At 32.8% G+C, this 72089-nt stretch overlaps 2 protein-coding genes across 8 annotated transcripts; both read left to right on the top strand.

Annotated features, from left to right (window-relative positions):
* Positions 1-15603: 15603 nt before the first annotated feature.
* LOC126882816 (facilitated trehalose transporter Tret1-like) lies at positions 15604-56309 on the top strand. Of its 5 annotated transcripts, none has more exons than XM_050647900.1 (3): positions 15649-15775; positions 26663-26817; positions 30371-31828. In XM_050647900.1, exons 2-3 carry the CDS (start codon positions 26673-26675, stop codon positions 31702-31704), a joined length of 1479 nt encoding a protein of 492 aa, XP_050503857.1. In that variant the 5' UTR covers positions 15649-15775; positions 26663-26672; the 3' UTR covers positions 31705-31828. The 5 variants fall into 5 exon arrangements, with proteins under 5 accessions (XP_050503860.1, XP_050503859.1, XP_050503857.1 ...); XM_050647905.1 differs by lacking the exons at positions 15649-15775; positions 26663-26817; positions 30371-31828 and adding exons at positions 43814-43979; positions 53690-54400; positions 55676-56309; XM_050647903.1 differs by lacking the exon at positions 26663-26817 and having other exon boundaries at positions 15604-15775.
* A 390-nt stretch (positions 56310-56699) lies between these two features.
* On the top strand, positions 56700-68523 carry LOC126882809 (facilitated trehalose transporter Tret1-2 homolog). Of its 3 annotated transcripts, XM_050647893.1 has the most exons (4): positions 56714-56839; positions 57592-57787; positions 60871-61111; positions 67148-68523. In XM_050647893.1, the coding sequence occupies exons 3-4, from the start codon at positions 60958-60960 to the stop codon at positions 68494-68496; spliced, it is 1503 nt and encodes a 500-aa protein (XP_050503850.1). In that variant the 5' UTR covers positions 56714-56839; positions 57592-57787; positions 60871-60957; the 3' UTR covers positions 68497-68523. The 3 variants fall into 3 exon arrangements, with proteins under 3 accessions (XP_050503849.1, XP_050503850.1, XP_050503848.1); XM_050647892.1 differs by lacking the exon at positions 57592-57787 and having other exon boundaries at positions 56700-56839; XM_050647891.1 differs by lacking the exons at positions 56714-56839; positions 57592-57787 and having other exon boundaries at positions 60758-61111.
* Positions 68524-72089: the final 3566 nt, after the last annotated feature.

Genomic DNA, 72089 nt, shown 5'->3' with positions numbered 1-72089 from the left:
TATAATGTTTGCATTTTTAGCAATTTTTGCACGATGTACCACGTAAAGTTGATACACAATTAAAGGTGACTGATAAAAAAGCATAAAATAAGTTTTGTTTCAACTTTATAACAGTAAGAAGTACATGATCAAGTGCGTTCATAACAAGTCTATCCCTTTCGAATCCCTATGCAGTAGCTATTTCGACACTTTCAACAATCACATTTAGAAGTTCAAAGGATTGTATTTCTGTAACTGTACTTGATTCAGCATTGTTTTTAATTAGATCCATACATTTAATTGTTTAGGTAAAAAAATTGTTTCATTCAAAGATGACACATTCACAAATATGACTTTCGAGTCTCACTTAAACAGAATTTTTCTTGAGGATAATCTGGTTTTTACTAAAAATGTCAGAAGAATCGTTTTTACAAGTTGACACATTTGATTCTGAAAAGTCTTGGATAGTTTACTGGCTTTCAATTAAACAGGAATTCCATTTCCAATAACCTGGCTTTCTTTACATTCTCTAGTTTTTTGAGTTGTATAGAATAGAATAGAATAGAATACTTTATTGGTATAGCTTTACAGCTGCCATCATAAAGATGGATATACACGTCAGATATACAACACAATATAGTCACAGACACATAATCAAATACCTATACATACACTTAAATTTTAGATTTAACATAATGTACATTGATAAATATGAAAATTATTAATATTAGACAGAACTCATAACAGCAATCTAGTTGCTAAGTATTCTTCTACACTGTAGAATGCATGTTTACATAGTATACTTTTCACAACTCTTTTGAATTTCACCGGATGCAAAGATCTAACTTCATTTGGAAGATGATTATATAGCCTGACCCCCATATAATCTGTGGACTTCTCAAATTTGGATAGTTTGTGACCAACAGTAACAAACTGATTGGCATTCCTAGTTGAGTATGCATGTAAATCAGAATTTCTCTTGAATGAATGTAAATTATGCTTAATATACAATATGGATTTCAAGATATATATGGAAGGCAACGGTAAGATATTGTTATTAATGAAAACTTGCTTACAAGTATGCCCAAAAGGAATATTGAAGATAAGTCTAATAATTCTCTTCTGTTTAATAAACACTGTGTCTGATTTTGTGGAATTACCCCATAACGTAACATTATAAGTAAGGTGACAATAAACCAAAGAATAATATACATTAATGAGAGTTTTAATACTGAGTGTTCTCTTCAACTGTACTAAAGCATAGAATGAACAATTTAGTTTCTTATTAACATATTCAACGTGAACATCCCAACTCATAAACTGGTCCAAGAATACACCTAAAAATTTTATGTTTGGAATATTTACAATTTCAGGAATAGACACAACTGGCATATTTCGTTTGCATCTAAAATGTATATACGATGTTTTATCAATATTCAGTTGTAGCAAGTTTTGTGTACACCATGTTTGGAATAATCTGATAACCCTTGACACTCTATTTTGAAGCTCTACGTATGTATGTGCTGATACAATCACAGATGAGTCATCTGCGTACATTACAATGTGGTCATGAGTAATATGATCGGGTAGGTCATTGACAAAAATAAGAAATAGCAGTGGTCCCAACACAGATCCCTGCGGCACTCCTACATCTACACTGAAGATGTCTGACCTTTCCTTGTTTAATTCAACATAGAATTTCCTCTCCAGAAGATATGAGTTCAATAAATTTAACATGTTACCTCTTATTCCGTGGACATACAATTTGTTAAGGACAAATTCAAATTTAAGACTGTCGAATGCTCTGGAAAGATCAAAGAAGATACCCACTACAAGAAGACCATCATCAAGATGCCTATAGACAGATTCCATAAATACTTCAGTAGCCCCCTCTGTTGATCTTCCAGATCGAAAGCCATGCTGTTCTGAACACAGTGCATTATTTTTGTCCAAAAACTGTATGATCCTAGTGTAGTAAGCTCGTTCAAAAATTTTTGAAATTACATTTAACAAAGAAATAGGTCTATAATTATCAATACAAGTGTGATCGGATTTTTTATATACTGGAACAATTTTACTTAATTTTAGGTTTTCAGGAAATTCACCTGTGTTGTATACTAGGTTAATTAAATATGCCAGCGGTTCTGATATAACATCCTTGATGTGTTTGATCATTCTTGTGTTTAATTCATCATTTCCAAAAGAATGTTTATTTTTAAGATCACAAATAATATCAAGAACTTCATCAGATGTTACTGGAAAATAAACAAAACTGTCTATAGTCCACCTATGTGATAAAGTACAGTTTTGAGGGTTATTGTCAAGCCTATTTTTTAGTGCATTATTTCTGTCATTGAAATGGCATGCAAAATATTGAGCTAAATTTTTATCATCTGATATTAGTTTGTCTTCAATTTTGAGTTTAATTTTATTAGTACTTTGCTTTCTCCCTATAGTTTTATTTACTATACTCCACATAGTTTTTTGTTTATTATTACTACTATTATATTTTCATGTCTTTCGAGAGACCTTTTTAAAATAATTTTTTTAACTGTATTGGTACTTTTTTTATGACTTTAGCAAAGGAATTGCATTTGGCCTTAATCATGCATCTTTTGTTGGCAAATCTAATTAATAAATAGGTAACATTTAATCATAAGCTTTGAAAACAGATCAAAAGTAACCTTAAAAGTACATGGCAGTTTATAAATGTCTATTGTATAATAATAATTAGCTTTCTTAAAATGAAGTGAACTCTTCTGATAGGATAAACATGTTTTAATTGTAATACTTACAGTTTTCCAGTCGTTTAATTGATCATTTTCATTTTATTCCCAAAATAAACAGTTACAACCACATAACCCCATTTGTAATAGGTAAACAAATTCGTTATTTATATGTTATTTATGCGACTTTTGCTGTTGAATCCAATTTTAGCACATTTAAAATATATTAAATATTGTTAGCAAATCGATTTTGTTCACTAATATCTTTAGAAAACGGCATTATAAGCAGAAAAAAACAAACTTGTCTATATGTAAACATTGTAAATGTCAGCACAATAGGTCCCGACGGCGGCCATGACACTTTGGCAGTTAGGAGGGGGTACGATTACGGTTTATCCCAATAATATACCCCTATACAATTCATTATATGAATAAAATAAATAAAGTAATTACAAACGTTGTTTTTAATTTGGAAAAAATTTACATACAACTGGAAAATTTTCTGTTCATCATCCAATCATATGCGTCCAAAATTGAGACATAGGCCTCTCCTAATTACTCTTAGTTCTGTTAATTTCCATTAGTCCGTTCTTTAACGGTAAAATATTGCAAAACCTCTAAATTTTAAAGAACCGCTTGGATTGACATGAAATTTGGCATACCCATAGATAATAAGTCGAAGAAAAAAGTTATATTATGCCGATATGAGCTTTTGCCCTGGGGGTGGTTTTCACCCCCTTTTGGGAGTAAAAAAATATTCGTCCAAAGAAAGTCAGGAAATGGATAGACTGGCTAATTTTAAGTAACTTTTGTTCTATAGAGTTTTTTCGCTAAGTCAATACTTTTCGAGTTATTTGGCAGTGAATATGTTCATTTTTTCAACAACATAACCACGCTTTTAGAAGGTTTTTCGCAAATAACTCAAATAGTAAGAATTTTGTCGAAAAAACATTCTTAGCAAAAATGTAGCCTGCAAAAAATTAAAAAAAATGGTGTATATCTCTCGTCTCTGCACCTAGTAGAAGTAGAGTTATAGCTAATGAAAAATAGGTTCATATTCGTCAAATTCCAAATGGAATACTTTAACGTGAAATAACCAAAAATGAAGCACATTTTGGGGAAAACTCATTAAAAGTTATTTAAAGTGTTTAAAAAAAGCTTCATTTTTGTTTTATAAAAAAAATTCTAGCATCAAAATTAAACAAGTTACGCTCAAAATAAAGTTAGTCCTTTTGGTTTTGGTAAAAAAATCGAGAAAATCACCCCCTAATTAGTATCTTAAATGAACTTAATCGTTACGACTTCACAAGTTTCTTGACTCGTGTATATATTGTTTATATGATCTGTAAGTTTCGTCGGTTCAAAGTCCTTATTATTGAAAGGGCTGTAGTTAAAAGGGGTTGAACGAGTCACTTATCACGAATGTATGCAAATTTAGAAACACCAAATCTTAATAAATTTTCGTCTAACAGAAAAACAAAAAAATATATGATATTCAGAAAAGCAAATCTGACTTTTTTTGTTTTTCAAGATTTTTGGTACCTCTAACAATTTTTAAGTTATTTTGAAAAAAACATATTTTTCAAAATTTAAATTTTTAAAAATTTTATTTTGAAACCAAATTTTTTCAAAAATAAGCACTTTGAATCTATGAAACTTACAAATTATATAAGCACAACATAAGTAAAATAATTTGTGGAGCGGTAATGATTCATTTTATTTAAGTTGCTAATTAGGGGGTGGTCTTCCCGATTTTTTTTTGCAAAAACAAAAGGGACCAACTTTATTTTCAGCGTAACCTTCTTAAATTTAATGCTAGAAAGTTTTTGTAAAAACAGAAATAAAGCTTTTTTTAAACACTTTAAAAAAGTTATAATGAGTTTTCCCCAAAAAGTGCTTACTTTTTTGGATATTTTACGTCGAAATATTCTATTTGAAATTTGGTAAATATGAATCAATTTTTCATCGGCTATAACTCTGGTTCTACGAGATCCAGAGACCTAACGAGTACACCATTTTTTTTACTTTTTTATACGCTATATTTTTGCTAGCAACGTTTTTTTTTCGGCAAAATACTTACTTTTTGAGTTATTTACAAAAAACCGTCTAAAAATGTGGTTATTTTATTGAAAAATGAACATATTCACTCGCAAATAACTCGAAAAGTGTTCACTTGGCTAAAAACCTCTGTAGAACAAAAGTTACTTAAAATTAGTCAGTTTATCCATTTCCCGACTTATTTTTGACATATATTTTTTCACCCCTAAGAGGGGTTGAAAGTCACCCCCAAGGAAAAAGCACACATCGGCACAATATCACTTTTTTTCTTTGACATGTAAGCTATACGTATGCCAAATTTCATGTCAATCCAAGCGGTTCTGTAAAATTTAGAGCAAAAACCGTGAAAGAATGGACTACATTACATCGAATGCTTTGTGCAAGTCTAATACAGCCAGGACCAATGGTCGGTTGTATTGGGTGGATATTTCTAAAATTCCTTTTATACAGTGGAGGTGGTGATTAGTGCGAAAGGTTTTTCTAAAACCTGCCTGTTCCCTAGGTTAGTCAAAATCTAATTTTGTTTCCAGTTTTTTTGTCTGATGATTTGACATGCTTACGGCCGGTTTCACAAAGTCAAGTTAACTTGTGGTTAAGAGATAACCAGAGGTTAACCCGAAATATGTTTCACAATATCAGGTCAACGGCGAAGTTATGGTTAACCGACAGAATTTTTAACCAGAGCTTGGAGTGATTGTTAAGCTCTTAACCAGAGGTTATCCTAACTTAATTTCGTTTGATTGACAGGGCAGAATGTAGACTGATACACGTAAATTATTAATTACAGATATATTAATTTATAATATGACGTACTTCAATGCGTTTAGCATTTCAGCTGCCAATAATTTTTCGATATTTAAATGATTTGTTTCCTTGGGTAATTATTAATACACATGTATTAATCATGTGCATATCATGCACATCTGAATCATCTTGCGACAGGCAAGAGACAGTATATTATGTTTTTATATTAACAGTTTAATTTTAACGATATTGGCGAAAAAACTTAAAACAAATAATATTCTTAAGCAAAACTTAAAAATGTATAATGTACATGTAATACTCAGATATTAGATAATAATAATAATATAAAAATACATCAAAAAAAGTTCTGCGTACTAATTTATATGGTCCAAAATCTAAGGTTAAACCATCCTATATCAAATTTTATTAATCCCATAGGAGATAGTTAAAATATATGAATTTTTCAGACAAGGTAGCAAAAATCAACATCAAAAATATGATTATGCAAATGAAACCACAAGTCTCGCAGTGAATATCCTAACCACACATATACACACATTTATTTTTCCTTAATTTGCAAAATAAACTCCACAACTCAATATAAAATCCCTAAAAAATATATACAACAAATAGTCCTAAAGAAATATAATAATTTATTGAATTTATCCTAATAAAAATTAATCAAAACTCATCTGACTGATCAGCTGATCTGATAATTCTCCATAAAAATGTTATTTCTGGTAATCATTGTCCATAATTTCCTACCAACATAAGAAAAATAAAACAAAACTTACGGTCAACTAAGCATAATTGAATCTGTAGTTGTGAAACAGCATCTGTCAGTTAGACTGTGGGCAAAGGTTAGTTGACCGCTAGGGTTAACCCCAGATTGTGAAACTGGCAGTTATGGGTTGATCATGTTATTTTTCTCTATATTCAGCCCCATTCTGTAACGTTTAACAAATCGAATAGAAAATGACCAAGTCGAATCGTAATTACCCGAAATCGGAATGTTTGATATCTATCGCATCATTTTCTTGTTTGGATTGGTATTCCGTAACTCACATCGTAAGCAAGTTAAATCGAAATAGGCAATTTCTATTTCACGCGGTCAAGCGGGGGTGGCAACCCCGCATTGTCAAGCGAAATTAGTGTTCTGTGACCCGTTTGTTGCTGGTTCTAAATTTTAAATACGACACCGTTGCCATCTCTTCAATTTTTCATATTATCACATTACATACAGTTGCTTTTTCAGAAATAGTTTTGAAATAACAAAAAGAAAAAGTTTTGAAAAGTAAACAATAAAATGTTAGTGTAAATATTGGACAAAAAACCTCAAAAGATAATAAATGGTTTTAAATGAAAGTTAATTAAAATTGTTCTAACAAAGAAGATAAACTGATAAATAAAAAAGATAAATGAAGATAAGTTGTATAATGTAAGATATTACTAATCTATACAATCGTAAGATTTGATTCCAGCTAAAATAACTGATAAAAAACTTTTTCCAAAAACGGCGTCTTTTCTATAATTAGGTTCTTTCCTATAAGCGTTAATTAATACAAATACAAGTAAACTGGTTTAATATATCTATCAATCAACGCTATAGGTCTATCTTTATATTTTAAACGTTCTTGTACAATCTATTCTTGTACATTATGCCATTGATTGAAACTGTACAAGAAATTAACAAAAAAGTGCTTGGCAACACTGTGACTGGAAAATATTCAGCATTCAGAATCTGAATTTCGGATGACAAATCAATTTTAAGGTTAGGTTTGATGCATACTCGTACATGTCTAAATTAAATATACAATTCCCTAAGTAAATACCACCACAGACTACACATTAAGCAGATACAAAAGGTAAAAATACTATAAATAATGATAAATAGGTAGTAATAAATTATTTTTAGTAGATATAAAATATAAACGTCAAAACAAAATACAATGCCCTTGCGTCAAACACAATTCCCATTATCAAAATCTAATTTCGACAGGGTAAATGGTGTCGAAGTCATTTCTATTTACTATTCCGATTGTAGAGATTCCGAGGGAGTTATGGAATACCGATTTTGACTATTTCTATTCGACTTGGGCACTTCTAATTGATTTTTCTGACTTCTATGATCGAAATGAGTTACAGAAAAGGCATGATTATTGTATCGAGCGGAGGCGTGGACGCTTACAGACTCCACTATTAAAAAACTTGAAGCATTTGAGATGTAGCTTTATAGAAGTATGCTGTGCATATCATGGACAGCAAGGATCACGAACAAAGAAATTCTAGGAAGAATGAAGAAGGAACCAGAGATTGTGTTTACCATCAAACGCATAAAATTGCAATATCTGGGACACCTTATGAGAAATCAGCACAGTTATTCCCTGCTGCAGTCTATATTGGAAAGTAAAGTCAAAGGTAAGCGCGGACCCGGTCGAAGGAGAATATCATGGCTGTGGAATTTGAGAACGTGGTTTAAGAAAATCTCAACGGAACTATTTCGAGCTGCAGCGAGCAAGGTTATGTTTACCAATATGGTCTTCAACATCCGAAACGGATAGGAACAAGAAGAAAAAGAAGAATGGGTTGATATTTCTTGAAGTCTCTTATATCGCCCTTTTTCTGTACTAAAATAAGTCTGGATAAGTGCATTGTGTCATCTTATGTGTTTCACGAAATTATCTTCTTTTGGAGTTTTATTTCTGTTCATTTTATTCAGTGCGTTCCTTATTTTGTCTGTTTTTATATCAGGTATCAATTCCGAACCTATGTAGACTAATCTTTTTTCGTGTTTTCTTGCTTTCCTGTTAGCAGCTCAACATGGTTTTGTTGACTTCTCTTTAATTTTATGTAGAAATTTTCTACTACTCTTAGCAATGTATCGCTGCTGGTGATGATATTTTCATATTTATTTATCCTAGAAAGTCGGAGGGACCAATTTGGCCCCTGTTGCGATTTAAAGTTATTGTAGTTTTTTTATTTGAGGCAATAATAATTTCATATTTTATGACTTTTAATATTTCGATACAAAGCCTTATTTAACACAAAAAAATATTGTTTACTAAAGGACACCGCACACATGTTATGGAAAATCAGTGGCGGATCGTCCTTAGGGGCCAGAGGGGCCGGGTCCCACCAGAAAATATGTAATATTTGTAGATTGTTAGTTACGATTCTTTAATATATTATTTTATATAAATATGCCTTAAATAATTTATTTGCTCATGTCTATCGTTCTGTCCTAGTGATATAAAAATAATATATTGCACAATCACGCACCGTACTATTAAATTATTGTCACCATGCACTTCACTGACCGCATGGAATCGTCCGATGGGCCAGGATTCTCCTGGCCCTTGGTTCAATGATATTTCTTTGACTAGTGACTAGTCGATGCAGTCACGTAGCTACGGCTGTATTGTATTGCATGTTTTTCCGCTGTCGTCAAGAATCCTAGCCCGGCCGTGTGGCTGTTCTCAGAGGCCCGTTTTCTGTGGCCCATCTGTGATCTGTGTATTACTTAATACGCTGTTTCGGTGTGGGTGTGATACTGTGATACGTTAATTTAAAATGAATAAAGTAGACTATTTATTACAAAGTCCTTTTCATGCGTTAAGGATAGAGGAAAAAAATGAAATTAAACGATTAGGTGCGTATCAACCAAATGACTTTACATTTACACAACTAGATGGTTTGAAAGAGAACATTCTGTAATACGTGGTTTGGTAAAAAATCGTGGTTGACAGTGGGTCAAGAAAAACAAAGTTTATTCTGTTTTTATTGTTTATTGTTTCGCGGTGAAGGATTGTGGACAACTGTAGGTTGCAAAGATCTCAAACATTTAAGTGAGAGAATTAAAAAACATGAAGAAAGTGAACTTCATTTAGAAAATGCGTGTAAATTCAAACTATTTGGTACTGTCAACATTGCTTCAGCGATAGACTCTGCTCATAAAATTTCAGTTCAGAAACACAATGAACAGGTCACAAAGAATAGGCACATACTAAATAGAGTTATCGATTGTTTAAAGTATTGCGGCGGTCATGAACTAGCATTGAGAGGACACAATGAAGCACAGGAATCAGCAAATCGTGGAAATTTTTTAGATTTATTATCCTTGCTTAGTAATCTCGATAGTGTATTGGAAGAACATTTAAGTAGTACATCAGTTTTTAAATATACCTCACACATTATACAAAATGAACTGTTAGATTGCATGTATAAAGCTTATTATGAAGAATTAATAAAATATATTAATTCTGCCAGTTTTGTAGCTTTAGAAGCTGATGAAACAACTGACATATCCTGCAAAAGCCAGTTTGTTATCATTTTGCGATATATTAAGGGTGATAAACCTGTTGAACGGTTTTTATCCTTTGAAGGTGTGCAAGATCGAACAGCTTACGGCCTCAGTGAGGTTCTAAAAAAATGCCTAGAACCTTTCAATATTGGAAAGAAACTCATGGCTCAAGCATACGATGGCGCCGCAGTAATGAGTGGCAATAGGGGGGGTGTTCAGATCCTGATGCAATAGCTATTTGTATAACAAGGGAGGAAAGTGCTACTTTTCCTCCCGAGAATGAAGTTTACTGCCCGACGCGTAGCGGAGGGCAGTAATCATTCAAGGGAGGAACAGGCACTTTACTCCCATGTTATACATATGGTTTTTCCAACTTCCTCAAATAATAAGTCATTTTTTTATTTTTACTTAATATATTTATGTAACTAACCAACAAAATTTATTAGAACTAAAACCAACGTAGGTACATTATAACTGTCAACTGTCAAATATAAGTCAAATTATTAATGTAAACATTGTTAAATCAGAATAACAATTTACTGTTTTTTACCATTCTGCAAAATACAGAGTGTTTTTAAATAAACGTTAAAATCTATAGATACTTACGTAATAGAAAATAGATATTATACAGGGCGTCAATAAGTTTTATTTCATGAATGAAATACCATGACGTCACTTTTACTTTTCCTCCCTTGAGAGGAATAGCTATTTGTATAACAAGGGAGGAAAGTGTAACTTTTCCTCCCGAGAATGAAGTTTACTGCCCGACGCGTAGCGGAGGGCAGTAATCATTCAAGGGAGGAAAAGGCACTTTACTCCCATGTTATACATATGGTTTTTCCACCTTCCTCAAATAACAAGTAATTTTGTCATTTTTACTTAATTTATTTATGTAACTAACCAACAAAATTTATTAGAACTAAAACAACAAGTAGGTACAATATAACTGTCAGCTGTCAAATATAAGTCAAATTATTAATGTAAACATTGTTAAATCAAAATAACAATTTACTGTTTTTTACCATTCTGCAAAATATAGGATGTTTTATAAATAAACGTTAAAATGTATAGATACTCCGTAATAGAAAATAGATATTATACAGGGCGTCAGTAAGTTATATTTCATGAATGAAATATTATGACGTCACTTTTACTTTTCCTCCCTAGGGAGGAAAAATATTTTCCTCCCTAGGGAGGAAAAGTACAACTTTGCTCCCTACAATCAGGTCCGGAAAAGTATACTTTCGGTAGAGGTAGGTGGAAAAATTATTTTCCATATGCAAAGTATGTACACTGTTACGCTCATCAACTAAATTTAGTAATAAAAAGTGCTTGTAGCAAGAACATAAAATCAGTAAAGTTATTTTTCGCTAATATTGCCGGGTTCACTACTTTATTTTTCTACTTCGCCTAAACGCAGTGATCTGTTGCGGTCAGTCTCTAATAATCGCATTCCTACTAGATCTACAACGAGATGGAACTTTCAGTCGCGTGTCGTGAACACTGTTTATGAAAATAAATCTGCATTATTGGAATGTTTTGAAAAGATCGAGGATGAAAATGATTGGGATTCTATTACAACGAGAGAAGCCTATGGTTGAAAAAATTTGCTTCTCAATCCACAATTTCTGATTTTTTTTTATTTCTTCTATGAGCTCATGAAACATGTTGATATTTTATATCAAACAATTCAGATGCGAAATGCCAATACAATTACAATAGCTAATGCATTCCACAACTTTGAAACAACTGTATCCAAAATACGGCAGAATATAGGAATGGATCAAGTTGAACCGTTAACAAAACGACATAAAGCTGAAGTAAACCTCACCGCCGATGCCAAAGAAGTATGTGATATTGTGGTTAATCAACTTACAACGATTTCAACAATCAGAAATATTTGCCACTTTTAAAATTATCGACCCAAAAAGATTTAAAAATTTACATGAATAGATGCGTTCTGAAATTTTAATAATTTGATACCATTGCGCCAACTCTGAATTTTGCTTAATTAGTGCGTTAATTGTAATTAAAGTTTATCAAAATCGCATTTTGAATTCCATGAAACTGGCATTCATAAATAATATTAGTCTAGCGGTTATTGAATACAGTCTATTCACCACTAGCTTAAACCGATGAGAGGCGGTACAACCAACCAAATTATACCTACTTTATTATCAATAATAATAGGGAAAGATAAGAGTAAGCCTCTGCCTTAATCCCTCGAGATAGTTTTATGGAGTAAGCGAATCAGAAGATCTTTTTTCCCTCTTTGACACACGTACATTCCTATTTGATGTTAGATTTATTTTTATAAATTTACGCTCTTGTTAATCAAAATACAGAGTTGGCGCACTGGTATCAAATTATTGAAATATCAGGACGCAATTATCTATCTATCTAATCAGCCCTAAACATCTATCCTTGGATATAGGCCTCCTCTTCCTTCTTCTATGCCTCTCTATCTTGGGCAATTTGCATCCAATTTGACCCAGTGTGTTTCTTCAGGTCATCCGACCATCGCATCTGTGGCCTTCCCCTTTTTCGTTTGTGGTTCCACGGTTTCCAATGTATAATCATCTTAGTCCATCTTTCATCCTTCTGCCGTAGGGTGTGTCCGGCGAACTTCCATTTAAGCTTTGATACTTGGGTAGAGTAGGTCTCCAGGACCAGGGGATATCCCAGCTGAACTAATAAAATGTGGATCACAAAAATTGTTTGAAACCGTCACTTGGTGCATAAATCAATTTATAAATGGTTCTCCCGTACCCGACGAGTGGAAAATTGCTTATATTTCGTCGATCCATAAGAAAGGAGATAAGCTTAAATGTGAAAAGTATAGAGGGATATCAGTGACTAGTACATTCAGCCGTTTGTATGGACGAATAATTAGAGACCGCATTGAGAAGGAGTACAAAGACCAAGAGGAAGAAGAACAATCCGGTTTTCGAACAGGAAGAAGCTGTACTGATAATATCTTCTGCCACAAACCACTAATAGAAAAAAAATTAAGCACAAATCAAGAAACCCACCTCATGTTTATTGACTTGCAGAAGGCGTACGATACAGCTCCTGTAAACAAACTCTGGAACGTGTTACGACAGACGAATATTAGTGTCACCTTAATAAAAGCCTTAAGAAATTTGTATGAAGGGTCAACATCACAAATAAAAACTGGAAACAGATTATCGCAAAGCTTCCTGGTTAATAAAGGTCTACGTCAGGGGTGTTGTGTATCACCGACCTTATTTAAAATATATGTTGCAAAAGCATTGAAAGAGTGGAAACGAAAATGCAGAGGCATGGGCGTAGACCTTGGAGAGATTTGCTTATATACATTGCAGTTTGCTGATGACCAGGTTGTTATAGCAAACGATAAAGATGATTTAGAGTACATGGCAAGGAAATTACAAGAAGAATATAGAAAGTGGGGACTAGAAATTAATACAGAAAAAACAAAACACCTGCCAATAGGTACCGAACTATCGAACATCACATTAGAAAATAATGAAATCATCATGCCCTGCGACCATTACACATATCTAGGAATCGTTTTTTGACACAACGGGGAAAGATGATGAAGAAATAAAGAGAAGAATAACACAATCCAGAAAAACAATAGGTTGTCTAAACAGCGTACTGTGGAATCATGAAATAGGAAAAAGAAGAAAACACAATATCTACGAATCTCTTATTAAAAGCAGTCTATTGTACGGAGCAGAAACTTGGCGGATAACCGAAAACAACAGAAGAAAACTGGAGGCAGTAGAAATGGACGCTTTTAGAAGATCAGTAGGAGTGTCACGCAGAGAGAGAATACGTAATGATGAGATAAGACAGCGAATGGGGGTTGACGGCTCTCTAACAACAGACATAGAAAGAAAACAGCTGATATGGTACGGACACGTCCAGAGGATGGATAACTCAAGACTCCCTAAAATAATTATGCAATGGGTACCACCAAACCGCAGAAAGAGAGGAAGACCCAAGAAATCTTGGAGAGAGGGAGTAACGAAGGCGATGAGCGCAAGAGATCTTAGAGAGGGCCAATGGGATGATAGAGTGTCATGGAAATTAGGCATCGGACAACGTCGTAAGACGTTTTAAAACCGATTGATTTATATACTTGGGTAGAGACATATTTAACTTTTGTTTTGTTACGGATCCATTCGTTTATTTTCCTGTCTGATAGGTTAATGTTCAGCATTTGTCTTTCCATGGATATTTCTGTCTTTGCTATTTTTTCCATATTTTCTTTTGTAAACGTCCATGTCTGAGAGCCATGTATTAGAACAGGGAGTATACATTGATTGAATACTCTTGTTTTTAGGTATTGCGGGTATTTTCTGTTCTTTGGAATATAAGACAGTTTTCCGAGTGATCCCCAGGCCAGTCTTGGTTAGGACGCATCTATTGATGTAAATTTTATTGAATTTGAGTGACATTATATTTTCCATAAGATGTGTGCGGTGTCCCTTATTAAATGGTTTTTCTAACAAATCTACCATAGAAGTCTAAAGGGACCAAATTGACCCTGTGTAAGTTGTTATCGTTTTCTGGGAAATTCGACGAGACTTTCTTTCAAATTCTTGTCGGGTGGGTAAAACTATATTAATGTATGTTCATTGTAAATGGTTACCCTTATACTGGTACTGATCATCTACGTAATAAAGATACAATTGTTGGTGAACACAAAGATGCAATTGTTGGTGCAGAGGACCAAATGATGCGTCTTTATACTACAAAAGTAACTTCAAGACGATGGCCTATGTACGTGTTTTATAATACTCTTGACTTGGAAGCAATAAATGCATGGATTATTCATAAAGAAATAACTGGAAGTAGACTCAATTCTCTTAAGTTTATTATTCGGCTGCGTGAAGAATTATGGGCCCATACCTTGCCTCCCGAAATCTGGAACTACGCCTAGCAACACCAGGTCCACCAACAACTATCACTGTTACAATCCAAAAACGAAAAAAATATCAGTTGAAAATATTTTGTAAAGGAAATCATACTTCCAATCATTGCCACGGCTGTAACAAGGCAATGTGTGGCAAATATCAAAAACTGCAAACTCTATGGTATTCCGAATGTTTTTGATAGGCAACGAATGTGTTAAGCAATGAAAGTAAAAACTAGAGATTTAGTTTAGTAGATTTAATTTCTTTAAACTGACTTTTAAGTGATTAAAGAACGTGGGGCCAAAATATTCCCTTCGGGCTTTCTAGGTAGGTATGTTAAGCCAGATTTTCTAGTGTTAACCTGTATATTTCTCCTTTGTCGATCAGATAGCCAAGCAGGACAGGAGGTCTCCCGCACTTCGTTGTGAGATATGTAAGTTCAAACCACGGTGAACGGAAAAACAAAAAAGCTAACGCAGCAGTTTAAAATTCTAATAAGCATCTGAGGCTAAACACTGGCATACGCTGGTGTTTGAACCGCCTATGAGTGAGCAGTATGACAAGGGATAAGGACTTGTCCTTATCATGGCTAAATCATGAATTTGGAACTAGTGCATAGGATTCATAGAATAAAATTAAAAGTAAAATTCATTGGCAAGGTCCATTCATTGCTCCTAGGTATCGGCGTTTCCTAGGTTTCCTAGGTATCGGGTATCCATCAACGGCGTTTAAGTATTTGATGCATATTGTATAAGTATTGCATTTTTATACAATTTAAATAAATTAACAACAATACCATTCATATTATTTGTATATCATTATGCTGATTGGTTAATCATTGATATCTAATGATAAAATCTTCAAGTAAATTGTAGACGTATGAGATAAATTTTATTGTAATGTAAATGTTTTATTTTATTAAGTATGAAACATAAAACCATAACAGACAAAGACATTATTGACACAGAAACATCTACACCTAAAAAATATGAAGTACGAAGATGATCAAAATGTTGGTAGAAAAAAGCCGGATACCCTATTTCTGTATTTTGCAGTTGTAACTGGTAAGTATGTAGTTCAATTTACTTAATTTTTGTTATAAAACTTTCAAACCTTATTTACACTTCAGTGAACGAGTCTTTATCCGTGCGTCATTATTACCTGGCGAGATAAAATACATACTTTTTATCTAGCATCATTCTCTTTCACCCATGAAACTAATGGCAAGTCAGCCACCGCCTGTTATTAAGTAAAAAACACATGTTATTTTTATGAACGATCTAGACTCAGTACATTGAAAAGAGATAGGTACAAAAAATGACGATTGGAGATGTTTTCACATATTTTAAGTACAATTTCTGACGTTTTGGTTTGTTTACTTTTGTGGCTGTCAGTTTGTTGAATATTTTGCTGTTATTTTGTCGAATTTTTGCATTTTGAAGTTTTTTATAGTATACAAACAGTTGTCTTCACAACTAATTTTATATTGGAGTTTACGATTAATTTTGCAAGCGTACAAAGCTATTCTTTTTCTCATGCTCATCTTTCAGTGCGTCACAGTTTTTCGATTTCTTTCTAACGCATTAAATTGTATGTGACAGAAAAAAAGGCACGTCCGGGATTACAGACATTTACAACATTTATTCTAGTTATTCTAGTTGTCGATAGATGGCGCCATAATAAAAAAAATATTTTTTTTTAATTAGATAATAATATTACAAATATAATCTGTATAATTTATAAGACTATACAAATCAAAGAAAATACCATTTTATAAATGTAAGAAACACATTTGATTTGTTTTTATTCCAAATTGAAAATAAAATGTGACAACTGTCAGATTTAACTAAAATGTCATGTTAGAATAAATGTCATAAATGTGTATTATCACGGACTTACCCTTTTTCCTATCATTTGTTACGCACTGAAAAATGCTCATGAAAAGGACAATAACCTCATTGACACAGTTAAGGAATGCTTGTGTTTAATATTCCGCCACAGTGAATAAAATAACAAAAAAAATATGTTATTGAATTTTTTTATAAATTGTTTATTTATTTATTTATTAATCAATGATAATAAAATAATTCACTAGGCTACTTCAAATGTAGCTGTAATTATGCACCAAAATTTTAAAGCAGTACTTAAATTTGACATTCTATTTATTTGATAACGTCAAATTTTATTCGGTATTCGGACCGTGCAAGTTCGGCAAAGCGACACCTATTTCTACGCTCTGCAACTTTATTCGCACTTTTAATTATATTGGCCAATTATATTAATCCTGGTTACTGGATAATTGTCAAGGCCATAGTCCAAAAAATAATAAGAAGAAAAAATAAGATTCAAGATATGTTATGAAAACGTAAACAATTGTATGTAGTAAATAAAATTAGTTATTAAAATGCAGTACTGCAAGCAAAATACAATTAATTAAATTTACCTTTATATAATAATTGCATATTATATCAATATTGTGAAGCAACATATAATTTTTCTTCTCCAATGACAATAGATATGAAATGTATGTCAATTTGACAATTTCAATTGACAGTATGAATTATTTAAGAAAGTTGCATTATTTCTCCGCTATTCGCGCACGATCGTTTCTCAATTCCCTTTCAAGAGGGCTTTTCATTCACAGTCATTTGTTTCGAGCTTCTGTCAAATGTCGTATAATCCGTGTATATTAATATTATACACAGACTATACAACATATGACAGAAGCTCGAAACAAATGACAATCGATGAAAAGCCCTAGTACTTGCACACCGCGAACTTTCTGTCACTTGTTGTTGCTTTTATAGACCAGTGCAAATAGCAAAAAAACAATAAAAAATTAATAGCAGGATGAGACCAATTCCAAATGAAAGTACACATATTAGATAACATGTGGAACATTTTTCACCAAATCTGGATGAGGGAAACATGGGTTGGGGGAGCGCTTTTAGGGGTGAAAACGGTTAATTACGATTTGCGGCAAAACGGCATATCTTATCAAAAAAAGTTAAAAGGTAAAGTTGTAGGCTATAAGAAGATCTACAACTTTTGTAAATAAGCATTTTTCACATAACCTCAAAATATCCGAGAAAATTGGAAAATTCGATGTTTTTGATTTTATTTTTATTTTTTTTCTCACTGAAAAAAAAAATTTTTTTTACCAAATATGGTGGAAGCTTACCTCTTTATGTCCCAAACACGCTGTAATTTTTTTGTATAATAGTATTTTTTAAAACTCTTGTTTTTATGTTTAAGGGAAAATGTAAGAATTTTTTCAATTGAAAAATCTCCCGAAATTGTTTTAGCTTTTTTAGAGAAGTTGGCATTTTTTTTATTTATTGAAACCTCAATTTTCTGATGGTGTAAAAAAATATATACGTTACTGTGGAAAATTTTGTCACAAAAGGCAAAAATCGGAAATTTATTTGTGCCCATATTCACAAATGCAGAATTAATTCCAGAAATATTACTAAAAAGTATTTGCTGCAGCTGTGAGACTGGATGCAATAGTCAAAAATGTGGGTGCCGAAAGCATGGTTTGAAATGTACCAATTTATGTTCAAATTGTACTTCTGATGAATGCTCTAATGTCGAAAAACCTTTTTTTTTATATAAATGAATATGATGACATTATGGATGAGAAACCAACGCCAAATGAAGAAAATGTAGACGAAGACCATGATGGTCTAGAAGATTTAAAGGAAACTGCAGAATCTGTAAGCATTACCGAATGTGATGAAGAAAGAAGCAAAAACTTAATTAATTGATGAAAAATTGGCCATTAAAATTATAATAATTATTTTCTTCTGTATTAAATAAACTTTTTCGTTAAAAAATGTAAAAAACTTTTTTCGTTCATGAGAAGAAAGTTTAAAAAAAATGTAGTTTATAGGTAAGTAGGCTGACTTTTTAAAAAAAATATATAGTTTAAAAAAAATAAAAAACACGCTTTTAAAGCACTAAGAATTTAAAAATAACTTTTAAAATTAAAGCTAGTAATATTTTATTTTTAAATTGTAGTGCTTTAAAAGCGTGTTTTTTTATTTTTTTTAACTATAATTTATTCACAAAATTAAAAATCACATACAACGGCATTAGTGTAGTAAATTTTTAACAGAGGTTCGTTGGTTCCTGCTCGCTATGCAACTTATATTACGTCTGAGAATCTGAAAATGGTGAGACGTTGAAAATAAATTTCCGATTTTTGCCATTTGTGACAAAATTTTCCACAGTAACGTATATATTTTTTACACCATCAGAAAATAGAGGTTTCACTAAACAAAAAAATGCCAACTTCTTTAAAAAAGCTAAAAAAATTTCGGGAGATTTTTCAATTAAAAAAATGCTTACATTTTCCCTTAAACATAAAAAACAAGAGTTTAAAAAAATACTTTTACACAGAAAAATTACAGCGTATTTGGGACAGAAAGAGGTAAGTTTCCACCATATTTGGTAAAAATTTTTTTTTTCAGTGAGAAAAAAAATAAAATCAAAAGCATCGAATTTTCCGATTTTCTCGGATATTTTGAGGTTATGTGAAAAATGTTTATTTACAAAAGTTGTAGATCTTTTTATTGCCTACAACTTTGCAATTTAACTTTTTTCGATAGGATGTGCCGTTTTGCCGCAAATCGTAATTAACCGTTTTTACCCCTAAAAACGCTCCCCCAACCCATGTTCCCCTCATCCAGATTTGGTGAAAAATGTTCCACATGTTATCTAATATGTGTACTTTCATTTGGAATTGGTCTCATCCTGCTATTAATTTTTTATTTTTTTGGTCCATTTTAGAGCTATCTGCACTGGTCTATTAGTAAATTTCCGACTTATTTCGTATGCCTTAAATGATGACGCACGGGTAAAGACTCGTGGACTCATCTGTATGTGCTGTCTGTGATAATCTGGTTGATAGTCATAATATTGCTATTTCGATCTTATATGCGACTTTAATAATTATCTACTTTGATTTAAAATTGATATATTGTTCGTATGTTGATATATTTCTAAATTAAAAACATGTAACATTTTCTGTTATTTGTTGCTGGCATCTCATTAGTTAATATTTTCTTCAGCTATTCCCACTATTCTTTCTAGAGGTCCACCACAATATTTACGACGAGGAGCATCAATATGATGTACATCAGGATTCTCACGTCTTTGGATAAATTATCCCTTGAAGTATAAATTTAACAGTCGCCAATTACTACATTTTTTCTGTTTTTTGCTCCGTTGACTGTTTTTGATCCCTTTCTATTTCTTCTTCTTTAAGTACCATCTCCACGACGGAGGTCGGCAATCATCGTAGCTATTCGGACTTTAGTGACGACTTCTTTGAAAAGTTCATTTGATGTACATCCCTACCATTCTCTCAGGTTGCGCAGCCACGATATTCTGAGTCTCCCTATGCTTCTTTTACCTTGAATATTTTCCCGTATAAGCAATTGGAGCAAGTTGTATTTCTTTCCACATGTAATATGACCGAGATATTCTAATTTTCTTGTTTTGATGGCATTTAAGATTTCAATTTTTTTATTCAGCTGTCTCTTTGTTTATTAAGTATTTTAAGGATGCTTTAAAACTTTAGAATAAAACTAAAATTAAAACCATTTGGTTTTAAAGTAAACCTTAAGGTTGCAATAAAACTGTTTTCAGCCTAAAAGGGCCCACTCTGAAATAGGTCAATAAAACCAAAAATAAAAACCTTCTTAAAACTTTGTTTCCTTAAACAATAAAACCATGTTGAAAGACACCTTAAGTGCAGTCAGTTTTATAGCAAAATTAAAAAGGTTTCTTAACTGGAGACTTTTAAAGACAATTAACAATATTAAATGATTCTTTAACCCTTATCCGGGCAACGCATTTTACTTACGTAACCGGGTAACTCGGGTCCGTTGGGCCCACCACTGTTCTTGAATGTACTATTCATATTTACCCATATATTTCTAATATTCTTTTTTGATTTTTTATTAAAGTTAAATTTAAATTGTCTAGATTAAAAAAAGGTGCTACTATAGTATGCGGTCTACCTCGAGGGTGCGATCTACTTGAAAAATTAGTCACAGGCACACCATATTTTCATGCCATACTTATCTAGCTTTTTAGGCATATACTGCTTGAAAGGATACCTACCTCGATACGGAACAAGTTGCTCATCTACCGTTATGTTTTTTCCTGGTAAATAGTATTTCTGAAAGTTTTGGTTGACTTGATTCCACACATCGCGTATTGCTGCTATTTTGTCGTTCCTTATTCGTTTAGACCTCGTGTCCTTATCGTCAAATCGAACAAATCTCAAATAACTCACGCGGCCTAAAATTTCTGACTTTTGGCGATTAAATAATAGAACGATTTAAATCCGAAACATATTAATTTGAAAGAAAAATAATTTATTTTACAATTTTAATGTTAAATTAAATCGAATTTAGGTCTTTAACTCGCTTATTTATAATTTTCGCCGAAATCCAAAAAAACTATTTAGTCTATCGACAGAGAATTGTTAAGATCAAATGGTTTTATTTTATACCTTTTCAGGAGCATATATCCTACATAAAAGTAAAGTTGTCTTGGAATTAAATCCGTTTAGTTTTAATGCTGCTGTCAATAATGAAACTCGGTTTTAATGTGAATCTAACCTAAAATCGAGACGTCGCAGTACTGTGTGTGTTGTATTTTTCTTTTAAAATTACCACTTCGTTTATATTTTGAAGTAGTTGCTATTTATTTCTTCCATACTAACTGTACTTCCACTTTTTACAACACACTACACCACTATTTCGCTCTAAAACTAAAGGCCGACCATTTTGCACATGAAAGAAGAGGAGAAGAGTTTAGTTTTATTTTTTCTAACAAGAAGCATTGCTTAGTCTTTACGATAACCAAATTGATTCAGTTAAGAGCGTTTGGTTTTAATATAGCCTACTAATTTCTTTTAAGAAAGCAGCTTTAAAGAAAACTAAAAATATAGTTTTAAGGCATATGTTTTACTGTCATAATAGTCTTGAGATCAAGTAGTTTTAATAATAGGTTTATTTAGTCATTAAAGGAGAACCTTTAAACTGAAATAATACTAAAAGGTAACAAACTAGAATCTAATAAAACCAAACAGTCCGGAAGTTCTTAATAAAACGGATTAGTTTTAAAGTGAACTGAGAATAAACCATTTTAAAACTACAATAAGACAAATTATTATCTATTAAGATTAATTAGTCTTATTTGATACTCGTATTAGATACTTTAAAACTTGTGACAAATGCTTAACAATTTTAAAGTTCTGGCAGTATATCTACAAGGTAACTTTAAAACCATTATCTTCTTATTTACCACAATACAACCTTTATAAACCTTAAATAAAACTAAAATGTTTCTATTGTTCTACTTGGGTGTTCTGTCCATGTTATTTTCAGAATTCTTTTGTACACCCACAGCTCGACAAATTCTAGTGTTTTCATTGATGCCGCATTCAAGGTCCAAGCTTTCATTCCATAAAACAATGTCGAGAAAACGTAGCATCTAGCCAACCTAAGTCTTAGCACCTACCTCAAATCTCTTGTGCAAAGCACTTTTCTCATTTTGTTAAAATTTGATATATCCTTTTCTATTAATGATTTTGATTTCCTGCCGGCTATAACCTGTGGAGTTGATAACTATTCCAAGATATGCATATTGGTCTACTCGTTCGACATTGGTTCCGTTTATGAAATGATTCTCGTTACTTTTTTGCGTTTTCGATAATATTCTCATATATTTCGTCTTCTTGACGTTCATTGTTAGACCGTATTTTTGCCCAAACTCCGCTATTCTGACATAATGCCAGATGACAGTGTCATCCGCATATTCAATGTTATTAAGGGGAACTCCATTTAATTTTATTTCATCTATTTCACCCTCAACAGCTTTTTTCAAGATATTTTCCGAGTAGGTATTACAAGAATTGGCGACAACATGCATCCCTGTCTCACCCCACATCTTTCTATTTAGTTAGGTTTAATATGAATGGGTGCTGAACGACACTTCAACTATATCTAAAAGGTCTATTGTAGCTTGTCTCCTGTGTAAATTGGCCCTTTCATCCCAGCATTTTTAACAAGTCTGTTATGGTCATTCGTGACACTTCTATAAAGCCGGAGGGCTCCAATTATTCAACCCTGGATAGTTGCACAGAAAGTGTTTCGCCATATCGTCTTTAGCCTCACAAAATCTACAACCAACACTTTCTGTTCGTCCTATCGTATACATGTATCCCTTGAGGCGACAGTATCCTCTTAGAAGACCTAACGACATTATTTTTGTATTTACATATCACTTTTATTATTAATACCTAGTAGATCTTTGAATCTGTTTTTCGAAGGTTAACCCATTCCCTTCCAATCGAAGAGGATGTAACTTGGCTAGGTGCCAGTTTATTGAACGGCACCTAACTGAAGTCACCGTCTCACTCGCTGGCGCGTGAACGGCACCTGATTGAAGTAACCACTTCACGCGTTGGCGCGTGTTGTGTGATTTTCAGCCAATGGGTTAATGTATAAAAGCTTAGAATTTTGTTCGAGTGGCTACGTTTCATCCATTACACCTTGTCCTATTTAGTTATTTTGGCTATGCCTTTGCCATGCCAACGAAAGGTTCTGGGCCTATGAATATTTGCTTTGCCCCTCTCTGACAAGTAAGTTTAATTTTTTTCATTCCCTTCAATAAAATTAAGTACTTATATTAAGATATCCAGTTGTTGTTGGATCAGACAACAGCGAAACTACAGGGTAATATTCCCTGTTAGTACGTTCTTTAACGGTAAAATATTGCAAAACCTATAAATTCTAAAGAACTGCTTCGATTTAGATGAAATTTTGCAAGTAAGCTCATCTTGCCCTCCTCTTCAAAAGTGATATGACTACAATGTGCGTTCTTTATTTTTAAGGGGTGAAAACTACCCTTTTTTACCAAAAATAAAAACAGCGTGTAAAAAACAACATGTATAAGCCGGAATGGGACGTTTCATCGCCGCCGGTTCATCGCCGCCGTTTCGATGCCGCCGGTTCATCGCCAGTCCATTTCATCGCCGGCCGTTTCATCGCCGGCCGTTTCATCGCCAGTTAGTCAGTTGATCTTGTATTATGGGAGATGACACGACACGACGTTAAATTCAGTTCAAAACTTATGACAAATAAATAGATAAAAAATATTATTATATTAATTTACTGTTCTATTTCTACTTCCCCTAAATTTGATACTAAACAGTATTAAATTTGTAGTGTTAAATTATATTTTATATTATAAAAGTTTAAAAGTCTATTAAAAGATTAAGTATGGCAACGTGAATGGTCATATCTCGCATTTCCTAGAATTCCTAATTAATACTAAAAATAAATAATAAATGTAACTGTCGAAAATTGGTCGAAAATTAGGAAATATATCAGTTAGCGATTAACTGACTGGCGATGAATCGGCCGGCGATGAACTGGCGGCATCGAAACGGCGGCGATGAACTGGCGGCGATGAAACGTCCTAGACCGGGTTCATCGCCGCCAGTTCATCGCCGCCGTTTCGATGCCGCCAGTTCATCGCCGGCCGATTCATCGCCGGCCGTTTCGATGCCGCCGGTTCATCGCCAGTCAGTTAATCGTTAACTGATATATTTCCAGATTTTCGACCAATTTTCGACAGTTACATTTATTATTTATTTTTAGTATTAATTAGGAATTCTAGGAAATGCGAGATATGACCATTCCCGTTGCCATACTTAATCTTTTAATAGACTTTTAAACTTTTAAATATAAAATATAATTTAACACTACAAATTTAATACTGTTTAGTATCAAATTTAGGGGAAGTAGAAATAGAACAGTAAATTAATATAATAATATTTTTTATCTATTTATTTGTTATAAGTTTTTAACTGAATTTAACGTCGTATCATGTCATCTCCCATAATACAAGATCAACTGACTAACTGGCGATGAAACGGCCGGCGATGAAACGGCCGTAGATGAAATGGACTGGCGATGAACCGGCGGCATCGAAACGGCGGCGATGAACCGGCGGCGATGAAACGTCCCATTCCGCAAAGAATGTACTATGTTACTTTAGGCGTGTTGATGATATAGTTTTAGTAGGAAATAGTAAAAGTGACTTAGAAAAAAAACTGGAAGAGTGAACGCAAGCTTTTAAGGAAAAAGGTTTATGACTGACAAAACAGAGTATTTTAAATGTTCAGATAGTTTCTACAAATAAAATGATCTCTTACGTAGTGTAGTCATTATGAAAAGTAATAGTTTTTACTACCTTGGATCTGTAATACAGAGTAAGGGGGAAATATATGTTAATAAAGTTCCTTTAAAGAGAGGCATTACATAGGCCTTTATGACGGACTTGACTCATAGTTTTATAATTTCCATATATCCAAAAGTTTCTTTGATTCTTGGTCTTTTATTACTGGAATTTCTATTTTTGGAATGGCATCATCTCATGATGAAACTCATGATGCACCCGTGTGCATCACCGTACTGAGCGGACCGTCAAGCATGATGCACATGGGTGCATCACCGTACCGAAGGGGTTAAGAGTCACAATATAAAATTGGACGTAGAAGTCGTTTATAGAAATAGTATGTAGTATTCGCTCCTTTATATGGAGTAGAGCTTAACTGAAGCATCACTGAAGAGACTCAAAGCATTTGAAATGTAGTGAAATAGTCGCATGTTAAGGATTTCCTGAATAGACAAAGTTACCCACGAAAAGTTCTGCACAGAATGGGTAGAGAGCGCGAACTAGTCATGACTATATTTTATTATACACCGACATACCAATATTCTATTTATTTTGTTTTTTGATAAGTCCTGTTCCATTGTCCAGGTAAGGTCTGCAGAACTAACAAGTTTTTATGGCTCTCTACATACACAGTTTTTCGTAATAGGGCTAGTATATAACCCTCTCGTTAGCTTCTTTTAATTATTATTACGAGTATAGGTTCTGTTAGCTAATCTACTGACGTTCGTTTTATTTTTTTTCTTTTATATTCTAATTAGTAAACTGTTTATTATATCTAATTAACCCGGAATCCGACAGGTGGGGTGTAGTACACCCCAACAACACTAAGCGCCTAAAACATAAAGAAATATTGCATGTAGTGGCAGTAGCAGCTAGATATAGTCCGTCCGCTATATCTTTTCCCATGCGGTACGATTCATTTTCAATCAATATAGGGGGAAATAGGTTTAGAGGTTACAAAATTTCGAATTTTTGTGTGGTGTAGTACACCCTAACAATACTGAAGCGCCTAAAACATAAAGAAATATTGCATGTAGTAGCAGTAGCAGCTAGATAGCTTTCTATGGTCTATATTCATCTATGCTATTACACATAGATTTAGTCGTCTATTTTGTTTCAGCAAATATTTTTAGATTGAAAGTGATAACACACCAAGTTTCGGATTTTGTACCTTCTGCAGAATTGTTATTATTTTGTTTTACTCCTATAAATAAGCAAGTATAAATAAGTGAATAATACTTATTATAGGTTTTAACATATTTTTTTTATGAGTTTAAGCTAAAATTAATTACGAACGAGAACAAGCACGCCTTCAGGCCTTATGGGATGAAGCAGACAGTGACAAATGTATTGACAAGAGTGATTCGGAAATAAGTGAAGAAATAGACAATATTAATGTAAACAGTGATTATCCTGACCAGCTTCAAGATGTTGACCTTCCAAATATCACAGAAAACTAAACATAAAGATATTTTTTGAGATTATATAACTCTTTCAATTGCTGGGGTTTGTCACACCCCACCTGTCTTTGTGTGGGACAAAAATTCACCTGTCGGATGCCGGGTTAAAGACTCACTTTGCAGAATGAATCTCCTTGACGCAGCCCTTTAACCTTTTCTAATCGATTTCTTTTTTTGTTGTTTCCAACATTATTTTTCATAAGATTATGTCAAGTATCTTAATTGTTTTAGGATCAATATAATGAATGAAACATTAGCAAATAATCCCAATGTGGCGGACTATGAGCTTTTACAAGTAAAATATGTACCCGTGAGACAAGAACAACTGAAGAATATAAAGGATCAGAAAAAGGATACCCGGTTTCTTTATTTTACCATGATAACTAGTAAATATATTTATTTTATAAATTTGACAATTTTAGTAGAATATACTAGTAAGTAATAAATAGCCTTAGATTTAGATATACGGCCTGCTTCTAAGGGGAAAATTAACTCTTCGCAAATATATACGGCAGGGATCACCAATTAGCGGACCACGGCCGCAACCGGACCGTGAGCTAGTTTTGTGCGGACCGTCAATAAATTCAGAATATACCTAGTGTTTGGCAATTTTGACAATGTTTGGCCATGAAATTGTGTACTATGTTTGGCTCAACTTCTGTGTGCGAAGCCGCTTTATCAAGAATGATCTTTATTAAAAATCGGTAGAGATCTCACTTAATAGATGAATATCTCAACTCCCTAATGAGACTCAGTTGCACTAAACTCACTCCAAACTTCAGACAGGTTGTACATAAAAAACGTCATTTTTCTCTCTGATAATTTAATTTTGTAAAGCTTTGTCCCCTTTATTGTTATACTTATTAATAATTAATTTTGAAATTAAGTAAGCTGTAATGTAAAATTTTCAAGTGCTTTTTTATATTAATTTCCTCTCTACTAAGTAAGTAGGAGTACTTTTCAGATGTTCATTTAGTTAAAATAATTTTCAGATTTAAGTTTGCAAAAAACACCTTGCATTGAAACTAATGTAGAAAAGATAACATGTTAATTAGCATTTTGTACCATGATTATTAATTTTAAATTGCTCAGTTTCTAAGTCTAAAGTCTAAAAATTTCATTAGCATTTAAAATTTAAATTCCTAATTTTTAAAATATTCTCTAACAATTTACAATACTGCTGTTTTCAAAATATACTGATAATAACATTAAAACAATACACAATGAGTTTATATTTTATTTATTGTCACAGGAAAACTTACAGAAAAGTATACAGTAACCAAAAAACAATCAGATATTATTAGTTTTCCTTTCCATATTAGTCCATGTGTGAGGCCACTTTCGTATGAAAAATGTTTCTGACTCGATTTCTTTGCGGATTCCTGTTCAAAAATGTCCCCTTTAAACAAATCGGAAGGGTGCCGGGTGAAACAATTTTTTAAGCAAATTCAAAATTACTTTTTGGCCTCAAAAAACGTATTTTTAGGTTTCTTGCGTAATTATAAACAATGAAGGTCTCTTGTCATATTTCTTAAAAGTTGATAGTTTTCGAGTTATAAGTGATTTAAAATCTGAAAAATGCGAAAATATGCATTTGCGATGCTTGAAAACTCTCAAGTTTTAATAAAATGACAGATATTTTTTACGATGATCGAAAAATACTTTAAAACCTATTTTCGCGGGCAAAAAAAGTTTGGGCAAAAAAAAATGTTTTGAATTAAAAAAGAATATTAAACAATTTCTGCCCAAAAATTTCGTACAGCACCCTTCTGATTTGTTTATAGGGGATATTTTTTAACAAGAATCCACAAAGAAACCAAATCAGAAAAGTCAGACACAGGCAGCAAACATCCGGACCCCGGAAGTGTCATAGGTTTTCGAAACGCACCCTCAAGGAAACTAATTGGTGACCCCTGACCTACGGTATCAAAAGTATTGAGATCTGGTGGGACGATATCCATGTTGTCGAGTCCTCGGTGACTTGGTACATCGGAGTATCTCACAAAATTTTTCGTTCGCATCTGGTCTAGAGTAGCACAGCTTTCTGCTTTGCCTTACATAGACTTACTTAGTTTACTTAGACTTAGACCCAGCTGTTGTATGTTGTTGGAGATTTTTCTGAGTACATATGTAACACCAGCGTCTCCTTATTTGTATTTCTTGATTTCTCTACATAGGTATCGCCACATCTATTAGTGTTTTTTGCCTAATAAATCTATTAACTAGTATGAGATCCCACGTATTATGTCTCAATCTAACAGCTACATCTCCTAGATGTTCTAATTTTTTAGTTTTGATGGTTATGAGAATTTAACACCCTTTCCCCATTCTACGCAGGACTTCCACATTAGTAATTCAGTTAGTGTCCACGCTTCCATTCCGTAGAGCAGAACTGTGAATATGTAGCATTTTAACAGACGGTATTTTCAACCTATCAATAGAATAGAAATATGCTTTATTGTCACTGAAAATTATACAATTTTATGGACAAAGCTTAACATAGAGTCACGAAAAAGATATACATAACAATAACAAATACAATTTTATAAAATTAGATAAATCGTCAATAAAAAAAAATATAAACAAGGTAAAAAAGTAAAGTAAAAAAACAAAAACCAATATATTGCAAAATTATTATAAATTGCAAAATTGAACATACAACATAATATAATAAAACGCAAACAAAGGAACTAATAAGTTTAAGCTGCTGTATGTGACACCCAAATATAGATAAATACACTTTAGTTACTTGTACATTACTGTGATTTCTTAGTTAGTCATTAAGAAACTCTTCTACTGAATAATATGGTCTTTTAGATAAATGAGCTTTTGTCATTTTACGGAACTTGAGAAAGGATGTTGCAGATTTGAGTTGTAAAGGGAGATGGTTGTATAGTTTGTTTGCGGAATATAGTATAGATTTCTTTACTACCTCAGAAGACGGGATCGGTAAATAGACATCAAAAGTTGAATTTCTGGTGGAGTAGTCATGATGAGGCCTTGCTATCTAAGTATATATTTCTCAAATGTTGAAAATGAGTCTCATTCTAACGAATGCTGCTTTTGCTTTTATTATTCGCTGTTTAATTTAAATAAATAATATGTTTATATAGGATTAGCCACAGTGGTGATTGAATTTCAAATTGTACTTTTTTTTTTATTTAGCTAATGCCTCGACAACTAATGGCCATTGGCATGGTAGGTACGGTGATTTTTTGCAGTTAGGTACCTAGTGTCATGTGTAGTATGTGTGTGTTGAGTAAGTGCCTTGTTACTTGGCAAAGTCGACGTCATTCTCGACGAATGTCTGCGGTCCGTCCGGTAAGTACCGATCCCACAAGGACAGAAACGATTTTCATTTATTAATTTATAATAAACGAAATATTCCTGACCCTGGTGAGATTCGAACTCACGACGATTCGGACCTTTCCATCCAAAGGTAGGCACTCTTATCACTGAGCCACAGAGGGGGTGAAATTGTACTTTTAACTACCATTATATGACGATTCGATTTCCAGTCCGGAAATAATTTTAAAAACAGATTATTAAGAAAATTTTGTTGAACTAGAGTATACGAGTATATCCGCCAAGATCTTAAGGGGTGGTCAACGTCCTCAACACATTAGCTATGGCTATCTGGCTATGTTTAATACTCCTTGGCGTTCATTCCAGAATCTTTCTTGTCAATCTCCCATCCCGCATTCGTAATATATGTCCAGTGCAGCTACAAGTCTTATAATGCGTTCGAAGACATCATTCATATTTAACAATCTACATATCTTTTCATTTCTTACCCTGTCTATTAGTGTTAGCCAAGTATTGAGTGCTCAATTTTTCTTTGGGATATTTATAACCAGATGGATTATTTATTTATAATTTAATTATTTTTATTATTTAAGTATGAATATAATTTTAGCATAATTTTTTTTTTATTTTCAGGTGTTTTAACATGGCTTTCCGGAGGCTCATCAATGGTTTGGCCCTCCCCTGCTATAGTAAAACTAAAATTAAATAACAGAGCCGAAAATCCCCTGGGCAGACCTATTACCACCCTCGAAATATCGTTGTTGCTTGGAACACAGAGCGCAGTCTCATTACTTGGTTCTGCTTTGTTACCAAAATTGTCTGATATATTGGGAAGAAAGCGCTGTATACACCTAATGGGATCAGCAATGTTCCTTAGTATGTTAGCATTGGCATTTGGTAACAATATATATCAATTTATCATTTTTTTTACACTCACTTTAACCTTTTTCGCTGGGATTATGGGTGTCTTACCAATGTACCTGACTGAAATATGCGAAGATCATAATAGGGCTAAATTTGGTTGTCTAATGGCCGTTTGTCTACCTTTAGGTCAACTGTACACATTTCTAATTGGACCTTTATTAAGTATTCAGTGGTACACCCTTCTATTAGCAGTACCTTTATTACCCTTTGTGGTGCTGTTCCCTCTTGTACCTGAGAGTCCATTGTTTTTACTAAAACACGAGAAGGAAAAGGAATGCATGTTTGCTATAAGAAAACTAAGAAGCAACAAAACTGATGAAGAGTTAAAAAATGATTTTCTTAGCATCAGTTTAGGTTTAGAAACAAACGTACAACATGGAAACAAATTTATTAAGCTATTCAATACCAAGGAGGGCAGATATGGTTTATTATTGGCTATAATCCCAATGTTTACACAGTTTTTATCAGGAATGCCAGTCATACTACCCCTCTTAGCTCCTATTTTTAATGAGTCTGGATCGAATATGTCAGGAAATGCCATAGCAATATGTGTAGGAGTAACAAAACTAACGTGCTACCTTTTAACCTTATTAGTAGTTGAAAAAGTTGGAAGAAAACCGTTATTGTTGTTATCTTCTATGGGTACGGGTTTTTCCATTTTTATTCTGGGAACATTTTTTTATCTGAAACATATAGATTACTATTTAATTAACCAGATACACTGGATACCTCTTGTAAGCATATTGTCATTCATTATTTTTTATTCACTAGGACTAGGTTCAATATCTTTAGCAATGATCAGTGTCATGTTCACTGTAGAGCTCAGATCTACCGCTATGTCTTTCATAATCACAACCACGTACTCTTTGGTGGCTTTCTACATGGCCCTGTATCCTTTGGTATCTGAAGCTATTGGAATCCATTGGTGCATGTGGCTATTTGCAACAACCACCTTTATTGGCTGTTTTCTAATGTACATGTTTTTACCAGAGACTAAAGGAAAGAGTATCGAAGAAATACAAGATATTTTAAAACATATGTAACAGTACATTATTGTTACTATTAGACAATTTTTATTTATTATTTATATATTTTTGTGTTATGCAAAATATTTTTATTGATATAATATACCCCTATACAATTCATTATATGAATAAAATAAATAAAGTAATTACAAACGTTGTTTTTAATTTGGAAAAAATTTACATACAACTGGAAAATTTTCTGTTCATCATCCAATCATATGCGTCCAAAATTGAGACATAGGCCTCTCCTAATTACTCTTAGTTCTGTTAATTTCCATTAGTCCGTTCTTTAACGGTAAAATATTGCAAAACCTCTAAATTTTAAAGAACCGCTTGGATTGACATGAAATTTGGCATACCCATAGATAATAAGTCGAAGAAAAAAGTTATATTATGCCGATATGAGCTTTTGCCCTGGGGGTGGTTTTCACCCCCTTTTGGGAGTAAAAAAATATTCGTCCAAAGAAAGTCAGGAAATGGATAGACTGGCTAATTTTAAGTAACTTTTGTTCTATAGAGTTTTTTCGCTAAGTCAATACTTTTCGAGTTATTTGGCAGTGAATATGTTCATTTTTTCAACAACATAACCACGCTTTTAGAAGGTTTTTCGCAAATAACTCAAATAGTAAGAATTTTGTCGAAAAAACATTCTTAGCAAAAATGTAGCCTGCAAAAAATTAAAAAAAATGGTGTATATCTCTCGTCTCTGCACCTAGTAGAAGTAGAGTTATAGCTAATGAAAAATAGGTTCATATTCGTCAAATTCCAAATGGAATACTTTAACGTGAAATAACCAAAAATGAAGCACATTTTGGGGAAAACTCATTAAAAGTTATTTAAAGTGTTTAAAAAAAGCTTCATTTTTGTTTTATAAAAAAAATTCTAGCATCAAAATTAAACAAGTTACGCTCAAAATAAAGTTAGTCCTTTTGGTTTTGGTAAAAAAATCGAGAAAATCACCCCCTAATTAGTATCTTAAATGAACTTAATCGTTACGACTTCACAAGTTTCTTGACTCGTGTATATATTGTTTATATGATCTGTAAGTTTTGTCGGTTCAAAGTCCTTATTATTGAAAGGGCTGTAGTTAAAAGGGGTTGAACGAGTCACTTATCACGAATGTATGCAAATTTAGAAACACCAAATCTTAATAAATTTTCGTCTAACAGAAAAACAAAAAAATATATGATATTCAGAAAAGCAAATCTGACTTTTTTTGTTTTTCAAGATTTTTGGTACCTCTAACAATTTTTAAGTTATTTTGAAAAAAACATATTTTTCAAAATTTAAATTTTTAAAAATTTTATTTTGAAACCAAATTTTTTCAAAAATAAGCACTTTGAATCTATGAAACTTACAAATTATATAAGCACAACATAAGTAAAATAATTTGTGGAGCGGTAATGATTCATTTTATTTAAGTTGCTAATTAGGGGGTGGTCTTCCCGATTTTTTTTGCAAAAACAAAAGGGACCAACTTTATTTTCAGCGTAACCTTCTTAAATTTAATGCTAGAAAGTTTTTGTAAAAACAGAAATAAAGCTTTTTTTAAACACTTTAAAAAAGTTATAATGAGTTTTCCCCAAAAAGTGCTTACTTTTTTGGATATTTTACGTCGAAATATTCTATTTGAAATTTGGTAAATATGAATCAATTTTTCATCGGCTATAACTCTGGTTCTACGAGATCCAGAGACCTAACGAGTACACCATTTTTTTTACTTTTTTATACGCTATATTTTTGCTAGCAACGTTTTTTTTTCGGCAAAATACTTACTTTTTGAGTTATTTACAAAAAACCGTCTAAAAATGTGGTTATTTTATTGAAAAATGAACATATTCACTCGCAAATAACTCTAAAAGTGTTCACTTGGCTAAAAACCTCTGTAGAACAAAAGTTACTTAAAATTAGTCAGTTTATCCATTTCCCGACTTATTTTTGACATATATTTTTTCACCCCTAAGAGGGGTTGAAAGTCACCCCCAAGGAAAAAGCACACATCGGCACAATATCACTTTTTTTCTTTGACATGTAAGCTATACGTATGCCAAATTTCATGTCAATCCAAGCGGTTCTGTAAAATTTAGAGCAAAAACCGTGAAAGAATGGACTACATTACATCGAATGCTTTGTGCAAGTCTAATACAGCCAGGACCAATGGTCGGTTGTATTGGGTGGATATTTCTAAAATTCCTTTTATACAGTGGAGGTGGTGATTAGTGCGAAAGGTTTTTCTAAAACCTGCCTGTTCCCTAGGTTAGTCAAAATCTAATTTTGTTTCCAGTTTTTTTGTCTGATGATTTGACATGCTTACGGCCGGTTTCACAAAGTCAAGTTAACTTGTGGTTAAGAGATAACCAGAGGTTAACCCGAAATATGTTTCACAATATCAGGTCAACGGCGAAGTTATGGTTAACCGACAGAATTTTTAACCAGAGCTTGGAGTGATTGTTAAGCTCTTAACCAGAGGTTATCCTAACTTAATTTCGTTTGATTGACAGGGCAGAATGTAGACTGATACACGTAAATTATTAATTACAGATATATTAATTTATAATATGACGTACTTCAATGCGTTTAGCATTTCAGCTGCCAATAATTTTTCGATATTTAAATGATTTGTTTCCTTGGGTAATTATTAATACACATGTATTAATCATGTGCATATCATGCACATCTGAATCATCTTGCGACAGGCAAGAGACAGTATATTATGTTTTTATATTAACAGTTTAATTTTAACGATATTGGCGAAAAAACTTAAAACAAATAATATTCTTAAGCAAAACTTAAAAATGTATAATGTACATGTAATACTCAGATATTAGATAATAATAATAATATAAAAATACATCAAAAAAAGTTCTGCGTACTAATTTATATGGTCCAAAATCTAAGGTTAAACCATCCTATATCAAATTTTATTAATCCCATAGGAGATAGTTAAAATATATGAATTTTTCAGACAAGGTAGCAAAAATCAACATCAAAAATATGATTATGCAAATGAAACCACAAGTCTCGCAGTGAATATCCTAACCACACATATACACACATTTATTTTTCCTTAATTTGCAAAATAAACTCCACAACTCAATATAAAATCCCTAAAAAATATATACAACAAATAGTCCTAAAGAAATATAAAAATTTATTGAATTTATCCTAATAAAAATTAATCAAAACTCATCTGACTGATCAGCTGATCTGATAATTCTCCATAAAAATGTTATTTCTGGTAATCATTGTCCATAATTTCCTACCAACATAAGAAAAATAAAACAAAACTTACGGTCAACTAAGCATAATTGAATCTGTAGTTGTGAAACAGCATCTGTCAGTTAGACTGTGGGCAAAGGTTAGTTGACCGCTAGGGTTAACCCCAGATTGTGAAACTGGCAGTTATGGGTTGATCATGTTATTTTTCTCTATATTCAGCCCCATTCTGTAACGTTTAACAAATCGAATAGAAAATGACCAAGTCGAATCGTAATTACCCGAAATCGGAATGTTTGATATCTATCGCATCATTTTCTTGTTTGGATTGGTATTCCGTAACTCACATCGTAAGCAAGTTAAATCGAAATAGGCAATTTCTATTTCACGCGGTCAAGCGGGGGTGGCAACCCCGCATTGTCAAGCGAAATTAGTGTTCTGTGACCCGTTTGTTGCTGGTTCTAAATTTTAAATACGACACCGTTGCCATCTCTTCAATTTTTCATATTATCACATTACATACAGTTGCTTTTTCAGAAATAGTTTTGAAATAACAAAAAGAAAAAGTTTTGAAAAGTAAACAATAAAATGTTAGTGTAAATATTGGACAAAAAACCTCAAAAGATAATAAATGGTTTTAAATGAAAGTTAATTAAAATTGTTCTAACAAAGAAGATAAACTGATAAATAAAAAAGATAAATGAAGATAAGTTGTATAATGTAAGATATTACTAATCTATACAATCGTAAGATTTGATTCCAGCTAAAATAACTGATAAAAAACTTTTTCCAAAAACGGCGTCTTTTCTATAATTAGGTTCTTTCCTATAAGCGTTAATTAATACAAATACAAGTAAACTGGTTTAATATATCTATCAATCAACGCTATAGGTCTATCTTTATATTTTAAACGTTCTTGTACAATCTATTCTTGTACATTATGCCATTGATTGAAACTGTACAAGAAATTAACAAAAAAGTGCTTGGCAACACTGTGACTGGAAAATATTCAGCATTCAGAATCTGAATTTCGGATGACAAATCAATTTTAAGGTTAGGTTTGATGCATACTCGTACATGTCTAAATTAAATATACAATTCCCTAAGTAAATACCACCACAGACTACACATTAAGCAGATACAAAAGGTAAAAATACTATAAATAATGATAAATAGGTAGTAATAAATTATTTTTAGTAGATATAAAATATAAACGTCAAAACAAAATACAATGCCCTTGCGTCAAACACAATTCCCATTATCAAAATCTAATTTCGACAGGGTAAATGGTGTCGAAGTCATTTCTATTTACTATTCCGATTGTAGAGATTCCGAGGGAGTTATGGAATACCGATTTTGACTATTTCTATTCGACTTGGGCACTTCTAATTGATTTTTCTGACTTCTATGATCGAAATGAGTTACAGAAAAGGCATGATTATTGTATCGAGCGGAGGCGTGGACGCTTACAGACTCCACTATTAAAAAACTTGAAGCATTTGAGATGTAGCTTTATAGAAGTATGCTGTGCATATCATGGACAGCAAGGATCACGAACAAAGAAATTCTAGGAAGAATGAAGAAGGAACCAGAGATTGTGTTTACCATCAAACGCATAAAATTGCAATATCTGGGACACCTTATGAGAAATCAGCACAGTTATTCCCTGCTGCAGTCTATATTGGAAAGTAAAGTCAAAGGTAAGCGCGGACCCGGTCGAAGGAGAATATCATGGCTGTGGAATTTGAGAACGTGGTTTAAGAAAATCTCAACGGAACTATTTCGAGCTGCAGCGAGCAAGGTTATGTTTACCAATATGGTCTTCAACATCCGAAACGGATAGGAACAAGAAGAAAAAGAAGAATGGGTTGATATTTCTTGAAGTCTCTTATATCGCCCTTTTTCTGTACTAAAATAAGTCTGGATAAGTGCATTGTGTCATCTTATGTGTTTCACGAAATTATCTTCTTTTGGAGTTTTATTTCTGTTCATTTTATTCAGTGCGTTCCTTATTTTGTCTGTTTTTATATCAGGTATCAATTCCGAACCTATGTAGACTAATCTTTTTTCGTGTTTTCTTGCTTTCCTGTTAGCAGCTCAACATGGTTTTGTTGACTTCTCTTTAATTTTATGTAGAAATTTTCTACTACTCTTAGCAATGTATCGCTGCTGGTGATGATATTTTCATATTTATTTATCCTAGAAAGTCGGAGGGACCAATTTGGCCCCTGTTGCGATTTAAAGTTATTGTAGTTTTTTTATTTGAGGCAATAATAATTTCATATTTTATGACTTTTAATATTTCGATACAAAGCCTTATTTAACACAAAAAATATTGTTTACTAAAGGACACCGCACACATGTTATGGAAAATCAGTGGCGGATCGTCCTTAGGGGCCAGAGGGGCCGGGTCCCACCAGAAAATATGTAATATTTGTAGATTGTTAGTTACGATTCTTTAATATATTATTTTATATAAATATGCCTTAAATAATTTATTTGCTCATGTCTATCGTTCTGTCCTAGTGATATAAAAATAATATATTGCACAATCACGCACCGTACTATTAAATTATTGTCACCATGCACTTCACTGACCGCATGGAATCGTCCGATGGGCCAGGATTCTCCTGGCCCTTGGTTCAATGATATTTCTTTGACTAGTGACTAGTCGATGCAGTCACGTAGCTACGGCTGTATTGTATTGCATGTTTTTCCGCTGTCGTCAAGAATCCTAGCCCGGCCGTGTGGCTGTTCTCAGAGGCCCGTTTTCTGTGGCCCATCTGTGATCTGTGTATTACTTAATACGCTGTTTCGGTGTGGGTGTGATACTGTGATACGTTAATTTAAAATGAATAAAGTAGACTATTTATTACAAAGTCCTTTTCATGCGTTAAGGATAGAGGAAAAAAATGAAATTAAACGATTAGGTGCGTATCAACCAAATGACTTTACATTTACACAACTAGATGGTTTGAAAGAGAACATTCTGTAATACGTGGTTTGGTAAAAAATCGTGGTTGACAATGGGTCAAGAAAAACAAAGTTTATTCTGTTTTTATTGTTTATTGTTTCGCGGTGAAGGATTGTGGACAACTGTAGGTTGCAAAGATCTCAAACATTTAAGTGAGAGAATTAAAAAACATGAAGAAAGTGAACTTCATTTAGAAAATGCGTGTAAATTCAAACTATTTGGTACTGTCAACATTGCTTCAGCGATAGACTCTGCTCATAAAATTTCAGTTCAGAAACACAATGAACAGGTCACAAAGAATAGGCACATACTAAATAGAGTTATCGATTGTTTAAAGTATTGCGGCGGTCATGAACTAGCATTGAGAGGACACAATGAAGCACAGGAATCAGCAAATCGTGGAAATTTTTTAGATTTATTATCCTTGCTTAGTAATCTCGATAGTGTATTGGAAGAACATTTAAGTAGTACATCAGTTTTTAAATATACCTCACACATTATACAAAATGAACTGTTAGATTGCATGTATAAAGCTTATTATGAAGAATTAATAAAATATATTAATTCTGCCAGTTTTGTAGCTTTAGAAGCTGATGAAACAACTGACATATCCTGCAAAAGCCAGTTTGTTATCATTTTGCGATATATTAAGGGTGATAAACCTGTTGAACGGTTTTTATCCTTTGAAGGTGTGCAAGATCGAACAGCTTACGGCCTCAGTGAGGTTCTAAAAAAATGCCTAGAACCTTTCAATATTGGAAAGAAACTCATGGCTCAAGCATACGATGGCGCCGCAGTAATGAGTGGCAATAGGGGGGGTGTTCAGATCCTGATGCAATAGCTATTTGTATAACAAGGGAGGAAAGTGCTACTTTTCCTCCCGAGAATGAAGTTTACTGCCCGACGCGTAGCGGAGGGCAGTAATCATTCAAGGGAGGAACAGGCACTTTACTCCCATGTTATACATATGGTTTTTCCAACTTCCTCAAATAATAAGTCATTTTTTTATTTTTACTTAATATATTTATGTAACTAACCAACAAAATTTATTAGAACTAAAACCAACGTAGGTACATTATAACTGTCAACTGTCAAATATAAGTCAAATTATTAATGTAAACATTGTTAAATCAGAATAACAATTTACTGTTTTTTACCATTCTGCAAAATACAGAGTGTTTTTAAATAAACGTTAAAATCTATAGATACTTACGTAATAGAAAATAGATATTATACAGGGCGTCAATAAGTTTTATTTCATGAATGAAATACCATGACGTCACTTTTACTTTTCCTCCCTTGAGAGGAAAAATATTTTCCTCCCTAGGGAGGAAAAGTACAACTTTGCTCCCTACAATCAGGTCCGGAAAAGTATACTTTCGGTAGAGGTAGGTGGAAAAATTATTTTCCATATGCAAAGTATGTACACTGTTACGCTCATCAACTAAATTTAGTAATAAAAAGTGCTTGTAGCAAGAACATAAAATCAGTAAAGTTATTTTTCGCTAATATTGCCGGGTTCACTACTTTATTTTTCTACTTCGCCTAAACGCAGTGATCTGTTGCGGTCAGTCTCTAATAATCGCATTCCTACTAGATCTACAACGAGATGGAACTTTCAGTCGCGTGTCGTGAACACTGTTTATGAAAATAAATCTGCATTATTGGAATGTTTTGAAAAGATCGAGGATGAAAATGATTGGGATTCTATTACAACGAGAGAAGCCTATGGTTGAAAAAATTTGCTTCTCAATCCACAATTTCTGATTTTTTTTTATTTCTTCTATGAGCTCATGAAACATGTTGATATTTTATATCAAACAATTCAGATGCGAAATGCCAATACAATTACAATAGCTAATGCATTCCACAACTTTGAAACAACTGTATCCAAAATACGGCAGAATATAGGAATGGATCAAGTTGAACCGTTAACAAAACGACATAAAGCTGAAGTAAACCTCACCGCCGATGCCAAAGAAGTATGTGATATTGTGGTTAATCAACTTACAACGATTTCAACAATCAGAAATATTTGCCACTTTTAAAATTATCGACCCAAAAAGATTTAAAAATTTACATGAATAGATGCGTTCTGAAATTTTAATAATTTGATACCATTGCGCCAACTCTGAATTTTGCTTAATTAGTGCGTTAATTGTAATTAAAGTTTATCAAAATCGCATTTTGAATTCCATGAAACTGGCATTCATAAATAATATTAGTCTAGAGGTTATTGAATACAGTCTATTCACCACTAGCTTAAACCGATGAGAGGCGGTACAACCAACCAAATTATACCTACTTTATTATCAATAATAATAGGGAAAGATAAGAGTAAGCCTCTGCCTTAATCCCTCGAGATAGTTTTATGGAGTAAGCGAATCAGAAGATCTTTTTTCCCTCTTTGACACACGTACATTCCTATTTGATGTTAGATTTATTTTTATAAATTTACGCTCTTGTTAATCAAAATACAGAGTTGGCGCACTGGTATCAAATTATTGAAATATCAGGACGCAATTATCTATCTATCTAATCAGCCCTAAACATCTATCCTTGGATATAGGCCTCCTCTTCCTTCTTCCATGCCTCTCTATCTTGGGCAATTTGCATCCAATTTGACCCAGTGTGTTTCTTCAGGTCATCCGACCATCGCATCTGTGGCCTTCCCCTTTTTCGTTTGTGGTTCCACGGTTTCCAATGTATAATCATCTTAGTCCATCTTTCATCCTTCTGCCGTAGGGTGTGTCCGGCGAACTTCCATTTAAGCTTTGATACTTGGGTAGAGTAGGTCTCCAGGACCAGGGGATATCCCAGCTGAACTAATAAAATGTGGATCACAAAAATTGTTTGAAACCGTCACTTGGTGCATAAATCAATTTATAAATGGTTCTCCCGTACCCGACGAGTGGAAAATTGCTTATATTTCGTCGATCCATAAGAAAGGAGATAAGCTTAAATGTGAAAACTATAGAGGGATATCAGTGACTAGTACATTCAGCCGTTTGTATGGACGAATAATTAGAGACCGCATTGAGAAGGAGTACAAAGACCAAGAGGAAGAAGAACAATCCGGTTTTCGAACAGGAAGAAGCTGTACTGATAATATCTTCTGCCACAAACCACTAATAGAAAAAAAATTAAGCACAAATCAAGAAACCCACCTCATGTTTATTGACTTGCAGAAGGCGTACGATACAGCTCCTGTAAACAAACTCTGGAACGTGTTACGACAGACGAATATTAGTGTCACCTTAATAAAAGCCTTAAGAAATTTGTATGAAGGGTCAACATCACAAATAAAAACTGGAAACAGATTATCGCAAAGCTTCCTGGTTAATAAAGGTCTACGTCAGGGGTGTTGTGTATCACCGACCTTATTTAAAATATATGTTGCAAAAGCATTGAAAGAGTGGAAACGAAAATGCAGAGGCATGGGCGTAGACCTTGGAGAGATTTGCTTATATACATTGCAGTTTGCTGATGACCAGGTTGTTATAGCAAACGATAAAGATGATTTAGAGTACATGGCAAGGAAATTACAAGAAGAATATAGAAAGTGGGGACTAGAAATTAATACAGAAAAAACAAAACACCTGCCAATAGGTACCGAACTATCGAACATCACATTAGAAAATAATGAAATCATCATGCCCTGCGACCATTACACATATCTAGGAATCGTTTTTTGACACAACGGGGAAAGATGATGAAGAAATAAAGAGAAGAATAACACAATCCAGAAAAACAATAGGTTGTCTAAACAGCGTACTGTGGAATCATGAAATAGGAAAAAGAAGAAAACACAATATCTACGAATCTCTTATTAAAAGCAGTCTATTGTACGGAGCAGAAACTTGGCGGATAACCGAAAACAACAGAAGAAAACTGGAGGCAGTAGAAATGGACGCTTTTAGAAGATCAGTAGGAGTGTCACGCAGAGAGAGAATACGTAATGATGAGATAAGACAGCGAATGGGGGTTGACGGCTCTCTAACAACAGACATAGAAAGAAAACAGCTGATATGGTACGGACACGTCCAGAGGATGGATAACTCAAGACTCCCTAAAATAATTATGCAATGGGTACCACCAAACCGCAGAAAGAGAGGAAGACCCAAGAAATCTTGGAGAGAGGGAGTAACGAAGGCGATGAGCGCAAGAGATCTTAGAGAGGGCCAATGGGATGATAGAGTGTCATGGAAATTAGGCATCGGACAACGTCGTAAGACGTTTTAAAACCGATTGATTTATATACTTGGGTAGAGACATATTTAACTTTTGTTTTGTTACGGATCCATTCGTTTATTTTCCTGTCTGATAGGTTAATGTTCAGCATTTGTCTTTCCATGGATATTTCTGTCTTTGCTATTTTTTCCATATTTTCTTTTGTAAACGTCCATGTCTGAGAGCCATGTATTAGAACAGGGAGTATACATTGATTGAATACTCTTGTTTTTAGGTATTGCGGGTATTTTCTGTTCTTTGGAATATAAGACAGTTTTCCGAGTGATCCCCAGGCCAGTCTTGGTTAGGACGCATCTATTGATGTAAATTTTATTGAATTTGAGTGACATTATATTTTCCATAAGATGTGTGCGGTGTCCCTTATTAAATGGTTTTTCTAACAAATCTACCATAGAAGTCTAAAGGGACCAAATTGACCCTGTGTAAGTTGTTATCGTTTTCTGGGAAATTCGACGAGACTTTCTTTCAAATTCTTGTCGGGTGGGTAAAACTATATTAATGTATGTTCATTGTAAATGGTTACCCTTATACTGGTACTGATCATCTACGTAATAAAGATACAATTGTTGGTGAACACAAAGATGCAATTGTTGGTGCAGAGGACCAAATGATGCGTCTTTATACTACAAAAGTAACTTCAAGACGATGGCCTATGTACGTGTTTTATAATACTCTTGACTTGGAAGCAATAAATGCATGGATTATTCATAAAGAAATAACTGGAAGTAGACTCAATTCTCTTAAGTTTATTATTCGGCTGCGTGAAGAATTATGGGCCCATACCTTGCCTCCCGAAATCTGGAACTACGCCTAGCAACACCAGGTCCACCAACAACTATCACTGTTACAATCCAAAAACGAAAAAAATATCAGTTGAAAATATTTTGTAAAGGAAATCATACTTCCAATCATTGCCACGGCTGTAACAAGGCAATGTGTGGCAAATATCAAAAACTGCAAACTCTATGGTATTCCGAATGTTTTTGATAGGCAACGAATGTGTTAAGCAATGAAAGTAAAAACTAGAGATTTAGTTTAGTAGATTTAATTTCTTTAAACTGACTTTTAAGTGATTAAAGAACGTGGGGCCAAAATATTCCCTTCGGGCTTTCTAGGTAGGTATGTTAAGCCAGATTTTCTAGTGTTAACCTGTATATTTCTCCTTTGTCGATCAGATAGCCAAGCAGAACATGAGGTCTCCCGCACTTCGTTGTGAGATATGTAAGTTCAAACCACGGTGAACGGAAAAACAAAAAAGCTAACGCAGCAGTTTAAAATTCTAATAAGCATCTGAGGCTAAACACTGGCATACGCTGGTGTTTGAACCGCCTATGAGTGAGCAGTATGACAAGGGATAAGGACTTGTCCTTATCATGGCTAAATCATGAATTTGGAACTAGTGCATAGGATTCATAGAATAAAATTAAAAGTAAAATTCATTGGCAAGGTCCATTCATTGCTCCTAGGTATCGGCGTTTCCTAGGTTTCCTAGGTATCGGGTATCCATCAACGGCGTTTAAGTATTTGATGCATATTGTATAAGTATTGCATTTTTATACAATTTAAATAAATTAACAACAATACCATTCATATTATTTGTATATCATTATGCTGATTGGTTAATCATTGATATCTAATGATAAAATCTTCAAGTAAATTGTAGACGTATGAGATAAATTTTATTGTAATGTAAATGTTTTATTTTATTAAGTATGAAACATAAAACCATAACAGACAAAGACATTATTGACACAGAAACATCTACACCTAAAAAATATGAAGTACGAAGATGATCAAAATGTTGGTAGAAAAAAGCCGGATACCCTATTTCTGTATTTTGCAGTTGTAACTGGTAAGTATGTAGTTCAATTTACTTAATTTTTGTTATAAAACTTTCAAACCTTATTTACACTTCAGTGAACGAGTCTTTATCCGTGCGTCATTATTACCTGGCGAGATAAAATACATACTTTTTATCTAGCATCATTCTCTTTCACCCATGAAACTAATGGCAAGTCAGCCACCGCCTGTTATTAAGTAAAAAACACATGTTATTTTTATGAACGATCTAGACTCAGTACATTGAAAAGAGATAGGTACAAAAAATGACGATTGGAGATGTTTTCACATATTTTAAGTACAATTTCTGACGTTTTGGTTTGTTTACTTTTGTGGCTGTCAGTTTGTTGAATATTTTGCTGTTATTTTGTCGAATTTTTGCATTTTGAAGTTTTTTATAGTATACAAACAGTTGTCTTCACAACTAATTTTATATTGGAGTTTACGATTAATTTTGCAAGCGTACAAAGCTATTCTTTTTCTCATGCTCATCTTTCAGTGCGTCACAGTTTTTCGATTTCTTTCTAACGCATTAAATTGTATGTGACAGAAAAAAAGGCACGTCCGGGATTACAGACATTTACAACATTTATTCTAGTTATTCTAGTTGTCGATAGATGGCGCCATAATAAAAAAAATATTTTTTTTTAATTAGATAATAATATTACAAATATAATCTGTATAATTTATAAGACTATACAAATCAAAGAAAATACCATTTTATAAATGTAAGAAACACATTTGATTTGTTTTTATTCCAAATTGAAAATAAAATGTGACAACTGTCAGATTTAACTAAAATGTCATGTTAGAATAAATGTCATAAATGTGTATTATCACGGACTTACCCTTTTTCCTATCATTTGTTACGCACTGAAAAATGCTCATGAAAAGGACAATAACCTCATTGACACAGTTAAGGAATGCTTGTGTTTAATATTCCGCCACAGTGAATAAAATAACAAAAAAAATATGTTATTGAATTTTTTTATAAATTGTTTATTTATTTATTTATTAATCAATGATAATAAAATAATTCACTAGGCTACTTCAAATGTAGCTGTAATTATGCACCAAAATTTTAAAGCAGTACTTAAATTTGACATTCTATTTATTTGATAACGTCAAATTTTATTCGGTATTCGGACCGTGCAAGTTCGGCAAAGCGACACCTATTTCTACGCTCTGCAACTTTATTCGCACTTTTAATTATATTGGCCAATTATATTAATCCTGGTTACTGGATAATTGTCAAGGCCATAGTCCAAAAAATAATAAGAAGAAAAAATAAGATTCAAGATATGTTATGAAAACGTAAACAATTGTATGTAGTAAATAAAATTAGTTATTAAAATGCAGTACTGCAAGCAAAATACAATTAATTAAATTTACCTTTATATAATAATTGCATATTATATCAATATTGTGAAGCAACATATAATTTTTCTTCTCCAATGACAATAGATATGAAATGTATGTCAATTTGACAATTTCAATTGACAGTATGAATTATTTAAGAAAGTTGCATTATTTCTCCGCTATTCGCGCACGATCGTTTCTCAATTCCCTTTCAAGAGGGCTTTTCATTCACAGTCATTTGTTTCGAGCTTCTGTCAAATGTCGTATAATCCGTGTATATTAATATTATACACAGACTATACAACATATGACAGAAGCTCGAAACAAATGACAATCGATGAAAAGCCCTAGTACTTGCACACCGCGAACTTTCTGTCACTTGTTGTTGCTTTTATAGACCAGTGCAAATAGCAAAAAAACAATAAAAAATTAATAGCAGGATGAGACCAATTCCAAATGAAAGTACACATATTAGATAACATGTGGAACATTTTTCACCAAATCTGGATGAGGGAAACATGGGTTGGGGGAGCGCTTTTAGGGGTGAAAACGGTTAATTACGATTTGCGGCAAAACGGCATATCTTATCAAAAAAAGTTAAAAGGTAAAGTTGTAGGCTATAAGAAGATCTACAACTTTTGTAAATAAGCATTTTTCACATAACCTCAAAATATCCGAGAAAATTGGAAAATTCGATGTTTTTGATTTTATTTTTATTTTTTTTCTCACTGAAAAAAAAAATTTTTTTTACCAAATATGGTGGAAGCTTACCTCTTTATGTCCCAAACACGCTGTAATTTTTTTGTATAATAGTATTTTTTAAAACTCTTGTTTTTATGTTTAAGGGAAAATGTAAGAATTTTTTCAATTGAAAAATCTCCCGAAATTGTTTTAGCTTTTTTAGAGAAGTTGGCATTTTTTTTATTTATTGAAACCTCAATTTTCTGATGGTGTAAAAAAATATATACGTTACTGTGGAAAATTTTGTCACAAAAGGCAAAAATCGGAAATTTATTTGTGCCCATATTCACAAATGCAGAATTAATTCCAGAAATATTACTAAAAAGTATTTGCTGCAGCTGTGAGACTGGATGCAATAGTCAAAAATGTGGGTGCCGAAAGCATGGTTTGAAATGTACCAATTTATGTTCAAATTGTACTTCTGATGAATGCTCTAATGTCGAAAAACCTTTTTTTTTATATAAATGAATATGATGACATTATGGATGAGAAACCAACGCCAAATGAAGAAAATGTAGACGAAGACCATGATGGTCTAGAAGATTTAAAGGAAACTGCAGAATCTGTAAGCATTACCGAATGTGATGAAGAAAGAAGCAAAAACTTAATTAATTGATGAAAAATTGGCCATTAAAATTATAATAATTATTTTCTTCTGTATTAAATAAACTTTTTCGTTAAAAAATGTAAAAAACTTTTTTCGTTCATGAGAAGAAAGTTTAAAAAAAATGTAGTTTATAGGTAAGTAGGCTGACTTTTTAAAAAAAATATATAGTTTAAAAAAAATAAAAAACACGCTTTTAAAGCACTAAGAATTTAAAAATAACTTTTAAAATTAAAGCTAGTAATATTTTATTTTTAAATTGTAGTGCTTTAAAAGCGTGTTTTTTTATTTTTTTTAACTATAATTTATTCACAAAATTAAAAATCACATACAACGGCATTAGTGTAGTAAATTTTTAACAGAGGTTCGTTGGTTCCTGCTCGCTATGCAACTTATATTACGTCTGAGAATCTGAAAATGGTGAGACGTTGAAAATAAATTTCCGATTTTTGCCATTTGTGACAAAATTTTCCACAGTAACGTATATATTTTTTACACCATCAGAAAATAGAGGTTTCACTAAACAAAAAAATGCCAACTTCTTTAAAAAAGCTAAAAAAATTTCGGGAGATTTTTCAATTAAAAAAATGCTTACATTTTCCCTTAAACATAAAAAACAAGAGTTTAAAAAAATACTTTTACACAGAAAAATTACAGCGTATTTGGGACAGAAAGAGGTAAGTTTCCACCATATTTGGTAAAAATTTTTTTTTTCAGTGAGAAAAAAAATAAAATCAAAAGCATCGAATTTTCCGATTTTCTCGGATATTTTGAGGTTATGTGAAAAATGTTTATTTACAAAAGTTGTAGATCTTTTTATTGCCTACAACTTTGCAATTTAACTTTTTTCGATAGGATGTGCCGTTTTGCCGCAAATCGTAATTAACCGTTTTTACCCCTAAAAACGCTCCCCCAACCCATGTTCCCCTCATCCAGATTTGGTGAAAAATGTTCCACATGTTATCTAATATGTGTACTTTCATTTGGAATTGGTCTCATCCTGCTATTAATTTTTTATTTTTTTGGTCCATTTTAGAGCTATCTGCACTGGTCTATTAGTAAATTTCCGACTTATTTCGTATGCCTTAAATGATGACGCACGGGTAAAGACTCGTGGACTCATCTGTATGTGCTGTCTGTGATAATCTGGTTGATAGTCATAATATTGCTATTTCGATCTTATATGCGACTTTAATAATTATCTACTTTGATTTAAAATTGATATATTGTTCGTATGTTGATATATTTCTAAATTAAAAACATGTAACATTTTCTGTTATTTGTTGCTGGCATCTCATTAGTTAATATTTTCTTCAGCTATTCCCACTATTCTTTCTAGAGGTCCACCACAATATTTACGACGAGGAGCATCAATATGATGTACATCAGGATTCTCACGTCTTTGGATAAATTATCCCTTGAAGTATAAATTTAACAGTCGCCAATTACTACATTTTTTCTGTTTTTTGCTCCGTTGACTGTTTTTGATCCCTTTCTATTTCTTCTTCTTTAAGTACCATCTCCACGACGGAGGTCGGCAATCATCGTAGCTATTCGGACTTTAGTGACGACTTCTTTGAAAAGTTCATTTGATGTACATCCCTACCATTCTCTCAGGTTGCGCAGCCACGATATTCTGAGTCTCCCTATGCTTCTTTTACCTTGAATATTTTCCCGTATAAGCAATTGGAGCAAGTTGTATTTCTTTCCACATGTAATATGACCGAGATATTCTAATTTTCTTGTTTTGATGGCATTTAAGATTTCAATTTTTTTATTCAGCTGTCTCTTTGTTTATTAAGTATTTTAAGGATGCTTTAAAACTTTAGAATAAAACTAAAATTAAAACCATTTGGTTTTAAAGTAAACCTTAAGGTTGCAATAAAACTGTTTTCAGCCTAAAAGGGCCCACTCTGAAATAGGTCAATAAAACCAAAAATAAAAACCTTCTTAAAACTTTGTTTCCTTAAACAATAAAACCATGTTGAAAGACACCTTAAGTGCAGTCAGTTTTATAGCAAAATTAAAAAGGTTTCTTAACTGGAGACTTTTAAAGACAATTAACAATATTAAATGATTCTTTAACCCTTATCCGGGCAACGCATTTTACTTACGTAACCGGGTAACTCGGGTCCGTTGGGCCCACCACTGTTCTTGAATGTACTATTCATATTTACCCATATATTTCTAATATTCTTTTTTGATTTTTTATTAAAGTTAAATTTAAATTGTCTAGATTAAAAAAAGGTGCTACTATAGTATGCGGTCTACCTCGAGGGTGCGATCTACTTGAAAAATTAGTCACAGGCACACCATATTTTCATGCCATACTTATCTAGCTTTTTAGGCATATACTGCTTGAAAGGATACCTACCTCGATACGGAACAAGTTGCTCATCTACCGTTATGTTTTTTCCTGGTAAATAGTATTTCTGAAAGTTTTGGTTGACTTGATTCCACACATCGCGTATTGCTGCTATTTTGTCGTTCCTTATTCGTTTAGACCTCGTGTCCTTATCGTCAAATCGAACAAATCTCAAATAACTCACGCGGCCTAAAATTTCTGACTTTTGGCGATTAAATAATAGAACGATTTAAATCCGAAACATATTAATTTGAAAGAAAAATAATTTATTTTACAATTTTAATGTTAAATTAAATCGAATTTAGGTCTTTAACTCGCTTATTTATAATTTTCGCCGAAATCCAAAAAAACTATTTAGTCTATCGACAGAGAATTGTTAAGATCAAATGGTTTTATTTTATACCTTTTCAGGAGCATATATCCTACATAAAAGTAAAGTTGTCTTGGAATTAAATCCGTTTAGTTTTAATGCTGCTGTCAATAATGAAACTCGGTTTTAATGTGAATCTAACCTAAAATCGAGACGTCGCAGTACTGTGTGTGTTGTATTTTTCTTTTAAAATTACCACTTCGTTTATATTTTGAAGTAGTTGCTATTTATTTCTTCCATACTAACTGTACTTCCACTTTTTACAACACACTACACCACTATTTCGCTCTAAAACTAAAGGCCGACCATTTTGCACATGAAAGAAGAGGAGAAGAGTTTAGTTTTATTTTTTCTAACAAGAAGCATTGCTTAGTCTTTACGATAACCAAATTGATTCAGTTAAGAGCGTTTGGTTTTAATATAGCCTACTAATTTCTTTTAAGAAAGCAGCTTTAAAGAAAACTAAAAATATAGTTTTAAGGCATATGTTTTACTGTCATAATAGTCTTGAGATCAAGTAGTTTTAATAATAGGTTTATTTAGTCATTAAAGGAGAACCTTTAAACTGAAATAATACTAAAAGGTAACAAACTAGAATCTAATAAAACCAAACAGTCCGGAAGTTCTTAATAAAACGGATTAGTTTTAAAGTGAACTGAGAATAAACCATTTTAAAACTACAATAAGACAAATTATTATCTATTAAGATTAATTAGTCTTATTTGATACTCGTATTAGATACTTTAAAACTTGTGACAAATGCTTAACAATTTTAAAGTTCTGGCAGTATATCTACAAGGTAACTTTAAAACCATTATCTTCTTATTTACCACAATACAACCTTTATAAACCTTAAATAAAACTAAAATGTTTCTATTGTTCTACTTGGGTGTTCTGTCCATGTTATTTTCAGAATTCTTTTGTACACCCACAGCTCGACAAATTCTAGTGTTTTCATTGATGCCGCATTCAAGGTCCAAGCTTTCATTCCATAAAACAATGTCGAGAAAACGTAGCATCTAGCCAACCTAAGTCTTAGCACCTACCTCAAATCTCTTGTGCAAAGCACTTTTCTCATTTTGTTAAAATTTGATATATCCTTTTCTATTAATGATTTTGATTTCCTGCCGGCTATAACCTGTGGAGTTGATAACTATTCCAAGATATGCATATTGGTCTACTCGTTCGACATTGGTTCCGTTTATGAAATGATTCTCGTTACTTTTTTGCGTTTTCGATAATATTCTCATATATTTCGTCTTCTTGACGTTCATTGTTAGACCGTATTTTTGCCCAAACTCCGCTATTCTGACATAATGCCAGATGACAGTGTCATCCGCATATTCAATGTTATTAAGGGGAACTCCATTTAATTTTATTTCATCTATTTCACCCTCAACAGCTTTTTTCAAGATATTTTCCGAGTAGGTATTACAAGAATTGGCGACAACATGCATCCCTGTCTCACCCCACATCTTTCTATTTAGTTAGGTTTAATATGAATGGGTGCTGAACGACACTTCAACTATATCTAAAAGGTCTATTGTAGCTTGTCTCCTGTGTAAATTGGCCCTTTCATCCCAGCATTTTTAACAAGTCTGTTATGGTCATTCGTGACACTTCTATAAAGCCGGAGGGCTCCAATTATTCAACCCTGGATAGTTGCACAGAAAGTGTTTCGCCATATCATCTTTAGCCTCACAAAATCTACAACCAACACTTTCTGTTCGTCCTATCGTATACATGTATCCCTTGAGGCGACAGTATCCTCTTAGAAGACCTAACGACATTATTTTTGTATTTACATATCACTTTTATTATTAATACCTAGTAGATCTTTGAATCTGTTTTTCGAAGGTTAACCCATTCCCTTCCAATCGAAGAGGATGTAACTTGGCTAGGTGCCAGTTTATTGAACGGCACCTAACTGAAGTCACCGTCTCACTCGCTGGCGCGTGAACGGCACCTGATTGAAGTAACCACTTCACGCGTTGGCGCGTGTTGTGTGATTTTCAGCCAATGGGTTAATGTATAAAAGCTTAGAATTTTGTTCGAGTGGCTACGTTTCATCCATTACACCTTGTCCTATTTAGTTATTTTGGCTATGCCTTTGCCATGCCAACGAAAGGTTCTGGGCCTATGAATATTTGCTTTGCCCCTCTCTGACAAGTAAGTTTAATTTTTTTCATTCCCTTCAATAAAATTAAGTACTTATATTAAGATATCCAGTTGTTGTTGGATCAGACAACAGCGAAACTACAGGGTAATATTCCCTGTTAGTACGTTCTTTAACGGTAAAATATTGCAAAACCTATAAATTCTAAAGAACTGCTTCGATTTAGATGAAATTTTGCAAGTAAGCTCATCTTGCCCTCCTCTTCAAAAGTGATATGACTACAATGTGCGTTCTTTATTTTTAAGGGGTGAAAACTACCCTTTTTTACCAAAAATAAAAACAGCGTGTAAAAAACAACATGTATAAGCCGGAATGGGACGTTTCATCGCCGCCGGTTCATCGCCGCCGTTTCGATGCCGCCGGTTCATCGCCAGTCCATTTCATCGCCGGCCGTTTCATCGCCGGCCGTTTCATCGCCAGTTAGTCAGTTGATCTTGTATTATGGGAGATGACACGACACGACGTTAAATTCAGTTCAAAACTTATGACAAATAAATAGATAAAAAATATTATTATATTAATTTACTGTTCTATTTCTACTTCCCCTAAATTTGATACTAAACAGTATTAAATTTGTAGTGTTAAATTATATTTTATATTATAAAAGTTTAAAAGTCTATTAAAAGATTAAGTATGGCAACGTGAATGGTCATATCTCGCATTTCCTAGAATTCCTAATTAATACTAAAAATAAATAATAAATGTAACTGTCGAAAATTGGTCGAAAATTAGGAAATATATCAGTTAGCGATTAACTGACTGGCGATGAATCGGCCGGCGATGAACTGGCGGCATCGAAACGGCGGCGATGAACTGGCGGCGATGAAACGTCCTAGACCGGGTTCATCGCCGCCAGTTCATCGCCGCCGTTTCGATGCCGCCAGTTCATCGCCGGCCGATTCATCGCCGGCCGTTTCGATGCCGCCGGTTCATCGCCAGTCAGTTAATCGTTAACTGATATATTTCCAGATTTTCGACCAATTTTCGACAGTTACATTTATTATTTATTTTTAGTATTAATTAGGAATTCTAGGAAATGCGAGATATGACCATTCCCGTTGCCATACTTAATCTTTTAATAGACTTTTAAACTTTTAAATATAAAATATAATTTAACACTACAAATTTAATACTGTTTAGTATCAAATTTAGGGGAAGTAGAAATAGAACAGTAAATTAATATAATAATATTTTTTATCTATTTATTTGTTATAAGTTTTTAACTGAATTTAACGTCGTATCATGTCATCTCCCATAATACAAGATCAACTGACTAACTGGCGATGAAACGGCCGGCGATGAAACGGCCGTAGATGAAATGGACTGGCGATGAACCGGCGGCATCGAAACGGCGGCGATGAACCGGCGGCGATGAAACGTCCCATTCCGCAAAGAATGTACTATGTTACTTTAGGCGTGTTGATGATATAGTTTTAGTAGGAAATAGTAAAAGTGACTTAGAAAAAAAACTGGAAGAGTGAACGCAAGCTTTTAAGGAAAAAGGTTTATGACTGACAAAACAGAGTATTTTAAATGTTCAGATAGTTTCTACAAATAAAATGATCTCTTACGTAGTGTAGTCATTATGAAAAGTAATAGTTTTTACTACCTTGGATCTGTAATACAGAGTAAGGGGGAAATATATGTTAATAAAGTTCCTTTAAAGAGAGGCATTACATAGGCCTTTATGACGGACTTGACTCATAGTTTTATAATTTCCATATATCCAAAAGTTTCTTTGATTCTTGGTCTTTTATTACTGGAATTTCTATTTTTGGAATGGCATCATCTCTACTATATATTATATTGTTCTATAGTACTCTTCGATGATTTTCAGGGATCTCTTGTTGTTCAAATGTGTCCTTGTTTATTTTTTACTTAATAAATATTCCTCGATTCTGTCTTCAAACGCCGTTTTAGGACTTTGTAGGCCATCCTCTATTCCTCCCTTTCCTCCTTTTCTTCTTTCCCTCTTTTCGTTCAAGACTTTCTATCTGTCTCTCTGTCTGTATACATGTATGGATGATGTGTGGTAATTAATATATCCCAAAATAAGTTTCTTTAGTAGAATATATGATTGTAAAGATTAACTGATTTTTACTTTTTAGCCACGTTACTGATGTTGGTGAATGCTGCATTATCGGTCTGGACTTCTCCAGCTATTGTCAAAATGCAATCAAATAACACAGATGAAAATATTTTGGGCAGACCAATAACAACTTGGGAAACTTCTATTTTGCTAGGTGTACCAGGACTAGCTTCATTAGTAGGGTCAGCTTTTTTACCCAAATTGGCTGATATACTCGGAAGAAAAAAAAGCATGCAACTGATGGGTTTAGGAACATTCCTTAGTACAATTGGTTTAGCTTTTTGTAACACAATAAACCTCATGACCATATTGAGTTGCTTTATACAAATATTTTGTGCAGGTGTAACAGGTATTTTACCAATTTATTTAACAGAAATATGCGAAGATCATAATAGAGCTAAGCACGGATGTTTAATGACAGCGTTTTCACCAATAGGCCAAGTATACGCACTTATTCTTGGACCACTATTTGATTTAAAAGTTTTTACGCTGTTATTATCAGCACCTATGGTTCCTTTTCTAGTACTATTCTTTTTTGCCCCTGAAAGTCCAGTTCACTTACTATCGAAAGGCATGGAAAAAGAATGTATAGAAAGTTTACAAAAATTAAGAAGAAACAAAACAAAAAAAGAAATTGAAAATGATTATCATAATCTTGAAATAAACAAAAGTATAAAGGGAAGTGAAGAGAACAGATTGAATTTTATTCAACTTTTTGGGACAAAAGAAGGTAGAGTAGGTTTGATGTTAGCGTTTATTCCCATACTTTCCCAAAATTTGTCTGGTGTCCAAATTATTTTTCCTTTATTGGGTCCTATATTTAATGATTCAGGATCAAAACTATCTGGTGACACCATTGCCGTTATAGCAGCGTTGGTTAAGCTAATAACATTTACGATAATAACTTTTGTTATAGAAACGACTGGAAGAAAACCCATGCTTATAGTATCTTCAATTGGAGCAGGCATCTCATCGACTACTTTGGGAGTATTCTTTTATTTAAAATACATTAATTCACCGTTCATCGAATCCTTTCACTTGGGTCCTTTACTAAGTGTGTCAGCATTTATTATTAGTTATTCTATAGGATTGGGTCCCATTCCCATGGCTATAATTTGTGAACTTTTCCCATCTGATCTCAGATCTACTGCTTTAGCTATTATCTCGACTGTTAGTGCTCTTGTAATAACAGGGTATACAACTTTCTACCCTCTATTAGCTGAATTAATTCACACACATTGGTGCATGTGGATATTTGGACTGTCTTGCTTTGCAGGAACTTTTTTTATCTCCACAATGTTGCCAGAGGTCAGAGGAAAAAGTGTTCTTGAAATTCAAGAAATTCTAAGAAATTACACATTGTGTATGAAGTAATATTAATTTATCTGTGATATATTTTATTTTTAATATAAAGTTTAAAAAAATATATAATTTTTATTTCCCTTGTGTTCCTGTGTTAAAAATTTGTTGCTGTTCTTCTGTTTTCTTATCCATCTTATCCCAGATCTACAGTTTTGTGGTCAAATAATCAGCCTTAAACGCCCATTACTCGGCATAGTTCTCCCCTGTGAAACTCCATTGGTCTCTATTCTGGGAGATCTGCATGTAGTCCTTTCCAGCCGTTCTCTTAAAGTCGTCCGTCCATCTCATCTGTGGTCTTTCTCTTTTTCTTTTCTATTCCCATGGTCGCTAGTGTAGAATTCGCTTATTCCGTCTTTCATCTTTTGCCACAGGGTGTGGCCGGCGAAGTTCCGTTTAAGGTTTGCAACCTGTCTTAATACGTCGTTCACCTTTGTTATTTCTCTGACTTATGAGCTTCCATTCCTGTCTTTAAGACTTATACCCTGCATCTGTCTTTCCCTTGCTCTTTGTGTTTTGAATATCCTGTCAATGTTCTCCTTTGTGAAACATATCCATGTTTGTGAGCCATATGTGATAACTGGTAATATGCACTGGTTAAATACTTTTGTTCGCATATATATTAAGGGTACTTTTTATTTTTTAGAATATATATGGTAGTTTACCAAATGATGCTCATGCTAATCTAATCTACTCAAAACTAGCAGAATTAATATGTGGACATATTAGTATATGTGGACTGTTTTGTTTTTTTTTGAAATCCTAGAATGCAGATAAGGGAGTTCGACAAGAAGCCGGGGAGACCTCAAAAGAGATGGGTAGATGATATAAGAGCATTTTCAGGCAAAAAAATGGATTGATTAAAGCAATATAGAAAAATATTAACGCAGTTGGGAGAGACCTACATTCAGAAGTGGATAGATAATGGTTGACAAAAAAGAAAAAGAAGAAGTTTTTAGGAGATAAGATAAGGTATCGGGAAAGCTGAATCCATCTTGAATCGGATGAGTTTCATATTCAAAAACTAAATCTCTGTTTTTTTGGTATTGAATCGTGGACATTGAACAAAGATATGTACAAGAGGTTGGAAGTGGTTGAGATGTCGCTGTATCGGTAAAGATCTTGTGGACTAATCGAATTATTTATAAATGAAGAGTTCCTCACAATAATGAAGGAGAACCTAAGTTAATAACTAGGATACTTACTTTTTGATTCTAAACACTGATGATGACATTTTTTATATCGAAAACGTTGTGTGATTGATGTAGCCCTTAAAGGGATTTTAATAAATGTTATACCTTTTATAAAGGATTTTTTAATTAAAATTTTTGTGGTTGATGGTATACAGAAAGCTACAGAAAAAGTCTTTCTTTGTGGATTTTACGATTATTTATTTTTTCGATGGTATTCCCCTTTCATAAATTCTAAAGGTATAAAACTAGGTTAATGACGATATTAAATTATATTCAAATCTTATTAGTTCATTTCACCTAATTGCACTATACGTATGGTTGCTAGGATTACCGATATACGTAGAAACTGAATAATATCTGGATATTTATTACACATATATCTATCAGTAGATTTCAGAGAGTATTATAGAATTATTATCAGTTATAAATTTTAAAGTTATAAAATTTACAACAAAAAAACAAAAATATTACGTTTATTGTATTTAGAATTATTGCAGGAAATAGATCACTGAATTGAAACAACTGCTAATAATAAGCCATTATGTGTATTTTTTAATAGTATTACTCAAGAATTGCTATAGACTAAAAAATGTACCCAATATTTTTAAATATTTAAGGTAAGTAAATATGGAATGTTTAAATTCATTTATAATAGTTATTCACTTGTTGTATTCACACAACAAAACTTTATATGATCATCTGATATTTCATATTATTTCAAACTAAGTTTTCAACTAAGTTTTCAAACTAAGAACCAACTTACAAATTCAAACAATATGTATTTTAAAGCATGTTGATCACCAATACATAAAAGATAAAGAAAACAAATCTTGAAGAAACAAATTACCACCCCATCCCTTATTCAAGCTTCAATGTTCGCGGGCATGGTCCTAATCAAATTGTCAATATTTTATTGTGGTAGATATTCATCAAGAGTAGCTTGTACTAACCATGTAGTGTTTTAGAGATAGTCCCGGCGATCTTTAATTTTTCCCACATTTATGATCTATACAGGTTTAAGCTCAGGTGAGAAAGTATGTCATTCAAAACTGTGATATCGTCTGCTCCAAAGAAGTCTGTAGTCACTCTGTTAATATGCGGAGGAGGATTATCATGCACTGAAAGTAAATGTTCTGCAATGGTACCTATCCAGAGCCTAACTACACGTCCTAGAACCAAAGGAACACAGCTGCGAGCTGTTAAAGTTGGTTGGCAGAACATGATACTGCTTCCTTTATATATGTAAACAGATCTGGCCGTTTTCGTTGTTGCTTGTCTTTATAATACACGAATTTGTCGATAACCTGATTTTACATAAATCTTGGTTTCGTCTGAAAAAAGCACATTTTGATAATTTCCAATGTTCCAGTTTTGTTGTTCCAGTTTGAAGACATTAATATAGGCGATCAATCTTGTACTGCCTGGATAATCTGGAATCCGTACCTGTCTCCTCCTGTATAATCAAGGGGCACGAATTCTTTTTCTTATCGTTTCAACTGATACACATATGTATATCTGAAAGTTCCAAAAGCTGCCTTTGGATATGGAGGAAAGAAATTGTTTTGGTATGTTTTTTGCTTTATTAATTAATGATACCTAACATTGGTTCCTGACACAACGCACTATGTTACTCCTGCCAGTGCAGCCATGTCGCTCTGAGACATTTCTTGCTCCACAAGACAAAAATCTTTCTCTTTGCACGTCCGTTAACCCCACATAAACCTTATTTTCCACACATTGTATATTTTAGTTAATAAGGCGTTTAAATATATATTTTATTCCACCTGATTTACCTATTTTTGCTGGTCTTGCATCAAGAAAACTATCTATTTTAATGCTAAGGGTAGACAAGTGTGCTAAATTTACAGTTACTCGAGCGTTATGGGAACCTATTGGATTGTGAAGATTAAGTCCCAAAACCAAAAAAATTTAATTTAAATTTTCCATTTTAGTAGGGATTTTCCATTTTCAACAATCGTTTTTCCCGATTATAGTCTCATCATCTACATATTGTATTTAATCAATTACTTTTAATGGGAAATAAGCCACAATTTTACCAAAAAATGATTTTATTAACCTTTCGAAGCCCAAATCGGATTTCGTTGTCAAAATACAAAATATTACTAAAATAAACAAAAATGTTGTTGATAAGTAAAAAAAATTCTTCTAATAATTAATTTATTTAATCTGACTCAGTTATATTGGCAATTTATATACTCAATTATATCGATATAACGTACGATCAAAGAAAATTAATGACACCTCATTACAGTAAGACACCACATTTTTATGGAGTACCGAAAATTCATAAAGCGAATATTCCACTTAGACCCATTTGTAGTACGATTAATTCTCCTTGTAGTGAACTATCAAAATTTTTATTAAATATTATAAAACCATTTACAAATAATAATGACACATTTATAAAAAAATACACAACATTTTTAAACAAATTACCAAATATTGAATTTATTCCGAATAATATTTTAGTAAGTTTTGACATAAACAGTTTATTTACAAATGTGCCATTAGATAAAACTTTAAACATAATCAAAACGAAATTAGAAAATGATAATACATTGACAACTAGGACAAAACTAAATGTATCAGCTATAATGTAGTTATTGACATTATATACTAATAATACCTATTTTCAACTAAATAATGAATTCTATAAACAAAACTTTGGTCTAGCAATGGGCTCTTCTTTATCTCCATTATTGGCTAATATATTTATGGAGGATTTCGAAACTAATATCATTTCTAAACAAAATTTAAAACCCACAGTATGGTGGAGATATGTAGATGATGTGTTTTCAATATGGCCTCATAGATCAGAATTGTTGGATACATTCCTAAATATTATAAAGAAGAGACAATAAAATTTACAATGGAAAAGGAATATAATAACACTCTACCTTTCCTCGATGTTTTAGTATCAAAGAAGGATACTGGATATGAGACTCAAGTGTGTAGAAAACCAACACACACCAACAGATATCTCAATTACAAATCAAATCACAACATCAACGATAAGAAGGGAATCGTTAAATCCTTATATGATAGAGCCAAAATTACTTGTTCTAACGAAAATTCATTGTTAGAAGAAAAACAATTGTTAATATCTGTTTTATTAAAAAATGATTATCCATTATCGTTTATAAATAAGGAATTGTCAAGACTGGATCGAATTGAACAGAACAATGTAGAACAGAATCCTATAATATCCACAAGAAATAATACGAGAAAAATATTAATACCATATATAAAAGGACTATCCGAGAAACTTAATAAAATAGGAAATAAATTCAACACTTCAACAACATTCAAAACAACAAACACATTGAGATATATTCTATCTAAAACTAACCTAACAGTCAACAAGGAAGAACAAAGAATTGTATTTATAAAATACCTTGTGAATGCGAACAATTTTATTTAGGTGAAATATCAAGACCATTAAACGTTAGAATAAGTGAACATTAGTCTTATATTAAAAATAGAGAATTTGATAGATCTCAAATATGTCAACATGAATGGGATAATGAACATAGAGTTCAGTGGAGAGATTCAAGTATAGTCCTGAAAGAAACAAATAGTAAAAAGAGAAAAATCAAAGAAGCGGCTCTAATTATGCTAAATGAAACCAATTGTGTCGCAAGTTCCTCGGTAGAATGGAGTAAAATGTGGTTACCCATACTGAAAGAGGAAGTTAATAGAAAGAAAATACCACGATTAGTAAGTCAATAACATATCGAGTTAGTACAAATTTTATATTTTAGTATTACTTTTTGTATATCTATGTATTATTAATATTATTTATAATTTAAACATATTAAAGTCAGAATTTGATATTAGTTTTTGAAAGTAAATTAAATGTAAGACCAAATACTTACGATGTAGGGAAAGTATCACTACACTATGAAATCTCTAACGCGAGAATTTTACTGTCATCGTTGCATTTGGTTGTCTTTTTAAAGACAGATCACATGCTATTACTTTTTTTGTGACGGATATTCTTGAGTTGGGATTGATTTCATGTAATCGAATGAACTATCTTTTAGTAAAGTCGTCCCAGGAACGCAACTCATAAATATTGGCGATATCGTTTTAAAGTCTTCTACTTTAAAATGTATAATATACGTCTGAATTGCCAATATAAATGAGTCAGATTAAATAAATTATTAGAAGAATTTTTTTTATTTCGCAACAACATTTTTGTTTATTTTAGTAATATTTTGTATTTTGACAACGAAACCCGATTTGGGCTTCGAAACGTTAATAAAATCATTTTTTTGGTAAAATTGTGGCTTATTTTCCATTAAAAGTAATTGATTATATAAATGCCACAAGAAAATGGCTTCAGAACAACAACATTGTATTTAATATTTTATCGAAGTTCTTATTGTCTATTGTTTGAGCAGCAGCGTTATCATGTTGTGTAAATAATATACTTCACTTTTTACACCTACTGTAAATATTCCTTATGATTATATAAATACCTTCTCTATTTTTAACTATACCTACTGGTTTCATTGTTCTTTGGACAAATAAAAATATGATTTATTTAATGACGTCCGTCAGAAACAAATGATTTTGTCCTATGTGTATGCTAAATATCAAAAATTTTAAGTTATCGAAATTTTAGACGTAGTGGACGTAAAGGGATATTTAAGATATTGGATGTTATTCTTGCACTTTAAGAACAATATCGTCAATAGAAATAAGTAACAAGATGGAGCTAAATACTAGGAAAAAGTCTGAAAATGGCTTGCCTCTACTAAATAATAAATATTCATTAGTAACAGTAAATGATCTGCAAGAAGAAAGGGATACAAATATGGGAAGAACAGAAGATACATTTTATTTGCGATTTACAGTACTTACAGGTAAGGATTTGCAAAATGATTAGCTTTTTTTCACCATCATCATCACACAGCCAAATGTGTCCACTGTCGGACATAGGACTCCTCAAGATGTCTTCACCATTATCTGTCCTGGGCAGCTGCAATCCAGTTTGTCGCTATTCTTTAATTTTGTCGTCGGTCCAACTGGTAGATGGTCTTCCACAACTTCGCTTGTCTGCTTTGGCAGCCACTCCAAAATCTTCTTTGTCCATCTGTTGTCTCTCTGTCTTGCGACGTGTCCTGACCATTTCCACTTTAACTCCGTAATGCATTTTATGATGTCTTCTACTCCAGTTCCTTGCAGTAACTCATCATTTCGTATTCTGTCTCTCAAAGTTAGGTCAAGCATGGATCTTTCCATTTTTCGTTGTGTTACTTGTAATTTTCTTATTGATGTTTTAATCAATGTTAGTGTTTCAGCTCCATAAGTAAGCACCGGAAGTACGCACTCGTTAAATGCTTTTCTTTTTAGCCTAATTGAGATGTTTTCCTTGAACACGTCTCTAAGTTTGTCATACGTTGCCCATCCTAAAGCTATTCTTCTAATTCTAGATAATTCGCATGTTTGGTTGTCTCTACTTATTTGTATTTCGTGGCCCAGATAGATGTATTTGGCAACTGTTTCGATATGGTAGTTTTCTACTTTTTATTGTCCGCTGGGTACAAAATTGGTCATCATTTTAGTTTTCTCAAAGTTTATTTCTAACCCTACTTTTTGAGAAACTCGTTGTAGTTCTTGCAGCATTTCGTGGGCTTCCTTTAAGTCGTTGGTTCAGCCTTTTGACTTCAACATTCAAACTTCTGTTTTCCCATTGTAACATCTGGAATGCATGCTGCATTACGGAATTGAATATTTTTGGTGACATGTTTTTGTGGGCCGAAATAAAGGAGTACATTTTTTAGTTGAAAATAACTTTTCTGTTTTTTGGGCGACTTAATTTATTTTTGCAGGGGTAATAGCCTAATATGTCCTTAACATGACTGCAAATTTAGAAGCGAAAATAACGTACAGGGTCGAACTTATAAAAAAATTATTTAACGGTGCATTTAAGCTCGTTGAAAGTGAAAACTGTCTTAGCTAAAATTGAACTGATATGCTTTTTAGCAGGTTAACTATCCATAACACTTCAGTAAAAAGGAAATTTTTCAAAATTACCGGATTTGCAAAATATAATTTTTTAATTTAAATAATGTTCAGAACACGCCTTCACCATAGAATTTAAAAAAATCCTGAATTTGTAAAATATCATTTTTTACTTAAATTAGAAAATCTTATTCGAGTACTTTTCTAATATGTTCACCAGAACGAAACCCTCTTAACACTAAATTATATCTTTTCCATCCTCTTTATACTCCCTCACATTAGCAGTAGTTTCTCTTAAATGTCTTAGGAATTTATCAAACGCTCAAATATGTCAATATTACTTAGTAAGCCATGACTGTTTATGTTGCCAAGGAATATGTTCTACATTTACAGTTAAATAAGTAAGTTGGCCAGTTCATAACGCCGCACAGTGGTCCAAAATCCCGAAAAGCTGGCCAAAAGTCAAAAAAAAATTCGACGTTTCGAGAATATTATTATATTTTCTAAAAGAGAATTAAATTCCCTATTCAGTGTTGGCAACCCTAGAGCTATATCTCGTATATCTGAATTTCCAATTCAGTTCAAAGTTGACCTTCTTACGGAACAGAAGCGCAGTTAAGAATAACGAATATTTTATACGCAGTCTTGTACGTGTTTCTCGAAAACGAAGTGCGCAAATTCAATTCTGCAAAATGGAGGATATTCGTGGATCCATCTTTAATAAAAGCCGATAATATCAAAATATTTTTATATGTGTTATATTTAAGTATATTTTAAGTTGAAATTAAGTAATAAGAGAGTATATATTGTGAAAAGATTAAATTTTCACATAGGCAAATAGTTATATATTCCATCGAATTCCAAGATGTTACTACAATCATCTTTTAGATTATTTTTCTCTCTTTAAGATTAAAAAAAAATAGCTGCCACTATTTGCCCCTTTGGTTTTGCGAGAATTCAGCATTCAGGTAGTTGTTATGACTGTAGATCTGTAGTTATTTCAGTATCATAGGGTAAAATCAGAGACAAAAGGGTCAGGTACAGTATTGTTGAAAAATAAATTAAAAATTAGTTTTTACTTCCATATGATTAATAATCGAATTTAACGTTGGAATAAAAAATCCGCCATTGCATCCGCCATTTTTTTTTAAATTTCGATTTTGGATTCGTAATCAGCAACTTCAAAAACCCCGGATATCAAATTTCGACGGTATTACATATATTTAAAATACATAAACCCGCCATATTACTTCCGCCATTTTGTTTTTTGCAATTTAGACTTCGGATTCGTAATTAGCGACCTCAAGAACCCCTGGATGCATAATTTCATGCAAGTCAAAAAAGCTTTCATATTTTGGCCATCTTTTCGGGTCTTTGGACCACTGTGCGCCGCTTTTAAGCAAAGAGAACAAAATTTTAATTAAATATTACCGTGAACAATATAACCATGGTGCAAGAAAAATTGTAAATGCATTTCCTGAGAAAAATTTTTGGAACGATAGGAAAGTTCTTAAGACATCTAGGGGAAGCCCATGTGTCTATGTAGGGATGGCGGTTTTTGACAAAACACCGGTTTTCGGTTATACCGGTTTTTTTGCTTACGGTATAACCTGGCGGTTATAACCGGCCAAAAAATTTTCGGTTTTTTTAATCCAAAAGGTTACAATGTTACATTTACAATGCACTTTAGTTTGCGATACTCCATTCGACTCGATATCAATATGATCAAAATTAGTACTATCGAAAGAACATCAATATCAATATAAATAAAACAGAAGTTTTAATAAAACCATTTTATTCTATTAATTATTATATTTATTTATTATTTTATTATTATTAAATATTTATTGATTATTATTAAATATAATATACCGTAAGATTAATTAATATATACATATTGCAATAATATACAATTTAACCCAACCATTTCAACTTATAAAAAATTTCTCAGACTCTTTCAAATGGGATTTAAAAAAAATAATATCAACATAAATAATTTACTTAAAAATAAATTGGATAATGCAATTTATCTTTTATTTTTACTACCATCAAAAAAAAATTATCATGTATTTCTTTTAACACGTTTTTATATTTGTATAATAGGTACATTTTAACTCATTTAATACTTCCTGTATGGGTGTATCGGTTTGAAAACGTAGGGAAATCCTTGGAGATTCGTATTCGTAATCGGTAATTCGATATTCATAGTCAGAACATTATTTTTGGTAATCAGAAAAAGTCATTCACCCACTTTCAATGTCAAGAGTCAAGTGTGAAAAATAGATGTTTGCGTCTACTTCAACCAGATCACTTCTTATGTAAATAATGTAATAATAAATGATTACAAATGCCTTTTCAATAAAATATTATAATAAAAGTTAATCGTTTCTGGCTGATGTGAGTTTGCACTTTCAGTTTGCTTCTGTATTTATAAAATAAAATTTGAATTATGGTTTTGTTTGGAATAATAGGGAACTTGCATAAATTTTTAAATTTGAAAAGAATGTTATAAATCACAACAGAACATAATTTAAAACATGTATCAAAGATAAAAAAGTTTTGTTTGTCTTTCGTTTGGCCCCTAAAGACGATTAAAAATTCAAATTAAAACAGGTGGTCCAAAACGCATCGTGACGTCACTTGGTTTTACATTTACATTTTTCCTATAAAGTAAACAGAATTTTAAATTAGACGTTATAAACGTCAGTAGAAAATACATTTATGTGACGTTACAAGTGTTTTTGATGGTTTGACCTATTCATAGAAAATTTGTACTTTTACAAAATGGTTTTATTTTCAATAGTAAACCTTCGTTCCTTTCCTTCAAAAACAGTATAAAACTACAATTTTAACAAACTGGTATATATTATTAAAATGACGTACGATAAATGTCATTAGAATATAAATATTTTTGACTTATTCCACGACGATGAGCTTGCCAAATACCCAAGTAGGTGGAGGCCAATAAACTAAAGAATGAGAAGAAGAATATACCTAAATATAAGGTTGTGTCTAGGTATACGCTAACGTGTACGCAAATAAAAAAGTTAGAGTGTCAGTGATTTCTTATTTTTTATTTGTTTAGTGTTTGTTTTTAAATTAACTACGGAGTGCGGACAATTATTTAGTTCTTTTAATGAGTTTAAGAACATTTTAAAACTACGCAAAAGATAAGAGACTATAAATTAATATATATATTTTTTAGTTATAAATGAAATAGTATTACCGTAAAAGATTAAAATAAAAGGAAGACCTAAAGCTTTCACAATAATAATTAACTTGTTTTGAAGCTATTATCCTTGTGGCATTTTTGTAATCAACAACTATTCTAAATGGGAACTAAGCCACAATTTAACTAAAAAATTGATTTTATTAACGTTTCGACTTCTAAACCGGATGTCGTTGTCAAAATACAAAATATTATTAAATTAAACAAAAATGTTGTTGCTTAGTAAAAAATTTTTTCTAATAATTTATTTAATCTGACTAATTTTTGTATTTTGACAATGACATCCGATTTGGACGTCTAAACGTTAATAAAATAATTTTTTTAGTTAAATTGTGGCTCATTTTGCATTTTGAATAGTTGATTATAATAATTCACTTACGTATAAAAATTATTTTAACAATATTTTGTACCTACATGTCATGTCAACTAAATACATATAATTATTTTGCTAACCTAAATATATACTTTTATATATACACATTGATTTATTACAATTAAGTTTGAAACATCTGAATAGTTCTGCTTCCCTTCCCTTAACAAATATGTTTCCATCAAACAAACACTAAACATATCAAAATAGCATGTACCAAAATATATAGTCACTGCGCAAGCTAAATAATGACGTCACTGGCTTGATGAAGTTTAATTCGCGTCTACCTAACTTTTTTATTTGTGTATACGTTAGCGTGTACCTAGACAGAGCGAAATATAACCATAATAAAAACTAATGCAAAACTATGTGACGTCACGTGCCGTTTGAACTATTTTATACCGCTGAAGACTTTAAATATGTATTTCTAAGTTATTACGAGTTTTTGAAGCGTGACATTTTGGAAATCTCATTTTTAAACAAAACTGAACATTATTATCTAATGAAAAAAAATGTGCAAGTTCCCTATTACTTGAGAATAATAATTATGATTGGGATCCAAAATAATACCTAACCTAATCCTAAGCACTCGGTGATTGCACCGATTCATTTATATGGCCAGCACGCCACTGATGTTTAGATGTTTACATGTCTAGATGTTTAGATAATTAGATGTTTAGATGTTTAGATGTTTAGATGTTTAGATGTTTAGATGTTTAGATGTTTAGATGTTTATATGTTTAGATGTTTAGATGTTTAGATGTTTAGATGTTTAGATGTTTAGATGTTTAGATGTTTAGATGTTTGGATGTTTAGATGTTTAGATGTTTAGATATTTATAAGTTTAGATGTTTAGATGTTTAGATATTTAAATGTTTAGATGTTTAGATGTTTAGATGTTTAGATGTTTAGATGTTTAGATGTTTAGATGTTTAGATGTTTAGATGTTTAGATGTTTAGATGATTAGATGTTTAGATGTTTAGATGTTTAGATATTTAGATGTTCAGATGTTTAGATGTTTCGATGTTTAGATTTTTATATGTTTAGATGTTTAGATGTTTAGATGTTTAAATGTTTAGATGTTTAGATATTTAGATGTTTAGATGTTTAAATGTTTAGATGTTTAGATCTTTAGATGTTTAGATGTTTAGATGTTTAGATTTTTAGATTTTTAGATGTTTAGATGTTTAGGTGGGACACTGAGATGTTTTAGCACACTAATAAAAAATTACTAAAATCATTAGATATAAAAACTTGCAACAGAAGCGTATATAATTCATAAATATACTATCATTTAAAGTATGCTAGAGTTTTCTAAACTTTTCTATTTCTAGGAGTAATTGTGATGTTAGAAGGATCAGCGTTATCAGTTTGGACATCTCCAGCAATAATAAAGCTACAGTCAAACGATAGTAGTGTAAACCCACTGGGAAGACCGATAACTACAGCGGAAATTTCTGCTTTACTAGGAATACCTTCAGTAGTTTCTCTTCTAAGTGCAGCGTTGTTACCCAAGCTGGCAGACGTAATTGGAAGAAAGAAGAGTCTACAAATATTAGGCTTAGGAATATTTTTAAGCACAATAGGACTAGCTTTTTGTCAGTCCGTTAACTGGATGGTTTTCTGCATTTGCATTTCTTCTAGTATGGCAGCGGCTGGGGCGTCTATTCTTCCCATGTACATAACTGAAATATGTGAAAATCGGAATAGAGCTACCTACGGTTGCCTAATGACAGCTGCTTCACCAATGGGTCAGCTTTTATGTTTTTTGATTGGCCCGGCGTTTCATTTTAAGATGTTTACAATATTAATAGTAACGCCCTTAATTTTCTTTTTAGTATCATCCGTCTTTATCCCAGAAAGTCTTGTTTACTGTTTATCCAAGGGTAAAAAAGGAGAATGTAAGAAATGGCTAAGGAAATTACGCAGTAATAAATCAGATAAAGAATTAGAAATTGACTACAACGAAATTATTGTTAGTTTGGAAAGTTTAAAAAAAACTAAACAATTTAGTTTATGGAAACTTCTTGGAGAAAAAGAAGGAAGAGTTGGAGTAACGTTGGCTATGTTATGTATACTTGCTCAATTTTTTTCAGGTGTACCGATTGTCATGTCTTTGTTAGCACCCATTTTTAACGAATCAGGGTCAAACCTTTCTGGAAACACAATCGCCATTATTGTAGGAACTGTAAAAACGTTATCTTTTACATTTACCTCCTTAATAATACAAAAGACCGGAAGACGGCCGATGTTGATTATTTCTTCTGCTATGGCTGGTATACCAGTATCTTGCCTTGGAGTAGTTTTTTATTTAAAACTAATAAATTCTCCCCTTGTTCATCAATTTCAGTGGGTACCTCTTGCATGTGTTTTAACCTATATTTTTAGTTATTCCCTTGGGCTAGGACCTATACCATTATCTACAATGAGTGAACTATTTGGTCCTGATGTTAGATCAACAGGTCTGGCATTTGTATCAACTGTAAGTTCGCTTATTATTTCTGTTTACATTGCTGCTTACCCCGTGCTTGCTGAACACTTTGGAATTTATTCATGTATGTGGATATTTGGAGGATCTTGCTTCGTTTGCTCTGTTCTGTTTGCTTTATTTTTGCCGGAAACCAAAGGAAAAAGTGATGCTCAAATTCAAAAGTCGTTAAAACACTACAAATTTTTTAAATAAAATAAAAAGTAAATATTAGTTGTCCCATTTTCCTGTTTAAAGTTATTTTTAAACATCTAATATACACTCAGGTGCAAAAAATCGATCCACTTAAAAATTTGGTCATTTTTAATGTCTCGAAATTCCTAAACCTGTTGTCAGATTTAAGTGATTTTTTTCCCATGTTATAGCCTTATTCATTAACAATATCGATGTAATAATATTGTTGCTAAACAGGTAAACTGTCATTGGATACGGGGTGTACGAATCAAACTGTGTTTTTTTTTTCAAAGTTCGCATCACCCTGTGGACTATTCTAGCATTTACAAAATACTGATATGACCGATCATATTACCCGTATGCATGCCAATGGTATACAAAATTCTTAATTGTATGTCAAAAAATGTGCAGTAAATACGCCTTAAAACACACCAAATATGATTTGCCTATCTCAACTGGTTTTAAAGCAATAAATAAATAATTGTCAGTTTGTAAAAAAAATTGAACATCCCATATCTCGGAAACGAAGCGTTTGCGGACATACGATTATAAAGCAAACTGTCATTATTTTCTAATATAAAATTAGCCCTTAAAGTTTGTCGCACTTATTTAGAAACACCCTGTACTGATGACGAGCATGGCCAGTTGTTAAAGTACCTTACTTTTTTATTATCCAACATAAGCGAATGAATCTAAAAACAGAATGTTAAGAAAACCTGAGGCTATAGTTGGGTTTTCATTTCAGTATTTTATAAATGCTAGAATTGTCCACAGAGTGATGCGAACTTTAAAAAAACACAGTTTGATTCGTACACCCGGTATGCAATGACAGTTTACTTGTCTAGCAACAATATTATTACAGCGATATTGCTAATGAATGAGGCTAAGATATGGTAAAAAATCACTAAATCGGAATACAGGTTTAGGAAATTCGAGACATCAAAAATGACCAAATTTTTAAGTGGATCTATTTTTTGCACCTGAGTGTATTTAGCTCTAGACCTTTAGTAGTATCCTATGGTTGTGAAATCTGGGTAATGATAGAAAAAGGTAAAACCCAACTGAGGACATTCGAGAGAAAGATACTGAGGTTAATGAGTTGCACGAAGGGTATGATATTCTAAGATTTGTGAAAATTCAAAGACTCCTACATCTGAGACATGTCCAGACAAGAAGAAGCATAGGTAGCAAAGAGAACGTTACAATAGAAGCCGATAGAAAGACGAAAAAAGGAACGTCTAGAACGAGATGGTTGGATGATAATATGGAAGGTCACCTGAAACCCACGAACATAAAACAATGGAGGGTAAGGGCGCAGAAGACATCTGAATGCAAAAACATAGCCAAACAGTCAAAGACCCATCCAGTGTTATGATGACAAAAGAGGAAAAGTTCGCTTTTTATTTCTGTTTACATTGCTGCCTACCTGTGCTTTCAGAAAAGTTTGGAATTTATTCCTTTATGTGGATATTTGGAGGACCTTGCTTCGTTTTCTCTGTTCTATTTTCTTTATTTTTGCCGGAAATAATAGGAAAAAGTGATGCTTAAATTCAAAAGATGTTAAAGCACTAAAAATTGTTTAAACAAAAAAAAGTAAATATTAGTTTTTGTCATTTTCCTCTTTAATCTTAAAGCTTAAACTATTTTAAAAGGTGTACAATCCGACAAGCAAGAGCTGGCGGGTCATCTTAATCGCGGGTGTCACAAATGCATGGTTTTCCTATCAAAAATTTAGTTGGGATCTGAAAATTCCGTTAGTAGCTATTATTCATTAAGATATGAACTCCTAGCCGACAGCAATAGAAATGAGATCCCTTCAACTTTTCAATTTGTTCTACGCGCAACCAGCCAGCACTCACTTGTCGGATAGTAATATATTTAGAAGGCGATCAAAATTAACAGATGTGATCCAGAAGGTTCTCACGTTAAAATGCAACTGGGCAGGACACATAGGAAGAATGGAAGACAACCGTTTGACAAAGAGAATTCTCGTGTGGCGATCAATGGTAATGGCAAGCAACAGAAGTAGAGGCAGACCTCAAACAAGATGGACTGATGCCATCAAGCTAATGGCTGACCACGAATGGATGCAAAAAACAGCAGATATAAATGGATATACCTAAGGGAGGCTTACATCCGACGATCGATGGTATAGCTGTTGATGATGATGATGATAACGATGATGATGAATATATTTATTACTCTGTTACTTTGCTCAGAAGCCACAGTAAAAATAAAAATTACTTTGTACTCTCTCACTTTCAAAATACAGCCGACATGTTACTGTACTGAATTCTGTCAACACGAATAAAAATAAATACAAAATTAGAAAAGAAAGAAGAAAATTATTAAGAAAAGGATAAATTGCCAAACGTGAAGAGGAGAATTGAAGTGCAAGTGCAAGTATCGAATAACCCAATACAGTATTTCATCGAGAAGGACCAAACTTACTACTGGCATTTGCAGACGATATCGATCTAATAGGTAACATACGATTAAGGATGAAGGAGACTTTCGTGAGGTTTGAGAAGGAAGCAGAGAAGACGGGGCTCCAAATCAACGAAAACAAGACGAAATATATGTATATGAGCCGCAATAACCAAAGCAGAGACAGAATTGGTCAGAACATCACCATCGATGACTTTAACTTTGAGCGCGTTAGAGAATTCAACTATCTTGGAACAACAATAACTGAAGACAATAACGGATCACAAGAAATAAACAACAGGATACAGGCCATCAACAGATGTCTTTTTGCCCTCCAAAACCGTATAAAATCGAAAGAACTAAGAACACGTACGAAGATACAAATCTATAAAACAATCATGCGACCCGTTGTGATGTATGGAAGCGAAACTTGGACGATAACAAAGGCAAACGAAGAGATGTTACTTGTTTGGGAAAGAAGAATCCTAAGGAAGATCTTTGGTCCTGTGGTGGATGAAGCATCAGGACAATATAGGATAAAAACCAACAAAGAGCTCGAAGAACTTTACCCAGACGCAACATCATAAAAGAAATAAAGTCCAGAAGACTCCAAAGGGCGGGATACCTCAGAAGACATTCTGACCAAAGAACAGTAAGACTGGTGTGGAAGGAAGTCCCAACTGGAAGGAGACCACGCAGACGCCCTCGACTCCGGTGGCGAGATAATATAACAGGAGACCTAAGCACGATGGGCGTGGAGAATTGGATGGAGGTTGCTCAAGACAGAAAACAGTGGAGGCATGTTGTCAAGTCGGCTAAAACCCACAAAGGGTTGTAGCGCCACGGAACCGGAACTGGGTGAAGAGGAGTATCATTATCATCACTATTAGCCGTTTTGAACTCGGTGCTAAACTGCTAAACATATTCCTCCCATTAATAATTCCATTGCACCTTAAACATTTTCTTGGTTTAACGTTGGCAACATGTTCCTTATCCTTCATCCAGCGTCAAAAGTCCACTGCTGAAGATAGGCCTCCTCCCATCGTTTCCCACCCCGTCTATCCTGCGCCGCTCTCATCCAGTTTTTATTTAACTTTCTTAAGTCGTCAGTCCATCTTGTAGACGGTCGACCGACGCTTCTCTTGTCTTCTCTTGGCCTCGATTCCAAAAATCTCTTTGTCCATTAC

The sequence above is a fragment of the Diabrotica virgifera genome, chromosome 3 (genome assembly GCF_917563875.1).
Source record: "Diabrotica virgifera virgifera chromosome 3, PGI_DIABVI_V3a".
Taxonomy (NCBI): domain Eukaryota; kingdom Metazoa; phylum Arthropoda; class Insecta; order Coleoptera; family Chrysomelidae; genus Diabrotica; species Diabrotica virgifera.
This window is presented reverse-complemented; position numbering and strand designations above follow the sequence as displayed.

Bases quoted from the DNA above. Each gene is read 5' to 3' on its own strand.
- LOC126882816 (XM_050647900.1), top strand. From the start codon at position 26,673: ATGAATGAAACATTAGCAAATAATCCCAATGTGGCGGACTATGAGCTT. The intron at 26,818-30,370 runs GTAAATATATTT...TTTTATTTTCAG, and splicing joins TTATTTTACCATGATAACTA to GTGTTTTAACATGGCTTTCC.
- LOC126882809 (XM_050647892.1), top strand. From the start codon at position 60,958: ATGGAGCTAAATACTAGGAAAAAGTCTGAAAATGGCTTGCCTCTACTA. The intron at 61,112-67,147 runs GTAAGGATTTGC...TTCTATTTCTAG, and splicing joins GCGATTTACAGTACTTACAG to GAGTAATTGTGATGTTAGAA.